This window comes from Tauraco erythrolophus, chromosome 13 (assembly GCF_009769465.1).
Source record: "Tauraco erythrolophus isolate bTauEry1 chromosome 13, bTauEry1.pri, whole genome shotgun sequence".
NCBI classification, from domain to species: domain Eukaryota; kingdom Metazoa; phylum Chordata; class Aves; order Musophagiformes; family Musophagidae; genus Tauraco; species Tauraco erythrolophus.
This window is the reverse complement of record NC_141477.1, coordinates 22917141-22985574: the sequence shown is the minus strand read 5'-3', so window position 1 is coordinate 22985574 and position 68434 is coordinate 22917141. Positions and strand designations below refer to the sequence as shown.

The 68434-nt window shown below is 50.6% G+C and overlaps 5 protein-coding genes across 5 annotated transcripts in view; 2 read left to right on the top strand and 3 right to left on the bottom strand.

Annotated features, from left to right (window-relative positions):
* LOC104373119 (uncharacterized) overlaps positions 1-3654 on the top strand; it is a 7461-nt gene extending 3807 nt beyond the window's left edge. The window contains exons 5-9 of the mRNA XM_086619843.1: positions 559-707; positions 848-960; positions 1739-1828; positions 2866-2988; positions 3460-3654. Of these exons, the coding sequence (XP_086475969.1) occupies positions 559-707; positions 848-960; positions 1739-1828; positions 2866-2988; positions 3460-3654 (670 nt within the window). The remainder of the gene's footprint in view (positions 1-558; positions 708-847; positions 961-1738; positions 1829-2865; positions 2989-3459) is intronic.
* An 11561-nt stretch (positions 3655-15215) lies between these two features.
* Positions 15216-23962, bottom strand: LOC147527937 (uncharacterized). The gene is made up of 10 exons (XM_086619840.1): positions 23806-23962; positions 21847-23301; positions 20927-21019; positions 20243-20347; positions 19443-19552; positions 18307-18501; positions 16919-17081; positions 16206-16371; positions 15929-16023; positions 15216-15301 (listed from the first exon to the last, which is right to left on the bottom strand). The coding sequence occupies exons 1-10, from the start codon at positions 23960-23962 to the stop codon at positions 15216-15218; spliced, it is 2625 nt and encodes an 874-aa protein (XP_086475966.1).
* A 4313-nt stretch (positions 23963-28275) lies between these two features.
* Positions 28276-33841, top strand: LOC104370068 (cis-aconitate decarboxylase). The gene is made up of 6 exons (XM_086619786.1): positions 28276-28296; positions 28896-28950; positions 31182-31369; positions 31549-31641; positions 31937-32142; positions 32923-33841. The coding sequence occupies exons 1-6, from the start codon at positions 28276-28278 to the stop codon at positions 33839-33841; spliced, it is 1482 nt and encodes a 493-aa protein (XP_086475912.1).
* A 4853-nt stretch (positions 33842-38694) lies between these two features.
* Positions 38695-40360, bottom strand: GLOD5 (glyoxalase domain containing 5). Its single transcript, XM_009985396.2, has 3 exons — positions 40220-40360; positions 39077-39232; positions 38695-38862 (listed from the first exon to the last, which is right to left on the bottom strand). Exons 1-3 carry the CDS (start codon positions 40358-40360, stop codon positions 38695-38697), a joined length of 465 nt encoding a protein of 154 aa, XP_009983698.2.
* Positions 40361-43029: 2669 nt separating this feature from the next.
* Positions 43030-65301, bottom strand: LOC104381377 (exocyst complex component 1). The gene is made up of 17 exons (XM_009989075.2): positions 65178-65301; positions 63672-63799; positions 59642-59801; positions 59045-59238; positions 54742-54969; positions 54041-54173; positions 52982-53091; positions 51691-51840; positions 51310-51403; positions 49541-49659; positions 49201-49311; positions 48440-48510; positions 47603-47843; positions 46259-46442; positions 45772-45971; positions 43285-43479; positions 43030-43185 (listed from the first exon to the last, which is right to left on the bottom strand). The coding sequence occupies exons 1-17, from the start codon at positions 65299-65301 to the stop codon at positions 43030-43032; spliced, it is 2598 nt and encodes an 865-aa protein (XP_009987377.2).
* Between the last annotated feature and the right edge of the window lie 3133 nt (positions 65302-68434).

Sequence of the window (68434 nt, the reverse complement as noted above, 5' to 3'; positions counted from 1 at the left end):
GGGGACGACAAGGTGATGAGCCGGGGGGAGAAGATCTGAATGAGGAAAGGAGACAGTTGAGCTGTAATTGTCTTCTAGGATATTGAAGGGTCCTGGCAGGTGATGGAGCCAGGTAGCTTGGATATCACAAGGAAACCCAAAAAAGTGGCAAATGGGGCAGGGGATTATTGCACATATTTGTAGGTACATCTTGTCACAACCAAACCCCCTCTCGTGTTTAACAAATGCCTCTAGCTGTACTTTTGTAAGCAGCTGGGACCCCTCATATTGGTGGTGTTTCCTCAGAACTTGGGCAGTTGGGACTTCTACCCAGCACTGCACAAGAAGCTAAAACCTCGATTTGGAGTAGATGTTCGTGATTGATTTGGAGTAGTCATCAGTGTACCCCTCCTGTCATGTCATTTGTTGAACAGTCCTACTTTTACTACAAACTGGTGACCTGGGGCAGAGCCTACACACCTTGTCTTAACTCTAGGCCTCACCAACACAATTTCCTTTTAAGCTTGAAAGTAAATCCCCATCTTACTTCCAGGCTCATTTTTCTTGCCTCCCTTCCAGCTCCAAGCGCCAGGCTCAGGATCGCCCCATGTCACTCTGGATTTCTAGCCTAAAGCAACTGGAACCTGCAAAGCATTTGCTGACTCCCATCCTCTGGGACTTCATGGAGGCTGCCTGGCCATCTCCTATCAGCTTGGTGGTTCCCAGAGGTGAGGAAATGCTGTTACTTCCAAGCTCTCTGGAGAGTTTTGGCTTTGAAACTCCAACTTTAAGTCATGTGTCCCCACAGTGCCACTTGTGTACGGACTGACGTACATCCAGAAGTGATGTGTGACTCTTCCTTGTGCAGGTGAATGGGTGGACTTCCTGGGAATGAAGGACTCTGCTAAATACGTCGGAACCCCTCAGAGCGTTGCCATCCGCATCCCCGACTGCTCTGTCACCACCCACCTCATCGACTTGGTGAGTGGCCAGAGCACACTCATCCCAGCAGCACCAGTGACCAGACCTCACCATTCCACTGTCCAGGAAGCGGGCTTGGTGCCAGCTGCTGGCACCCGGGTCCTCTGTCCTGCTGGAGGGGAGGATAGTGAGAGGCTGGAGCACTCTGCCAGCCCTCTTGGCATGTCACCTCTCCTCTCTTTTTTCTTTCCTCAGTGAAGTGAGGATCCCAGCATGTTCAGTCAGGTTTGGGGAGAGAAAAGTGCTTAAAAGAGTAACTCCCGCAGGAAAAATATCATTAAGAAGGGGTGGGGTCTGCAGGCAACTGGTGGCTGATTTTACTGCAGAAAAGAAGGTGAAAGGAATAACCACCAGGTCAGAAAGCCAGAGAAGATGTGATTAACAGACACAGTGCCTGACTGCCTACACAGAACACTTTTGTCACAATCACAGGCTTGTTTGATCCCAGAGTAACTTTGGAAGGTCCAGAATGTGGCCAGAGGAACTGCGATACCGTGCGTGTTCTGCTCCTTTCTAGGACAGACGTTGTAGGTCTTTGGCAATGGCTGTTGCTGGAAAACAAAGTGTTCTTCCTTGGTCAGCATCAGTGAACCCCAGTTCAGCAGGGTGTGAGTCACTCGTACACGGATTTGGTGGGACTTCAGTGCCTACAGAGTTGGTGTCTCTACCTGAGTGAGTCACTGGGTTCTCTTTAGAGCCACAGAGACTCACGGGTGAACTTCAGAGTTCATACAACAAAACCTGTTCGGAGCTTTTATTCCCATTTTTCTGTCACCAGGTGGGCCCCATTGTGGTCACATCAGCCAACCCAACAGGAGAGGCAGACACAACACACCACAACCAAGTATATGCCAAGCTGGGAGACAAGGTAACCGGGGCTCTGTGTCTTTTCGTTCCAGCTGGTCCCAAAAGATGTGGGGATGGATAAACACAACCACTTTGTTTCCATTAGGCAAATCAATAGATGATGTCAAGAATATGGGAGAGCAGCTCATGAAAAAAATCTCATAGACGTTTGTCGTGTTGGTGTCGTAGCAAAAGAACAGTGTGAAATGCAGAACTTGGTGGGAAACCAAAATCCTTCTGTTTTAAACAGTATAGTTGTGGCTTGGCAACGCGAGTTAGTTTGTCTTCCAGCACAGAGTGACATGAGCAACAAAATAATGCTGCTTTGCTTACAGGCAATAAAACCACTGCTGCCTGAGCGTGCCAGGGCTCCAGCTGGCGTTGAGCTGTCAGAACACAGGGGATTCCCATCTAAAGCTAAAGCTGGTCCGTAACTGGTGCCAAAGCTTTAAAATATTCCTGGCTTTTAGAACTTTTGTGGGTTCTGGAATTCCAATGGTCATGGCCATTCACATGGCTGTCTTTCATTTCACTGCTGACCCCTGAGAGCGCTACACTTTGTATGCCCCATCCCTGGAAGTGCTCAAGGCCAGGTTGGATGAGGCTTTGGGCAACTTGATCTAGTGGAAGGTGTCCCTGCCCATGACAGGGGGGGTTGGAACTGGATGATCTTGAAGGTCCCTTCCAACCCAAACCATTCTGTGATTCTGTATTTACAGTAGCTGACATGAGGGCAGTTTTAAACAAAAGGTGTTACAGAGCTTCCACCTCTCACTCCTCAAAAATCTGATTTTCTACACATTCACCTCACGGATGGGACTTCTTCAAAGCTCCTCAGCTTGTGTAAGCCTGTCTTTGCTGTGCTGCTGACCTACACCCCATGGAGCTCTCTTTATTGAGTTCATCCATTCCAAATTCAGCCCTTAGTGTCAATACAGTGGGGCAGGAAGGAACAGAGTTGCCCTTGGTGATAATTACCTGCTGTTGAGAGGAGGAAACTGCCCTCTCTTTTCCTGGGTGCCTGGGCAGAACTTGATGTGAACATCTGCTGCTCTTCAGGTGGATGCAGTTCTTTGCGATGGACCTTCTCCAGAGAACATTGCCTCCACCGTCGTGGACTGCACCAAAATTGACAGTGGAAACATAGGATTCTTCAGAGTCGGTATCATCCCCAAGTCTCAGGTAAAATTAATCTTGATTTTATTTCGGCTCCCTTTCCCCGTTTCCATTAAGTGGGTTTCAGACTAGGGGTTTCCTAGTTCCAGAGGAGGTGAAGAGCTCTGTGGCAGCGTGAGGAGTTGTTGTGGGGTGGTGTGAAAGAGCAGAAAAAGCAAGCTCCGTGTTGCCTGTGCCCTGGTGCTGCCTCTGGGCCACCGTCACGCCTCTCTCGGCAAAGCTCTGGGCAACCTGCGAGGGGAGACGGATGCAGTCGTGGAAGGAGCTCTCAGATCTGAGGTCATGGACCTCCCTGGGGCAGTCTCTCCATTCACACCTGCCCCAGAGACCTCTGAGCAGAAATGCTTAGTGTAATCCCAAGGCTGAGCCCAGACAAGTAGCTCAAAAGAGAAGAGGGCATGATTTCCATAGCTGGAGAAGGAATTAATGCTTCCCCCTAATTACTGACTGACTCACTGCCGTGCTTACCAATTCCAGGTGCTGCAGATACTGGAGCAGGTGCAGAAGAAACACACGTCAGTTCCGAACAGTGGCACCTGTGCCATGACAGACCGGGAAGAACATCTGAATCGTGGCCGCGCTGCGCACAACGGGGTGGGCACGGCTGCCTCGGGAGAGACGGCGCCGGTGCCGTCCCCGGATGACGGCGGCGAGAATCACACTCGCCTCTGACTCCCGTGCAGGTCAAGCAGTCACGTGCTCACCTGGAAGGTGTTTGCTGGAAAATGACATATTGGTCCAGTGGGGGAATGGGAGAGGTTTCCCAGCTGCAGGGATGACTTATTCATTTTTCTGTGGATACTGCTAAAATATCGCGGTGCAGAGCTGACTCTTACGCACCGCCGTCACCCAGAAGTCACATTTTCACTTATGGAGACTGTTGGCTTTCACTGGAGATCAGCCATGACCAGAGAAAGTGTTTTACTGGTGACAGAGTGGCTTTATTCCTTTCACTGGGAGTTCATACCTTCGGTTTGGGGCACAGGGTAACGTGGAGTTTTTCATAATTACGTGTAGGGGGAAAAACACTGCCTGAAACTTGGAGTGGGAGAGGGAGAAGGGAGGATGTGTTCAGGTGCTGCGCTGGTGAATACAGGGGACTTTGTAAAATAGGTGAGGCAAAGCATGGCCTCGGGAGCTGGGGCCATCTTCTGAGATGTCTTCTCAAAATGAAGGCCACAGAACCCAACACTGAAAAGGAAATGCCATTATCTGAGATGCCATTTTCTGTATTTCACAGTCACTGTGAGGGTGGAATTACCGTTTTGATGACTCCAAAAATATCTCCTTAGAAGTGCTGGTGCATTACAGACGACCTTCCTTCCCCTGTTGTCTTCTGCAGAGTATGAATTTCAGGAGAACCACCTGCACTGCATTTGAGGGTGCTCGAAGCTGGTCTCTTACCTTACAGCATAACTGGACACATCTCATGGTACATTTCCCCAGATTTAGTGCAGAGCGGTCGCTGCCCACCAGGTGCAGGTGAAAAGAAGTTTCAAACCAACATGAAGACATTTCCTTGGCAATGACTGCACAGCTGTGCAGTTAGTGGCTTGTTTGGCCTCTGAAAAGATCTTATTACGTGATTCAGGTGCAAGGTGCTGATCAAACTCCAGCTGAAACCAATGAGTAGAGTCATTGATTTCACCTGGAGTTCTGCTGGAACTTGAGCATAAATGCTGTGCAGTCAGAGGTGCTCAACCTCTATGGACTATGACAAAACCAGGTCTTCTCAGCTTGTTCTTACAGAGCTGGCTCTCTTCCTGCAGAGAAAATTCCAGGCAATTGAGTTTGTTAAATAATTTTGCTGGTTTTTCTTACTGTATCTCTTTGGAGTTTATTAAAACTGGTTTTTAGAAAGCAATATAATATTTTCAATAAAGTCACGTGTCACACGGGACTGCGCTGTCGTCTGCGGTGAGTACCTGGGCAAAACCGTGCGGGTCGAAGGGTTGTGGGTTTGAGCGTGTCGGGGTTCCTGCCTGGGCGTGAGGGATCTTGGGAGCAAATCGAATTGTGCCACTTTCCAGGGTGAGGAAGAGGAGGGAAGGAGAGGATGACTCTTAACATGACGCCCTGGTGCCAGCTCCCTGGCTGGGGAGTGCTAATGAGCTCATCAACACCAGGGCTGAATTTCACCCCTTTCCTTAAATCCATAAAAAATCAAGCCATAAACACTGAAATCTGAGGGAATGGGGGAAGAAGCACTAATCCAGAGAGGTGCTGAAGCATCACAAAGCCTTCTGCTGTGGGAAAACAGCCCTGGCTTAAATGTTCTGGAGATGCTGCTGCCTCGTGCTGCAGACAACGATACGTTTTAGTGTGCCCCAAGTTAAAAAAAGGGGTTGAAAAAGATGAATTCTTCACAAGATGCCTCCCCTGGGTTCGTTCCTCTCTCTGTGGTGCTTGTTTCTTACAGAAAGTTTTGATGGAACTTTCTGGGAACGTGTGGAGGACCAGTTTCTCGCTTTGCTGAGCGAGGTGCGAGATGAGGAGATGTTTCATTTAAGTTCAGACCTGATCTGACCCCACCTGCAGCTCTCCTGCCTACAAGTAAAGTGGAAATAAATAGTTTAGGGAGCAGGAGATTTAAATGGGATGTTTCAGTTTAATCAGGGCAAAAATATTTCTAATATTTCCAGTTTTCCCAGCATTCAAGGTGAAGAAGAACACTTAAAGAGAAGTGGAGAGAGAGGAAAAGCCACTGTTTCAAGTGGCAAATCCAAACCACTTCAGAATGAAACTGTTGAGACAAACATTTGAAGTTTTTTCAGCGTATTTTCTGAAAAATCACAGTTTAAATGAATTCTGAGGTATTGACAAGAATTGATCAAATATTTTCATCACTTTCAAAACGTCACTTTTGGTCAAAAATGGTTGCCCAGCCCTCCTCATTGAACCCTCCTGGTGCTGTTCTCCTGTCCTGCTCAACGGGAAGGAATTGCTCCGCTGCGGAGTACCGGAGGAGAGGGACAGAAGGGGACTTGGGGTCCTCAGACCTCCACTACAGGAGGAGTTTGAAGTGACTGAGGAAAACCAGAGACTCCCAAGGCCAATTTTGGTGGCATTGTCAATGTCTCAGGGGCCTTTAGGCCCAAAATGTCACCTTGGGAGACAAAATAATCCCCATGAATGGGCCTCTTTGTGAAACAGGCAACGCTTTAGTCCCACTGGGGTTGGAGACAACCCAGGAAGAAGGGCTGTCCCACCTTCATTTTGCCCTTTGTGGAGCCCAGACATCCGTGTCAATGGAAAGAAAGGGGGGGGGGGGGGGAAAGGAAAAGAATGGAAAATAAAGGAGTGTGTTTTCCAGTCGCAGGAAAAAAACAGCTCACCTTTCTGAGAATAGAGCTGTGCCATAGGAACAGGAACTGACTCAACGACGTGTTGGAGGATGCGTGTTGGTCTAGTGGGTGGACGTGATGCCAGGGTGGGCAGAGTGGTTCCGAGAGGAAGGGCGGCATCGCAACCGCCTCTCGAGTGTGACCGGCCGAGCAGAAACCTTGGGACACGGGCAGAGTCATGAGTGTCCCTTGACCATCTCCAACTTAAACACCAGGAACTGGGAGCTCCATGGGGATGGAGCTCTCTCCTCTTTGCTCCTGAAAGATGAAAGTCAACGTCTGGCTGTTGCTTGGGATGGGACGGGAGGTGGAGGAAAAGGCAGCAGCAAAGTCCTGCTTGGTTGGGTGATAATCAGTCAAAGCAAACCCCTTTGATCTTGGCACCGCTGAGGGCACAGCACCCAAAAAACCCCGCAGTGACTTTATGGGTACTCACCTTGCTGCATTCTTCCCGGTGCTGCTCCCTGAAACACCGAGGGCCACCGTTATCGCTGCAAAGTGACCGGATAATCTGGTTTGTCGCTTTTTGGGGAGATACCAAGAACAACAAAGAAACAGCACATTTCACAATGCTGGGCAGGATCTGCAGCTGCTCCACAAAGCACAGCTTGGATTTACATACCAGGGGGCTGAGTGGCGGTGCCCACCCTAGAGCCGGACAACCTTTGATGTTCTAGAGCCATCTGGGAGTCCCCTGCGCTCGTGCCAGCTGTAATACCGAATTTACGGAGCAGCTCCGAGCCAAGGACCAGAACAAGTCAAAGCAGCAGCCGGGCCCTTGGCCAAAGCAGAAGACAACTCTGTTGAAGTTCTGCTGCTGCACGTCCCCCTCGTTGCAAGTCCTGGCGCACCTGGAGCTGTCTGGTGTGGAAGAGCAGTGCAGGATCTACGTACCCAGCGAATAAAATCGATTGTGTGAAAAATCGGGGGGGGAAAAGCAGCAGTCTGGAAATGGAGCTTCTTGAGTCATAACAAGAATTAATGGGATTAACTTCCAGTTGTGACTCCGTCATATTCTTCCTTTCTGCTCCAACTAGAAAAGCATCTGGTGGCTCCAAGACTTTCATCTCCTCTTTATGCACGGCACTGTCACAGCTGGGGCTGAGGAAGGGAGCGCCCTGCAGCAGCTGGATCTCTGGGCAGGGAGCGGTGGGTTTCTCAGGTTGCTGTACTCTCCTGCTCCATGTTCTGAGGGCTGGAGCACCTCTGCTGTGGAGACAGGCTGAGAGAGCTGGGGCTGTTCAGCCTGGAGAAGAGAAGGCTCCAGGGAGACCTTCCAGCACCTCCTAGTGCCTAAAGGGGCTACAGGAAAGCTGGAGAGGGGCTTTGGACAAGTGCATGGAGTGATAAGACAAGGGGCAATGGATTTAAACTGGAAGAGGGGAGATTTCGATGGGATCTAAGGCAGAAATTCTTCCCTCTGAGGGTGGTGAGGCACTGGCACAGGTTGCCCAGAGAAGCTGTGGCTGCCCCATCCCTGGCAGTGTTCAAGGCCAGGTTGGATGAGGCTTTGGGCAACCTGGTGTAGTGGAGGGTGTCCCTGCCCATGGCAGGGGGGTTGGAACTGGATGATCTTTGAGGTCCCTTCCAACCCAAACCATTCTATGATTTTATGACAGGCAGAAAGTGCTGCAGAGCAGTTGGTGCAAGGGGGCATGTCGGGGGCTGGATGGGGAGGTCTGTCCTGCACATCCAGTTCAGCACTGCCTCTGGCCATGGTTCAGCAGCTGCAATAAATACCTCAACTGAAAAGCCCATGTTCAAAGGCTCAAAAGTGTTAGTTCTTGTGAGAACCACCTTTTCCTTGAAAACACAAAGAGAAGATCTTACTTGTGTTACTATCTCTTTCTAGATACCAAAAAAGCAGGAATTTCAACAAATTCTTCTGCTCTGGCCATGAGACATGTCAGAGTTCAGACAGTTATCCTGAGGTGTATCTGTCTCTGCAGGTGTGGGACAGGTGCTGCGGTCCCTTCCGGACCAGCCGTGCCCAGGCGCCTTTGAGGAACCTCACGTTCTCCACGTTCTGCTGCAGAAGCAGAAAACACTTGGACCATCCCACCAGGCAGCCTGGTTGGGCTCTGCGCAGCTCTCGGAGGAGCAGGGGCTGCAGGAGCACATCCTGAATTTGGAGACATTCTCTACCTGAGCACCTCCTTTCTCAGACCCTATATTTCATGTTATCCACCCAGCAGGAAGCGACGTGGACCTTTCACAATGAGATGTTTGTTGTCGAGTTTCGGTCAGTAGCCAGCTCTCAATTCCTGCTCTGACATAACACCAATTACAGTGGGTACTACAACAACCTTCCTCCTTGGACCTGGCTGCTGGTTCACACCAAACAATCGCTCCCTTATCTGCTGAATTAATGGCAGATGCATGTAACCAGTTGGGTTCCACCATGACCATGTGCGGTCAGTGACAACACCTTAAGTTAGCAGGATGTGCCCAGATTTCCTTGTGCTGTTCTTAAGAACCTGGAGGATGGGTAAGTACCAGCAGCACTAGCTCTGCTCTTCACCAAGCTCACCTTGTCTCCTCAAAATTCCCATAACTCCCCCATCCACCTCTGGCATCCTTTCCCCTGCAGCCTTGCTAAGAACCACAGTAGCTTATCAGATCTTATGTGACCCAGGGGGTATCACAGCCCCTGTCCTCCTTCCTACCACCCCCTACAATTGCTCCAGGCCCTCCTTGCCCGCAGCTGCCTTCACTTGCAAAATAAACCAAGACCTACTTGGTAACACAGGTGCCTCTTGTGGGAAGTAGAAATGGCAGCAGAGGTGGAGGAGGAGTAAGGAATGAGCAGACAGAGCAGCTTGGTACGGTTCCAGGCATGAAGAAGAAACCAAGCCCAGCAGGCAGCAATGACGAGGGCCGTTAGGACACAGGATGCAGACATGCTTCTTCTTGGCCACAGAAGGAGCTGGGATGGAGTTTCCACAGGCATAATTAATGTTGATTATGTTCTCTGTTTTGCTTCCAAGCTCTAGCTCTCCAAAGACACATCAAAGCATGAGTCAAAGGAAGCTGAAGGCCTTGTCCATGTCTCTTCATAGCTCAACCTCTGGTATGAGACGAAGCAGCTTTGGGGGGCTCATAACCAAAGACTGGCTTTGCACAGCAGCTGTTGGATCCTTTGAGGTTGCCTTGTCTGTGATGCTTCTGGTGACTTGGTGATTGTTTGAACTTTTTGGATGTGCTTTGCCCAGAACAGTACAGTTCATTCTGTCTGTTGAGGAAGTGAGTCCCACCAGATCTCGGGTGGAAGGGTAAGCGTCGGGCAGGAGACTGTTAATTTTTCCCTGGTACGCTGCACGAAACTACGTTTAAAACGTGCGTTGACAAAATGCAAATTCATGGAGTTATGACCTCACTGTCTCCAGGAAGATGTCTTTTCCTGGCTCGTAAAATTACCTGACAGATTAAATGAAATAATTGACCAGTGACAAACAAGAAGAAGGAAGAAGATGGGTATGGGTAGAGCAGAACCGAAACCAGACAGCACAACCTGGGACATGGATCAGCTCCAGGAAAGGAGTAACCAACTCATGGGACCTTCTGACCTGTCTAAGAATGACTGTTTCTTATTTTCAGACGAAACCAAGACTGGTGAAAGCATCACACCTCTGTTCCAGGAGAGATGCTGGAGCCTGGTGAAAGGAACACGACCATCCTGCCCTCCCTGTGGACAGGCCCATTCTGTGACCAAGAGACCAACACCTGGAGGGTGACAGCACCTGGAACAGAGGTGTGATGCCCTTCACCACCAGTGACATTCAGTGCAATTTACTTCTTTGATGATGTAAGCAGACGTTCGGTTTTGAAACAACATTTTGCACCGATGTTTCTATTCATAAACTAACGATTTTTTGTCCCCTTGCCTAAAACTTCCTCTCCCATCCCTGCCTCGGCACCATCTGATTGACCACATGAGTGGGCTGTTCTTCTCTGCCAGAACTGGTACCCCGTCCTTGAAAACCCCTTCATCAGAGCTCAGCTCTCTTCTGAGCAAACACTAGGGTGAGAAGGGCAAAATGAAGGAACCCATCCAGGGGAGAGCTTTGGGGACAAATACGCCGTGATTTACGTCCTTTACCCCTCGCCCTGTTAGAAACCAAAGATCATTGGTGGTTCCCATCGGGAATCGAGCCCTCAGCAATATATAGCGTCTTGCAACAGAAAACACAGCAGGAGGCACTAAACATCAGCAATGGCCCTAATGGAAGGACCCTGTGTTTGGAGAGCTTGAATAAAGGACTGGAAGGCTCCCGTTGTTGATCTAAGAGAGGAGTGTTTGTTGCATCTCTGCAAGGTTTTTCTAACCTTGCAGAGATGCTGGCACGGGCGGTCCGGACCTGGGGAGTTTGCTTGGAGTCCCTGGGAAGAATTGTGGCTCTGCGACCGCGCGGGCATTGTTCCAGCTCGCGACCTTCCGTGGGAAACAGACCCGTTGTGTTCGTGGAGTCTGGACATGGTGCTGCTCACCTGGTGACTACGCCATTCTCCAGGTTAACTTGCCGTGATAACTGTGCAGAGCCCCGTGACAAACTCTGATATTTGGCTAAAAGTGGCAGAATTGACAACCTGATGCACAGCCCAAAATCACGGTGGATCTCTGGAGATCTCACGGCTGATGATAATGCACTGGGCAGGGTCTCATCACACGTGCTCAGGGTTTCGAGTTGTCGCTGTTGGGAATACAGTGAAATTAAACCCTCTTGGAGGCAGACATGGGTGACCACCTTGGAAAATCTGGATTTTTCTTTGGCATTTGTGGAGGATATCTGCTGGGCAGGAGCTCCCAAGCCAGACACATCTTCGCTCAGTTTAAGTTTTACAGTTCCTCTACTCCCGTGGTCTTGCACAAGCAATTTCTGACCAACATCACTGGAGGTTATGGAACAACAGGTTTGCATGTCAAGGGGAAAATCATGATGAATCTCAGCTAAACCAGAAAAAAATTGCTTTTATTTTAAAAGACTGTAATTCACAGCACTTTAACAGAACAGCTTTGTCATGGTGATAATATAATGGGGATTTACCTAAATATGTTTCGTAAAGGAAATGTTCCTCTCTATTTAGCAGCACTAAGACCACACTGAGAAATCCCATTTATTTCCTTGTTCACAGCCGAGAGGTGCATCCTTGTTCCCAGCACAGCCCGGGGGAAGGCAAAGATGATTGTGCGGTTCATCGTGCTAAAGAAAAACATCTATTTCCTTTCCATCACGCCACACCTGATGCTGGAAAGCAGGTACGGTGCAAACACCCCTCTCTCTCTCGTGATTTCTCATGAGTCAGCAGAATATTTCGGAGACAGGGAGTGTCAAGGTAAGAAGCCTGGACTGTGGTGAACGTTGGGGTTTTTTTCTGTAACACCATTTGTTTGTTTTCTCATTCAGTAAACCATAAAAACTCAATTAATGCATAAGAGTCCCCACCTTTACATCTCTGGCTGTCACCCTGCCCAGAAGTACGACCGGTTTGTTGACCTCACTGGGCTCTGGGGTGGGTAATTCTCGTGCGCGCGTGTTGTCGCAGGAAATTCCGTTCATGGTTCTCCCCAAAACGAAGCTGTCGTCTGAAGCCAAGATACTCCTGCAATTTTCTTATCTTTCTCCATTTATAAGGTAAATTATAGATTTGACCGTAGCTCTGAAGTTGCAAAATAGCTTGTTTAACCCCTGACTTTCCAATCACCACGATGCCCTTGAGGGCAGAGACATCCCAGCCCTGATGTTGCTGCCAGACAGCAGCAGTGCGAGGTGAGAGCTGCTCCTGCTACCAAAACGTTCACTGTGCAACGTCCCAGGAGCCCACAGCCCCACGGGGAACTTTTCCAACTGGGGCAAAACTTGCCTTGATTTACCAAATCCTGACCGTTTTGGGTGTGCGCTGGTCACAGCAGACAGGGAACTCCACATCCTTCCCTCGGGCTGAAATGTCCTGTGCCACCGACACGGAGACAATCTAACGCAGACCCACATCGCAGAGGTGACAGCTCAAGAAGGGACCTTCTGCTCTTTTTTTTGATCCAGCAGTTTGCAGCCAATATTAAAAAAACTCATTTTCTTGGAAAGGTTGAGTAGTTTTTCGAGGATTAAAACATGAGAGAAGTCCCATGTTGTGGGACTTGACCGCACGCTTAAAGTTAAGCCTCTTCTGGATGGTGGTGGACCTCAGCTGGCACTTAAATGCGTTTATTGAATAAATGCTTTATTGTCCTGGGGCTTGCAGAAGGTTAACAGGTCAACAACCCTTTGCACTACACTAATAACCCGGTGTCAGCAGTGCCCACCGCTCCCTCTTCGTCCAAGATAGTTACCAAATTCCTTTTTCTCTGCATTTACACCAAACATTCCGTGGCAGCACCCGCAGCCGGGGTGCAGGTATCCTGGGAGCACCAGTACCACGGGTAACTCCGTCCCAGCGAAGCAGCAGGGTTTTACTGCGCTGACTTAGTGACGACTTTGTTCTGTGCCTTTTGGGTGGGGGCCAGAGAGGATGATGGTGGTTTAAAACTTCCCCAGAAATCCCCGGAGTAATAATCTTCAGCTTACCCAGTCTCGGGTGGTTTCCTGCCCCGCTCTCCCAGCTGGTCCCCCCTCTCTCACCGCAGCACCGTGATGCTGCTGACTTTCCCCTTACGCCCCATATGGCTGATCAATCCGATCGGTGCCGATCAATCCGATCAGTGCTGGGAGCTCTGCAGCTTCCTGGAGAGGACAAGGGGCCACGGTTCATCATGATGGCATGAAGAGGGATGCCAGGTCCAGAAATCAAAGAGAACTCTGTCCTGGGGAGATGGGGTGGCACAGAGGTCCTGCTCCTTGTGCTCCTTGCCCGAGGCTGAGCGAGCGGCGAGGCAGAACGCTCCCGGCTCACGTTTTCCTGGGGGAATGCCCCGGGCAGCCTCTGGAGCTGGCAAAGACAAGCAGATGTTTGCTCTGCTCTCGCCTCTGCCACGGCCAGCTGGCAGGGCAGGAGGGATGGTGCCCTGCGGAGGTTATGGGAAACGTGCCGTGCCGTCCGCTCACGGCAGGAGGAAGGAGCCGGTTTTAACCTCTGGGAAGGAACAGGAGCTCCCAACACATGGACTGGTCATATAGGTGCCGCCCTGGGTGATGGCTCAGCGAGGCAGAATATGGGATTGTGTGGGACAGAAGGGCTCAGTGTGTGCAGAGGCTTGTTTAGCCCTCGTAAGGGCCGCGCAGGGAGGAGAGCGTGACTTAATTCCACTCGCAGATGCTGGCACGGGCTGGGAAACCGCAGGAGGTTGGGAATACCCGGCTGTGCCCGAGCAGAGGGAACAGTGAGAGCCCTCAGCCCGGGAGCGGAGGGTGCAAGTGGGTTTTGCAGGGTCAGAAGGCTGCAGGGTGAAGGGGAGCCTGTGTTCGGAGCTGAGGAACGGCTGCCAAGGGCTTTTAACTGGGAGTGTTGGGGACGTGCTTGAAGGAAACATCGCCCGTCACCCGGAGCCGGGGTGAAAGCTGCTCTTTACGGCGATTCCTGAGCGCAAACTCGAGCGCAGGCTGCACCGCGCGGAGGATCGGGCGGACAACAAGCCCAGTGCCAAAGCAAGCTGGGCACGGTTAGAACCGGAGTTCAACTGTTTACATGTTAGTAATGAAGCGTGGGAGGAATCCAGCCCCAAAAGCTCCCGGGTTTGGCTGCTCCAGTCCCAGGGCAGCGTTGGGTGAGCAGGGAGGGAGCTCCTGCCTGGAGATGTAGATGGATGTGGCTGGGGGGAGAAGCCTGTGAGCAAGAGAGATGTTCTAAAACGATAAGGAAGAAGAGCAGTGAAGGGGCTCATCCCTTGGGAGGTGGTACTGAGGTTGTGCCGAGGGAGCGACATCCCTGCCCAGAGCAGGAGGGAGGAGAAGGAACAACCGAAGGGAGCTGGCAGAGTTCTGCCACTTGGATGCTGCCTCCAGTACAGGAAAAAAACATTACAGGAAACCTCCCAGTCCGTAACGCGCATCTCGGTGTTTTGAAGCCAATCTCTTGCCTTTGGGCCCTAACTCATCGTTTCCTTGGTTGAGGTTGATCTTTATTAAGAGCGAATTTCCCTCGTCCCTGACTCTCCCCGGGGCCTTATTTGCTTTGGGGGAAGAGGAAAGTGCTGTTCTCCGCTTTTGGCAGAAAGCTCCCCGCTCTCCACGCCGCGTAACACAGGTCCCCGTGCTTGGGGACCAGCGTGGGGATGGCTCCTGAGCCAGCGGAGCTGGGGGCCACCCAACCTCTGCAGCTCCAGCGCGGCCACGGACCCGCATCACGTTGCCCTGAGACCAGCTGGGGACTCACCTGGGCCAAGCAGGGACCAGCTGTGAAGGTGCCAGAGAAGGACGGGGGCTGAGTTATTTAAAATTAACACCTTCCAATATTTATTCCTTCCTCCAGCGCCTGGCCATGGAGCCTGGCAATTTTTGGAGGACTAACAGCTCAGTGGAAATCAAAAGAAACTCCAAGCCTTTTCCTTATGTTCCAAAAAGAGGATTTATTACGTGGATTTTAGCAGTTTGAAATACACAGATCTGAGTGTTGTGGAAGGGGATATACACGCAGGCATGACATTCACAGTTCAAGGCGTTTAGGAAACACGGGAGCTCCAGGAATTCCTGCAGGAACGCATCAGCTCCTCATGCCGCTGGCGCTCTGTGGGCACATCTCCCGGTGGTTTCAGGCACTTAACTGGAGATAAACAATAAATAGCCACAGAAAGCTCCCAGGAGAGAGGCTGGGTGGGGAAGTGCTGCTGTTTCCCAAGGAAGTAAGGGCTTGATTAGAGAAGGTATGGCTTTCACGAGGCCACGTGCTCCAGCGAGGCGTGGGGTGCTTCACGTCTTTTAGGGAGAGCAGACACCGTTCCTTCACCCAGGGAAAGGTTCAGACCACTCTGTTCTTCAGTCTTTCAAATATCTGCATCACCTTGCCCGCTGGTATGCAGCCTTCTCTCACGATGGTGATGCCACCTTCCCAGAGGAAGAATGAAAAAATTAGTTTTCCCAAAGGGTGAAAGAAAGGGATGGAAATATAAAGGAGTATCTTGGACCAGTAGAGCCATCCAAACGCTCAGGATATCCAAATAAAAGAGTCATGTAGCAAGAGGACCAGAAACTTTGTCAGAAAGCAAAACCACCTACGAACACTGACCCCACACTTTGTTCCAGAGTTTAGTTTTCCACTGGAGGATCCCACTCAAATGACAACCCAGATCCAGCTGATGACATCTCAGCTTGTGCTATGACATCATGGTGGACGAGCTCCTACAACACCTTCATTCTGGTGGTCTACGAGGAGTATACGCCCTTCCTTTCAGGAGCATCCACCCTCCCACTTGAAGCATTTTTGCTCTTACAAGGCAGATTTTGCTTGCACAACCATGTTTCTCCTCAATGCCTTGTTCTCTGTCAACACAGAGGTCCTCCAAGGACATCTTTTGTTTGTTCCTCTTCATCAACATGTTTGCAAATGTCCAGGCACTCAAGAGCTGTTACTCTTGGAGCACGTTGTGCTGCCAGATTGATGCTATTGAAAGGAGTGGAAACATCCCAGGAAAACGCAATTGCTGACATAGAAAGGGTGGTTCTTACACTCACTTTCATCAATCTTTGTGCAGTTGACCACAGTGGATGCCACCACCTCATCAGATTCTCCATCACAGAGAACACCCTCCAGCTTATGGCCAAGACGTCTGTAGGGAAGGAAAAAAAAAAAAACGCAACACCACTACACAGCACTTCGTATCACATTGTGCTGAAGCTCCCCTCAATGCAGGGCATCAAATCCTGATCTACACACCACTTAAACCTGCTGGCCACCCGCCGGACAGGTGGTTTGCGCTGCGATAGACATGCTGGTGAAGAGGGTACTCACGAGATGACCATGTCATGGTGCGTGCTGTCAACCTCTCCACTGGGATTAGCAGATGTGATCGCCAAGGGCCCTGTCATGTCGATGAGGTGCACCAGGACAGTCAGGTCAGGCACTCTGATCATGATGCTGTCTTGAGTTCCCACTCTGCTGTAGCCTGCTCCAACCCCTTGAAAGACAGACAGAGGATGTTGGCAGAGGCGAGACCGACGCAACACCTGGCTGTTTCTGCAGTCTTTAATATTTTCACTGATTCCCAGAAGCCAAGTTTGGGTGTGGATCACACTGCTGCTCACAGCGTTTTGACTTTGTCCATATGGTAGGAAGGAAGAGGCAATGACAAGGGATGCCCATAGGAACCCCATCCCCTGGGACCTCTCTTCTGTCTTTGATGCTTCACCCAGGGGACGCTCATTCCCAGTTAATGGCTATGGGCTTACAAGAGGTGACCCTCTTGGGCTGATGAACCTCACTTGCTTCGAGTTTGACTGGGTTAAAGAAATCATCATGGTGGCTCACGTTGTTAATGAGTCATTCCAGCTCATTAACACCCTCTGCTAAACATTTACCAAAGCACATCAGAGCTCCAGAGATGATTTCTCAGGACAAAATGAACGGAACCTCGCCCCATTGACACCCAAAAGGGTGTGCGGATTGCAGACTCGCTGTGCCGAAAACAAGAAAGAGGGAGAGAAGGGCTGTCCTGTTCGTCTCACCTAACTTCTTCAGCCACTCTCCTTTCTCGATAATGCAGCCGATGCCACCGGGGTAAACGTTTTCCATGAATTCCCAAAGCAGCGGGCTGATGGGGGGAGCAGCTGCTCGCAACTGGTCCAGGTTTGAAATGAAGATGCAGATGGGCTTCTCTTGAGGCCTGTCCTGCAAAAACCGGGAAGAGAGGAAGGGAAAAAACAGATGAAGAGAGAACATTTGAGTTGAGAAGACCGAAGTCCACTGGAATCCTAGTTTGTGTGCTTCCCGGGGACCAGGAGCTCTGAGCAAGCGAGACGCTGTCTGCAGAAAACGGTGAGCACAGGAGGGGACCGCACGCGGTGATGGATGCAGCAGCTCAGGTCTGCGTGTGCAAACTGAAGAAGAGGGAGAGCAGCGGTCTGCTGGTGGGATCTCAGCAGGATGCATCCAAATCCCCTGCATCCAAATCCCACAGCCAACGCAGGGACGGCGACACTCTGCTCGTTATCGGTGCTTTTAACATCTTCTACACCAGGGGCCTGATTTCCTTCTAACTTGTGCTGGTGTCAATCAACGTCAAACCCACCGATTCACGACAGGATAAGAGAAGGAGAGACTAACCCCTTGGAAAACCAACATCTTCAGCTCCTCGGTGCTTCGAAATGATTTTACTTGCTGTCAAACAGAGAGCGACACGGAGGGGAAATGAAAAGAGCTCACAAAGCGGTGTCATTTCGGTCCTCAACTGACATCAGTTTCTGCGGGGCCAAATGACTCAGGAACTGGGCATGTATTTACATTCTGTTTATATTGTCTCATCGGCAGGGCAGGTCAGCACTGGCACCAGAGCAGGACAGAAAAGACTGCCCTTGTCGCTGATGTTCACGCTAACTGCCAGCTGAGATAGTCTGTTATGCTTATTTCTCCAGGCTAGCCAGGAAATTGCCTCATGGAGAACAGACGGGGCCAGGCTGCAGAAGTTGTGTTGAAGGTGCAAACTTTGGGGCCGATTCCAGCACTGAACGTCTCCAAAAATCTGGAGAAGTGTAGACCTGGGATTCTGATTCAGCACTTCATAAGACAGAGAGGAGAAACACAGGCTTGGACCCACTTGTGAGCAGCCTCGGGGCTGTGCCAGTTTGGGTCCGTGCCTTGGCCCCCTCCCCAGCGAAGCAGGACATCGCTGTCTAACTCCTGGTGCCCCACGCCCAGAGCAGAGGGTGCTTTGCCCCAGGTTGCTCCACTCAGAAAACTGCCCATGATGTTTCGGTGTGGCTGCCCATCAACTCTACCCACAGTCAAATTCTGAGTCTTGGGACAACTTGAAACAAGGGGTCTAGTTTCTGGACATAACTCATCTATAGGACACAAGCAGGATCCAAGGAACAAGACAATAGCCTTGTGTTCACACCTTGATTCTGTAGACCTTCTCGATGGCTTGAGGGTGTTTGCAGGAGGCTGCCAAAGCATACACAGTGTCCGTCGGGACCCCGCACACCGCCCCTGTGTTCAGCAAGTCAGCAATGGTCCTCAAGCCGCTCGTACGGTGGGACTTGGGGCAGACACAGGGTGGAGGATCTTCGGTGTCCTTCTTGGAGCTCTCGGCCTGGTGATAATCAGGAGGCAACAAATCCGTTACGGTGGGAATAAGGAAACATGAAACACAGGGTAGGATTCAGTGCGCCCAAACGCAGGTATCTCACTGTGCCCTGCTCCCTTGGTAGTCCAAGGGCAGAGGTGGCACTTCTGGGGATGCTTCAGCTAAAGGGGGTGAGGAACTACAAAGCAGAAGCAATTAGTTCTGTCCCAGTAATAAAGTCAAGATACCAGCTCAGGTGGGAAATTTGAACTGCTGATGCCTAAAATTACAGGAGATGAATCCCACCCAGCAGAGTGACTGCTTCCTGGAGAAATAGCTGCTCTCCAAAATGACCCAAGGACAATGCTAGGGAATCTTAAATCCAGAGGAACTTGAGTGAGATCAAGTTTCAAGAGCTTTCTCATGAGTCTCCATGGTTAAAAACGCTGATTTAATGAAAATTAAATTCCTCTGCAGCAGGAATTAGAGCTGTCGGATTAATCAACCCAGTTAGGTGGAACTGCCTTGGTCAGACATACAGGGTGGTAGAAAAAGTTTAAATTTAACAGATGCTGCGGGGAGCTCTCGCTGTCCACTCTGGGAAACTTTCACCTCCCTGCTCCCCTGCCCCCCAGGTTATGGCTTTTAAAACTTCAGTCTGTCAGCAGCTCTTGGACTGGAGGCAGCTAATTCCACAGGACCATGGAGGCAGGTGTTTTGGAGCAAGGTGGGAGTTCTGTAAATGTCCCTACCCTTTCTCCAAGTTTCCATACATGTTATTCAGAATGGAAGAGAGCTCGTTTTCACCTCATAGCTCGCCTCCCAGTTGTGACTGGGATTTCAAATGGCACTAAGGGATTCGAAGGAAAGATATTCAGCAGAAATCTGAACTCCCCTAGGTAAGACCAAAGATCTCAGGATATCCCTCCTGGCCAGGGAAGCTACACCATGATGGAAAAATCTCTTACTGTGAACAGAGGGGGTCCCATCATCATCAGATCCTTCCCAAACATGCTGTTTGCAAGTGATGCCGCTGCTCCGTAGAAGCAGATGATGCTGAAGATGCTCAGCATTACAACTAGAAAAAAACACAAACCCAGACAGTCAAAGGCAGGAAGGGTGAGGACAAAGTTTTATTTTCTTCTATGTCTCATGACTTCCCAGCATTGCAAACTTACTTCAGCCTTTCCTGTCGTGCAACCCTTGCAGCCCAGCGTATTTGTGGGTCTAAAATTTCAAGGCATTTCCAGGCTTTCCTACCTGTGCATCTTTTGCCATATGGCTGGGTTTTTTGGTTGTGTTTGGGTTTGTTTTTCTTTTTTTTTTTCCTGGTGGAAACACTTCTACAAAGCATCTTGTTAAAACACTCTGTGTAATTACAAATAAAATTCTCACTTGCTGCAAAGCCAAAGCTTTCAGCCGTTCACGCCAGTGACCAGCCTAGTTCATCCCAAATATTATCTCACTGAACAACTACTGGAAAGTAGGACTGTACAGAACCTCAGGAGGTTGTCTTGATCCAGCAGTACCAGCCACACCTAAATGTTTGTTAGAAAGCTCAAAGACCTGGGGATGATACCAGGAAAGGTGTCCTCTTCCACTCATGGAGCCGAAAGACTCAGCATCTCCAGCACGGATGTGCACCAGTCTTCTAGGGAAAGACGACACACTCTTCTGCTTGCTTTTGTCCACTTTGAGCTTGCGCTGGGGACCCACTCACTGCACTCTATGGGTGAAGGTTTGAGGACCAAGTTCCCCTAAAACTCACTTTCAAAAGGCAAAGGGAGGGTCTCCAATGTAAAGAGCAGGAAACAGACGGCCAAGAGCTCCATTGCAAGGGTCACGCAGAGAAGCACCACGTTAAAAGAGGAAGCTGTAAAAAGAAACAGAAATGAGAGGGAACCACATCAGAGAACGGCCCATAAAAACAGAGGTGAAACCGCAGAAGACTTCCTAAAACAGCTTAATCCTATTTGATTAAACCGAGCAGCCCGTGATCCGACTTCCCTCTTCATGGAGGGACAGAGAGCTACGGCTACGGTTTGTTCAGCCCTCGGCTCTCGAAGCTGCCAAACCCTCCACCTGCCAGCACGCTGTGCTCACACGGAAAATACTTCTCGGGCAGCCAAGAAGATTCTGATTTACAGCAGCTGGGCTGGAGGGTGACTGTGGGTACACGCCAGTGGCCCAGTCCGTCTAACACTTTCACCTTATTTGAACCTTTTATTTTCTTTGAAATGTTCTTCCGTTCCCTCATGACTGTTTCTTCTAAGCCCAACTCAGCTTCTGTTACTGGCTGCGGGCAAAACATTTCAGCTCTTGCCTAATCTTGACGGACTGAGCTGAGACTCCCTCACTCGTGCATCTCCACCACAGAGTGGCCGCAGATGCGATTAACGATCTGACCCCAAACACCCCTCAACAAACAATCACATGTGGTGCTGAGACTTACCTAAAACAATTAAAAAAGCATTGACCACCAAAAAGGCAACGGAACCAGCGGTGAATCCTTCGCTGTTCCCCACACCGATGTTCACCAAGTGGCCTGAAATAGGACCAGCAGATTTGGCTGTGAGCAAACCATTAGGTGTAACGTAACAGGAGAACCACCCATCTGCCGTTGGAACGACCACAATTCAAACTGGTTGATGGTGGCCACTAAAAAGAAAACCTACCATGCTGAAACCCCTTGCTTCTGCAATGCAAAACGTTTGAGGTATGAACTGAAGAACCGGTGATGGTTATCCAAAAAAAGCTGATGATTTTACCTCCAGCTTGTAATAAACAGAGTCTGGCTGAAAACACTAATAGCTTCTTGCCATACCTCTTAAGCAATGGCTTTAACTTTCCCCACAGGTGCTCGTTTTAATAGGACCTGGCACGGAGGCTGTATGGACATGCTGCCCACCTGGAGCTAAATAAGGCTTTTTAAAGCCCAGGCTCATCGTTCTGAGGTCTTATTTCATGGCTATGACCGATTAAGATGAATTGCTCCAGGCTTCTGAAGGATAAATCCAGAACCTGGAGTCTTCTGCTGTCTAAAAAGCGTCTCCTGAACTGTTATTCCGAGGTAAGAGCCTGGAGACAGTCTGAGTGCTGTCTCACAATAGCTGAGCAGGGAAATCTTGACCTCTGCTGGAATCAAAGACACAAGTTGGGTTCCTGTAGCTGTGAGAGTACCGATGGCAATGAACTACATGAGTGCAAGCTGGGATCTTTGGTCATTGTCTTGCTACAAGGAGGAATATTGGTGAACCTGGTGTCATTGAATCTCCTGGGAGAAGGAATTATGTTGGAGAAAGCCATCCGAAATTTCCTAGACATCCTTTTTTTTTTTGACTAAGCAAAATAGTAATCCTGACCTTGCGTTACCTGCAAACCGAAGCCAGGTCCATGCTCCCCAGAAGGCAGCGTAGCAGAATGGAAGAACGGAACCAAACCTTCTCCCTCCTTGAACCTGGATCCTGCAGACGTACAGCTGCATTACGGCTCCTGGGATGAGCACAGAGGGTATGGAGAGTCGCTGTTTGGTGGGGTCACTGAAGCTACCCTGGATGGCAGAGACCGCCGCCAGCCCGTTGCAGATGTAGAACAAGGCATCCGGCACTTCAGCGCTGGTGCCGCTCGGGAAATTCTTGGACCTGGTGAAGCAGGTTTTGGCAGCCATCAGTGTGGTTTGAAGAGCTGAGCTGGACATAGCCTGGACACCAACTGGGATCAAAGCCTTCTCCCCGATGGAGTTGATGAGGCTGGCGAAAGTGGCGTACATTGAGAGAGCGGTGCAGAGGCTGCAGGTGGCCCCAAGGAACAGGTGGGCACCCGACATCGGGATCTGATGGATGGAGGCGGTCGTGAGGATGACGAACAAGGCATTTTGCAGCATCTCCAGGGTGTCTTTGTGGGTTGACATCAGAAAGAGCATACAGGCAATGGCCAGGAAGAACCACCCTCCAAACATTCCCAGCCTGCTTTCCTGAGCCTCGGACAGCCCAAGGAAGGCGGTGAGCGTAAACTCTTCCCAAGACATCACCAGCCAGTAGAGGCTGTGGACACCAAACTTGGTAGTGTAGTAGGCATCACCTCTCAGATAACTGTAGAAGCTGGACAGCAGCTGGCAGCTGGAGATGATGGATATCCACGCCACTCCAACACAGAAGTTCTTCACGTACCCAAAGAAGTAAAAGGCAAACAAAAAGGGAGAGACGGTATCGCAGATGTTGCCTAGGGCCATTGGCTCAGCATACTTTGTATTCTTTTTCTTTTCTTCTCCGATGGCCTTGGAAGAGCTCTTCTGTGCTGACCCCAGTAGCAAGACGTTGAAGAGAGGATGCCCAAAGCCTGGAAGGACGTATCGTTGTGTGATGCCCTTGAACAGGAGAGCCACCGCTCCGTACAACCCGCACAGGACAATGAGAAGCTCAATGACACCTGACACTACCAGAGCCCACTGGCCAAACAGCGCAACTGCTTCGAACACCAGCGCGAGCGCGATGGCCCCGAATATGAAGGGCATGATGTAGTTCACCGTGGCTGAGCAGAAGGAGAGGATAAAGGAAATGGAAATGTAGGCCACCAGCCCGGCCACCGCGCTTTGGCTGGCAGAGAGGTGGGCCATGCCGGTGGGCAGGAGGTGGCTGGCGTTCCCCGAGGGCAGCATTATGTTCTGCAAGGAGGGGTAAGCGGCCGCGATGATGCGTGTAGCCCCGTAGCTGCTCCACAGAGAGGAGAAGGTGAGAAAGGCTGCACCTCCGAGGTGGTCATACTTCCGGAAGGCAAGGAATCCTGCCAGGAGCTGGACAAAGCCTCCAATCAGGACAAGGTGGACACCTGAGAGACACATGAAGACGTCAGGTAGGAAGCAAGCCACAAAATGGCTTGAGCTGCATGAGGCAGTGCTGTGTCTCCAAGCCCTGGGGGACAACCCACCTCAGGTCCCACAGCCTTCTCACAATCAGCCCTATGGCCTCTGTCTTCCCCTCTCTTCCCACCTTTATGAGAAACGCCTGTGCTGAGCCTTGGCGTGTGGCCGCCGAGCCCCTTGGTACGCTCAGTCTGGTGAGCAGGTCTAGGAACCATTTGGGTCTATGAAGGTAGGGGAACTGCACATGAAAGTTTTGGACCAGATTCCTGGCAGTTGCTGGGGAAGGAGGAGCAATCACCCTCAAAAGCACACAGACATGGGAGAAAGCCCACATTTCCCAACCTATCCCACCAACGCTGTCCGTTGACCCATGGGCATGACTCTCAAAGAGTCCATCCCGCCTGGTGCTCTCAGGGCAAGTTCACCTCCAACCAGCTGCCCCAGTGTCCCCCACGAGCAGCATCGCCCACCTGCGAGGATGTCCTCCGCTCCCCGCGGCCGGAGGCCGGTGTGCGCCACGGCGAAGTTCCGCAGGCAGAGGAGGAAGGCGCTGACCACGTTCGCCAGGAGCCCCAGCACCGCCGGCTCGCTGTAGAAGACGGCGGCGAAACCCGCCGCGCTCGCCATGGCCCTTCCAGACAAAACAAGAGCGTCGGCGGTCGCCCCCACAACCTCACCGTCGTCGGCGTCTAGACCAGCGCTGCTTTGGCTCGGGCCCTCAGCCAGCCTTCAGAGCCATGCCCCCGCTCCAAGGAGGGAGAAACTGGTGACAGGCTCAGGTGTTTCCATGGTGCCTCCCCACTCGTCGCTCCAGACAAAGGCTCGATTCAAAGCAGAGCTGTAGGTGCCTACTTTCCAGAGTCCTATCCAGAAAAAACACACACAACCTATTTAAGCTACAAGGGTTTCTGGCAAAAACATGTTTAGGTGCCCCAAAGCGCTGCAGGTGGTGGTGATGGATCCTGCCCCCTCTTCTCCAGGCTGCTGGAGATGGAGAGGCATGAATAGCCCAACACAAACGAACAAACATTCAGATGGAACCCACAAGGTATTTTTGAGCCATTCCAGGACATTTCTTATCCACTGTTACAGACAAACAGGCAAGCGCGACGCACACATACACAGTCTCCCTTCCAGATGGAATTTTCCAGCTCCATCCCTTTCTTGAAACCCTGGTGACTAAATAGTCTATTTTCAAACCCTTCATATTTCTACCATGAACTCGTCTATTTGCAGGCAGCCCCCACACTTCCATTCCTCCGCGCTCCTGGGTACCATGAGCTGGAGTTTGCTCTCTGGAGGTTTTTGTTAGGAAACAAAGATGAAAATAAAACAGCGACGTCTTTGTTATTTTGGTATTTTTAGAACATTTTATGACCTAAAGGAGCTGGAAAGGGAGAAGGTGATGTATTCTGTTCTCAGCCATTCCAAAAAGCCTTTTGGAAGGGAAGGAAAGGAAAGCACGCGGCACTACTAGTGATATGGGGAGCGAGGAAGAGTGATGGAGCACCACCCGAAGAAGAAACACTTTTGTGAATATTAATGAACCTAAATCCCAACGTCTGCTCTTAAACACACAGTACTCCTGGGCAGACACATGTGTTTTGCAAACATCAGTGGCCTCTGGACCATTCTGTTCCATTAAAACCCTCACGTTTTCCTTCTCTGTGTTTATCCTAAAGGATGTAATTTTCACCAAAATGAAGAATGAAGGATAAATTGACTCCCAACAGCTCTGAACTGACTCAGCAAGTTAAACACTTACAAAATGTGGAAAGGATAAAAACTTTCAAGCAAACCTTTGGAGACGATTCATTTAATTATTTGGTCCTGCTAAAGGTTTGGTTTTTTGGTTCAGCAGGAGAGATGCACCGAGTCACAGTTCTGCGGGAGGAACGCTCTCTTTTAGCATCAACCATCTCTATAACCTACTGACTTGCAGGAGGCCCCAAGAAACGATCCACTCTTAGGAAGAGCTGAGCAGCTACCTGTGGAGTCCATGACGTTGTCTTTTTCTAATTTATTTTTTAAAATGACATTCAGCTATAAATAAGCAGTTTGGTTTAAATGGTTATACTTGGAGGTGTGCCACAATATTAAGTTCCTCCAGATGTTTCGCTCTGACATAGCTCGGACAGTGGCTTTCTAGGCACGCTGCAACAAGCCCCTGCTTTGAGTTGGTAGCTGGAAGAGGATGAGATGGGTTTTCTGGAGGAAGATGGGCTGGCCAGGTGGCCGCTTGGCTCACAGAAGTGGTTTTCAACTTGCCAAGGCTCACTTGGTTGGCGGTTCCTGCGTAACTATCCGTGCTACCGGTTTTAGAGCCTGCGACATACGGCTTGGTTTTGGGAAGGATGTAAAGACACAGCTACCAGGGCTGGTCCCCACTGCGTGCAGTGCAACCCTTCACAGGACATCGGAAAAGGGGGAAAAGAAACACCAGAAATAGAAAGAAATACCAGAATACGCCGTATTGGGCTACGGAGGTGTAAAGGGAAAGGATGCGAGAGGATTCAGACCAAGACATGGAAAAGGAGGAGGATGAAGGGGCTTGCCTTGGGAGGAGAAGGTTTTGGGGCTGGAAACCGCTGCAGACCTACCCACAGCATCCCCCCACCCACTGCAAACACAAACTGGTGGTCCCCATCCCAAGACAATTTCAGCATTTTTGCATTTCCTCCTCCCTCTGTTTCGTGCAACATAAGGGCACGTGAGATAATTAATCCCCCCCTGTTGTTGTCTCAGGGGTAGCAGCACTAGTCACGCTGTGGGCTGCACCAAGACCTGGAGAAACCAGGGTCTGCATGGCAACACTCAGAGGTGTTTTCTGGCCAAGATATGCCCAAGCCTTGCCTGTCCCTAGGACAGAACCACCCATCGCTGCTGTCTCTATCTGCTTTGTAGAGCTGCTGCCTCTGGCACTTTGTAAGGACCCTTTTCTCTGCATCTGCTGCAGGAAACTGATGGGGTGACCCAGCGAGGAGGCGTCTCCCACCAAGTCTTTTCTTTGCACCAAAGTCTGCAAGCTGGGTGTCCGCAGCTGGGACCGATGCAAAGCCGCTCTTCGGGTAGAGATCACGCAGGCGATGCGGGGCGGTGCGGAGGCAGAGGAGCAAACGGGAACTCCCTTCCTACCGTGCGTGGGCGAGCAGCTCTCCGTACACATGGGGTACCAGCCAGCACAGCCACTGTCCCGGAAACCACGAGGATGGAGACCTCCCCACGGTGGGGAGGCACCTGGAGACCTGGGGCTCTGCCAGGCCTTTCAGAGAGCTGGCTTCCACTGACCGGATGGGACAGCTCGGGGTGACCCTTCCATTGCATAACCCCCCCCATGCAGCGAAGGCAAAGCCAAAGCCACCCCCTCGCTCATCCAACCTCCTCTGTCTTCTTTCCTCTTCCTGCTTGCCCCTGACAATCTTCAGCCTGGGGTTAGCAGGAATGGCTTGTGAGGTCCTCCCTCCATCCTGGCTCTTCTCCCTTTGGCATGACCTCTGAGCCATGCCCACCATGGCCAGCGTGCCAGCTGGGCTCTAGCCTCTGGACACCTTGTCCTTCACTTGCCACCTTGCTCACAATAACTTCCCTTCACCCCCTCCGGAAAAGGTAATTTCCTTCTGCACCCCCTTTCCACCTTGTGTTGTACCCGGGCTTTGACATCACCGTGCGCATCTGCTTTGCCCTGACATCTGCTGCCTGGGCTTCTTCACCTTGGCTGATATCGATGGCAATACGCCAGTGTGGACATCGCCTCCACAGGAGGCTGGAGCAAGGCTTAGGCTTAGCATGCCATGGGACACACATAGAAATAGCAAAATGTTAAATTTGCAGACGCTTATTCCCCTGTGGCATTTTGCAATGAGTTCTCCATCCCACCTTATTAATGATAACGAATGTTTGTCCAGCTCCCGGAAAATACCGTGCCTCTCAAGATAGACACGTTGAGAGAAGTCAATGAAATTCTTTACAGATAAGCAAGCAGCAAGATTCATGGTGCACAACAACGCTACACAGCTGGAACAAATATCACAACCCTGACCCTCCCCTAGTGAAAACCAGCACGAAGCTGCCCGAGATGCTCTGCTGTGCTCCCAGTGATCAAGGGAGCTTTCTATTTAGTAGAAAATCCTGGGTTTAAGTGCAAGATGTATCACACCAGGCTGTTACCCTGTACAAAATAACGTGCGGCATGTTAAATGTCCCCAGGTTTCACTACTGGAGACAGCAAAGAGCCACGGCGTTTCCCCTCCAGTCCATTTATTTGCCTCCTGGAAGCTCCGGAGTTCATGTCTGCAGCAACATTGCAATGCCCCAGCAGCACATGGCAGGCAACACCGCGGAGCTGAGCACTCGGAAGGAGGAGAGCTACGGAAAGATTCAGCCCGACGACAAAACACTGCAGGTATTCAAGAAAAGCATGGAAGAAAAACGCCGATGGCACGCTTCTCCCTTGGATTACCTGGTTGGGTGACACTTCGGCTCAATGGGAGGATGCTCTTGTCCCTCTCATTTCCTGGTAAGTACCAGTTTTATAGTCCTCCTCTGTAGGAGGAGCCTGTGGCTGGTTGCTTCACCCATTGGCACCTGCAGCATTCGGGAGGCAGGAGTTTCCTTGAACTTTGCCGGTTATTGTCCTAAATCTTATTTTTTTTTTTAATTTCCTGAAACCAGGGGGGTTTCCCTTCTGTTCAGCAGAGAGAAGAAAACCACCCCTCCTCATCTATTCCCCCCACCCTCTCCGTCCCCGGAGGCTGATGTCATCACACTTGAAATTCAGTTGCAAAAAAAAAAAAAAAAAAACAACAAAAAAGCAAATTGCCTTTCGGAAGCATATATAAACCCCGACACCAAAGCACCTTTCGGGCAGACACCTCTCCTCTCCCATCCCTCGAGTAGAGCCGCGCAGAGCCGGGCGGTCAGCAGTGGCAACAGCCACCAGCATGGTCTACTTCACCTTGCAGGTAACTTCTGTTTCGTGCATGAAGCTTATTCATCTCCAATCTTTCCTTTTTCGTTTGAAGGAGGTGATGTTCGTTTTCCGGGCGGTTCCTCGACCGGTCCAAACTGTCGCGACATGAAACGGGAACCTGCCCCAACACTGACAAAATCAGATGGTTTTCACAGGCGCTTCACTCATCGTTACTAACCTGCTCCTTCCATGCCCGTTGCTTTTTACGTCTCCCAGGCGTGTTTTGCGCGGTGCCGCGGCGGGGGGGTTGTTGTTGTTGGGACGTGCTGGGTGGTTTTTTTTCCTCTCCTCTCGTCCACCCGGAGCCGGTCCCGCTCACAGCCGTAGGAGGATTTCATGGTAGGTCTGCAAAGGCTCTGCTGCCCCTTCCACCGCACCGCTGTATTTCCCTGGCTGTTCCTGGCACTTCTGCTGGACTGAGCTTTGGAAAATTTTTTATTTTTTTTTCTCTCCTTTAAAGATGTAGTTTTATCCGCTCGTTTGATCTGTGAGTGCCTTACAATGCCGTGTTAGAGGCATAACCAGTCAAACGGCTCTGGAAAGGTTCAAGCAGCTTAGATGACAAACGCCCTTTCTCTGTCTTTACTCTAGAAATCTCAGAAGTTCTTGGCAAGCTCCCGGCAAGTTCACAAAACCGCGGCTCACGGTGCGTATCTCTCTGCAGAACACTGTTCCCTGTCCTTTTTCTTAAAGAGCATCCTGAAATAATCATGTTATTACTTTAAAAAAAAAAAGTGCTGGGCTAAGCGCACTGGGATAAACCGCTCAAATTCCTGGGAAACAAAGTGTGCTTCTGGGGGGGGTGGTGGGGATTGGTGCCCTCGGTTGCTAAAGGTAAAGGAGAAAAGTAACAAATAGGAAAAATGTTGATTGTCAGCCCTGCCCTGAACCAGAAATTTAACTGATTTAGAACCAGACTTTCCAAATTCTTACACTTTGACCGTGAATGGAAGATATTCAAATTGCAGCTGCCATCAGATCGCTCGGGTCCTTGACTCCCCCAGTTGTCCTGGCTTCGTTATGACACTGGTGGTTCGGGATCGCCCCCGGTGCCTCGCAGCCGGCGTGCCGCCTTCCCCAGCACCGCGTGCCCGCAGCCGCTCGCCGACGGCAAATTCAGCAGAACTTTGCCGTGAGCAGCCGGGTCTGTTCCAAGTTTGTCTGTGAACTTGTTTTAAAAGGTGTTATTGACACAGTAACTGCAATGCGTGTCCGGGAGCACTTGAGAACAAGAGGAATGATTCAGGTTGGATGTTAGGAAGTATTTCTTCTCTGAAAGGGTTGTCAGCCACTGGAATAGGCTGCCCAGGGAGGTGGTTGAGTCCCCATCCCTGGATGTGTTTAAGAATAGGGTGGATGAACTGCTTAGGGATATGGTTTAATGGGGATTAGGGACGGTTGGACTCGATGATCTCTAAGGTCTTTTCCAACCTAGAAATCTATGAATCTATGAATCTATGAATAATCCACGCAGACCTATTTGCTCCTGGATGACCTTATTAGACTGAGTCTTTTTTTATTTGTCATTATTAAGTGCTGCCGTACCAGGACAAAAACACCGGCGTCACGAAACACTTTTAACTGAGGGGTGAAAAAATATCACTGTCAGTGACAAAGAGCGTTTGATTTCGGGGAGGAAGCAACGGAGATTTTCTGGGTGCAGTGCGATCGGAGCAGATTTTCCTCCAGCCTCTCCAACCTCCTTTGACTTCACCCTTTCCTCCTCCTCTGCTTCCGTTTGTGCCATATCGAAGATGCTCACGGAGCATCCCAGGAGGACACAGATTTTTTTTTTTTTGTCAGCAGAAGGTTTCCGAAGTGCTGAGTGTTTGGGATTCCTATAGCAATCTGCTTCGTAGAGCCGCTGCGAGGGGTGGATTTTCTTTCCGTGAGTCAGAGCAGTGATGATATTCTCAGCTGTGTTTACAACGAGTTTTTAGACTCTCAGGCCGTAGGTGAGTCCAAATGCACCGGCGAGCAAACTGTGAGTCAGTAGCCATGACATTTAGGGATGAATACACACCAGTGAAATTAGGGAACGGTCGTTTTTCTAATGGGGATATTTTCTGTCTAAAAAAATGAGCTGTCGTCTCTACCCGCTGATGTTGATGAGGTTTCCTGTAGGATGTTGAAGCAAAGTATTTTTATTTTCTTGCTTCGCTCAGCTTGAGTTTTTCATGTGATTATTTTCATTTGGATGTTAATGCCATCTTCTACCTGGGTGCACGTGCACCCCCCCACATACCTCTGTACGTGTGTGTGTGGATGGATGGATTTGCAGTCGTGCCAATGGTGGCTATATTGAATTTTACAGTTTTTCTACTCTAATGTGCCATTATAAAGTGCCATTATAAATTATAATGGGTCATAATAATCATAATTCTGTGAATTATAAATTCGTCAAAACAAAGCAATTCATCACTGAATTTAAAAAGTACGATGGTCCCAAACTGGATATTTTCCACAGAATTTTAACACCTCCAGTGATTTGGAAACGGTGACTTCCAGCTCCAAAAGTGCCCGTAGTTTGTCCTGTCTGCCCAGCTCTACCTTACAGGTCATAAACCCAGGCACTGGTTTTGCCATGCGAAGCTCCATGTGTTGTTCCTCACCGACCAGCAAAGATGTTTTCCGAGACAGCAGAAACTTTCCTTCAAACACCAAGCTCAGGAGATCTGCTGGTTTAATCCCCTTCTGAAGCACAGGCTGAATCCTCCGATACGCTGAGCTCAGCTACGGCAGAACACGCAAAATCGAGCTCTCCAGCTGCCTTTGCCCTTCAGTAAATCCAGTGAGACCAGAGGGCGAAGACCTGTGAGCTGTTGGCACATGGCCCACATGTGTCTTTACCCCCTCCCCTCTCTCTCGGTGCTGCAGTGGTGGCCAGGAGTGCCCCGGAGGAGACCGTGACCAGCAGCTTTGCCTCCTTCATCCATGGAGTTCGACCCGAGCACTTGTCCAAGACCGTCCGTCGCAGAAGCAAGAGGATGATCCTCGACAGCATTGGGGTTGGCCTGGTGGGCAGCACGACGCACGTCTTCGACATCGCTCTGCAGTACTGCCGGGTAGGAACGGCCCCGTGCCACCGCCTAGTTACGTGGTGCCCACCCTGACATCACCACCACAACCAAGGCCGGGTTTCACGGCTGATGTAGGACTTCCACCTTGCAGCAGGGGGGTGTTCTAGCATCACGCCATCACTGCCTGGCTCAAGGTCCTCACCTGAGTTCCCCTGCCTTCGCAGGAGCTGTACTCTTCCGTTGCCGTGAGCTCTGTCTATGGCAAGCCGGGCGTGAAGCTCTCCCCGACGCTGGCCGCCTTCACCAACGGAGTTGCGGTAAGGCAGGCTCTTCCAGGAGAAGCTCTGCTGGGTGGTGCCTTCAAAGACACTAGTTAGTATTACAGGAGGCAGACTGGTGACTGGGAGGGCTAACGGGGGACAAGAAGTCATGGGCTCCTCTGCAGCTTTGCACGCTGCTTTTGGAGGGACCAAACAGCCACCACGGGGACTACTGTGGGTGGATGTTGTTACATCCATTCTTGCAGCTTCAGCACTATCAGCAAGGACCCCCAGCTCCCTCAGCTTCCAGCTCCCCGCCACCAACATGTCCTTATCTCCATTTCTCTGGCAGACTCACTCCATGGACTTCGATGATACCTGGCACCCTGCGACTCACCCGTCAGGGGCTGTTTTGCCCGCTCTTCTGGCAGCTTCCCAGATGCTACCTCCCAGCACCAAACCCAATGGCATGGATTTCCTGCTGGCATTTAATGTGGGCCTGGAAGTGCAAGGAAGGCTCATGCATTTCTCCACTGAGGCTCATGACATTCCGAAAAGGTAAACGTCCTTTTCGTCACCAGGTAGGAAGAGGGTTGGTGAGTCTGTTAACAGGTTTCCTCAGGGCCTGTGCCAACTGCCATTCACCAGGCAGCGCCCTGATGTGGTCCAAAGGATAGCATCAGCCAGGAGCTGTTACCCTTGGGCGTGTTGGATGAGGCCACTTGTTTGCCTGGGGCTGCATGGACACAAGCCACACCACCTACTCTCGGGGAAAAGTAAAAATCGATTTCATAGGCTCATAGAATGGTTTGGGTTGGACAGGACTTTAAAAATCATCTAGTTCCAACCCCCCTGCCATGGGCAGGGACACCCTCCACTACACCAGGTTGCCCAAAGCCTCATCCAACCTGGCCTTGAACACTTCCAGGGATGGGGCAGCCACAGCTTCTCTGGGCAACCTGTGCCAGTGCCTCACCACCCTCAGAGTGAACAGTTTCTTCCTTAGACCTCACCAAAATCTCCCCTCTTTCAGTTTAAAGCCATTAACCCCTTGTCCTGTCACTGCACGCCCTTTCCAAACGCCCCTCTCCAGCTTTCTCCAGATTTCTGGAGATGCTAAGCTCACTCTGATGCCTCCAATGAAGTTTCAAGTAGACATTTAGTTTTCAGATGACTAGATTTTGAGTTAGGAGAATGCCACCCGCACCAGAGCCATGGGGGATTTCCACTGGCCGACTTGGCCGTTCATTTCCAGTCCCGTAGACAGGTCTGGTAGGTGTTTGGGTGCTCCCTGTGCCAAGCAGGCAGCGATGCTCCTATCTGCCGTTTCCCCTTTAGGTTCCACCCTCCCTCGGTGGTCGGAACCCTGGGCAGCGCTGCAGCCACCGCAAAGCTGCTGTCTCTCAGCATGGCACAGTGCGCGCACGCGTTGGGCATTGCTGCGTCGCTTGCAGGGGCACCCATGGCAAACGCGGCCACCCAAGCCAAGCCACTGCACGTCGGCAATGCCACCCGCCTGGGCTTCGAAGCAGCGCTGCTGGCAGCTCGAGGGATGGAGGCTAACCCCTTAATTCTGGATGATATCCCTGGTTGCTCTGGATTCAGTGCTTTCTACAGCGTCTATCAACCCAAACCACTGTCCACACCAAGTGACCATCATGAGTTCCTCTTGGAGAAGCAGGATATCGCCTTCAAGCGATTCCCAGCCCACCTGGGGATGCACTGGGTGGTGGATGCTGCCTTGTCCGTCCGGAACCTCTTCATCAACTACGCAGGGTCCTTCTCTCCCTCTTTGATCCGCACCATTGTGCTGAAGATCCCAGTGTCAAAGTACATCAACCGGCCTTTCCCCAGCTCCGAACACCAGGCTAGACACTCCTTCCAGTTCAATGCCTGTGCTGCCCTGTTGGATGGTGAAGTGGGCCTCAGCTCCTTCACGGAGAGCAGCATCCATCGGCAGGAGCTGAGGGAGCTGCTGGACAAAGTGGTGGTGGAGCACCCCGAAGATAACATGGCCAACTTCGACAAGATGTACGGAGAGGTGGCACTGCTCCTGCACAGCGGGGATGTCCTGACAGGCAAATGTGACACTTTCTATGGGCACTGGAGGAAGCCTCTGAGCAAAGAATCGCTCCTGAAGAAGTTTCGATCCAACGCCTCTCATGTGCTTCCAGAAGAAAGAATAGAAACCATCATCACTATGGTGGAAAACCTGGAAAATCTGTCAGATAGTTCCCAGCTGGCCTGCAGCCTGTGAGGGAACAGCAAGCATTTTTTTTTTCATAAGGGACTTGTCCCGGTGAAAATCTGATTCCTTTCTTCATTGGTGCTTTACTATTCATTTCCAAGGACAGGAAAGTTCCCACCCCTTGAAGTCAAAGTAGAAGCTTTAATACCAACGGAGCCCACGAGGCAGGAGGTGTTTCTGTGGCAGTGATTAGTACACAGGTTAAATTTCAGCTCACGGTTGATGCCTTCTGAGCAGCTGAAAGGCCACCACAAATAGAAAAAATATCTCGTGGAAATCTATGAGGATCCTGGGGTAACATCTGGGCGCCCACTCCCCAGAAGGACTCTGCCTAGATATTTTTTTAAAGCTTTTTTCTGTGCAGAATGCCGAAGTGCTGAGTCTAGGAAGAAGAGGAAGTTCAGCTGCAAAATGTGTGCTTTTCTTAGTGCTCTTCTGGGCACTTTTCGGATCATGGTTAGTTAGTCATGCTGGCCAGATGAAAAACCTATCAGTTACTGTAAACAGCCCTGCCTGCAAAACTGCAGAGAGGGATTTTTTTTCTTTCCCAGTAAAACCCTCCCGTATCTCCAGCGCTTGGGAAGTCTTCATCACCTCTCGGTGTACAAGGGGTGGTTCCAGGACCCTTAAATCCTGTATGTCTTTTCCGAATGAAAGGCAATTGGTAGGTGAGGAACCCTACATCAGTCCTACACCCGCATCCTGCGCCCGCTGCGAGGCGATCCCTGCCAATTCTGGGGCTGTGCCACACCATCCCTCCCGGCTTTGCGCGGGTCACCCGGGCACCTGTTCGGAGCTGGCTCACCAGAGGTGGTCCATATAGTCCGTGCGGGGGTGGCCACCTGTGGATAGTGACTTGGGCATGTACACGTTGTGACCCACTTTGGGAAATTCCAGTTTGTCTCCCCTGAGAGGAGGGAAAGCTTACTGAGACCCAGTCCTTAACTCATCTTTCCAGCTGGGATGAAATCAGTACTTGTGCTCACGAGTAGCCACCCACCGAAAGGCTCTTACCCCGCGTCCTGTCTGAGCACTGAGATGGAGAACTACGTGGTGTTCCTCTGCACATTAAACAAACACTGTGATCGCTCCTCCGGAGGACTTGTTTCCAGCACCATCATGATGCAGGCACAGAATCTGTTGCAGAAGTGAGGGATGCCTTCCTTCTAGATGGGACTAGACAGGCAAGAAGGAATGTGGGCCGGTTCCTTTTTAGCTTGCTGGTAGTGGTCTATGCAGAGAACTTCCCAGCCAGAGCAAAACTGTTTGCCCACCTGTTAATCCACTCTCTCAAACTAACATGTTCACACTGAATCTTTCTGAATAAAGAACCAAAGTAAATTCATTTTCCGCATAAAGATTTAATGCTACATTATATAAACCATCAGCTTTTGGGTTTTAATCTGAAACTATGCAATACAGAGGCTTTTCCAATAGATGGAGGACCCAGCAGAAGCTAGGACAGGGCCAGCTGGAAGGCTGGCCTGTGGCTGGTAATTCCTCCAGAATCATATCTTTCCATTGAGCCCTGCAGGCTGTTTTCCTGGTGAGACAATAGCTCTTAGCCAGCAAAGCCTGGCTGGGGTTAAACACGGTCTCTCAACAAAGAGAAGTGACCCAGTGTTTCTCCATTAAGCAATGGATTTCAAATACTTGCTAAGTTTCCAGGATAAGCTTCTAGTTTCTCTTGGTTCGACTCAGGTGTGAGATCACCAAAAACATCATTCCATGTTTCACAGCCCACTGAACTGGAAACCCACCGAGCCAATCCCTTCCAAGTCAGCCATGAACTCAACATTGGTCAAGGGAATAAGTATGCGTGGGAGAACTGAGATGGGCACGTGGGAGAACTGAGATTGTTCCCTCTGGAACAATACATCTCAGTGGATTATCGGTGGTTTCAGTGTCCTAACCTTTGTTCCAACGTTCTCATTTCCATGCCTTCTGCACCATGCAGCAGCAACGCTGCTTAGCAGTGAAGCTGAGCAGGAGAGAAGGGAACCAGCACCCTTTACCTGTTGGTGCTGGAGCAGAAGAAAAGAGTTTTTCGGTTGGGCTTCGGGCTACATTTTGTCCCTGAAATCCAGAAACCCTTCTAAACCTCATCCATGTCTTGGCTGTCCCATCAGATATGATCCAGACACCTTTCAGCAGACGATGTGTAAAATTAGGAAGGGAAGGCAGAGGAAGGCTGGTAGGTCCAACTTCCCTTTTGTTGGGCCCCTTATCAGCTGAATCAGCAAATGGCTTTTCCAGAGCATCTAGGAGCTAAAGACATACCTGGGATTTTTTTTCATTCATGGTATTTCCTCTAAAAGCCTCGGACTCTGAAAATGCCTCCAGTATCCCAGCCCAGGAAAACGTCTCACTCGTTATTTCCAGTTTCAAACAGCAAATGTTTCGTGTCCTTAACTAATCAGGAGGGCCAAGCCCCTGGCAAGGGCAGCGAGGCCTTAGAAGAGCCAAATTAAAAAACAGCCTGTGAAAATTACAGACCAGCTTGTGTGACACCGAGGGTGTTCCGCGGTTGGTACGGTGCCACCAAAGTCCCTACCTTCTCCTCTGAGGCTGAACAAGAAAAGAGCCGTTGTCCTTCTTTCCACTGCCGTTCCAAGATGAACGGCACTTAAAATTAAGAAAAGGAAACCTTTCCCCACAAACATCACAAGCGAGCTCAGTGACCAACAGGACACTTGCAGCACAGAGCCGGGCAGGATCCGTGTCGGCCATCGATCAATACCTACAATCCCACGCTGGAAATCAATAGGGCTCCTCCGACACGAGCGCTTGGCCAGGGAGAAGGAAGCCCTGGCCAGCAGAAAGCGGGGGAAAGCCAGGGCAGGGCTGACGGGAGCAGGATGCCACCATCAGCCCTGTCCCGTGGGCATCAGCCCTCTCCTGTGGGCAGGACCCACCCGTGGGACCCCTTGGGAGGGTCGGGCACCATGCGGGCACTCAGCACCCTGCAGAGCAGCCGCTGGTCGGGCCGCGGGCTCCGCTCCCTGGAGGGTCCCTTCCCTGAGGTCCCTTCCCAGGGATGCCTTCTCCAGCAGTCCCATCCCGGGGATCCCTCCTCTAGCAGTCCCTTCTCCAGGGGTCCCTTCCCGGGGTCCCTTCCCAGGGGGTCCCATCCCAGGGGTCCCTTCCCTGGGGGTCCCTTCCCGGGGTCCCTTCCCTGGGGGTTGCTTCCCGAGGCCTCTGTTCCCAAGGTAAAGGTTACGAGGTGCCTGTGGCTTTCTCCCATCTTTAATTCCCGCAAATGGATCCATTTCAGCTGAAAGCAGCTTCGTCCCTACGCCCCCCACCAGCACCAGCTTTTGATGATCTGAAGAACTGAATTTTTGTTGGGCTCTTCTCACCATGGAGAGTTCTGGATTTCCCAAGAAATGTCAGCAGAAAAAAAAATATAAATTAGTACAATTTGTGGACGATTTCGATTTTAGAGAGGATTTTGACTGTAGAGGTCAGGAGAGTCCTCTCTGCCTTCCAGCGCTACTTCCGTGGTGATAACATTGCTACCGCGGTGTGGCCAGCTGGAAAACTGCTCCTCCTGAAAAGAACCCAGTCCTTCTTTATTGTTTTATGCTTTTTTAATAATTGAATAATTGCTTTTTGAATAATTAAAGAAAGAAGAAACCTTAGGACAGTCCCGCAAGTAATTGAACACCATCAGTCAGCGTCAGAGCGGGCTCTGCTGACACACCTTCCTCCTCCCCGGGATGAGCCGTGCCTCCTTCCATGCCATGCAGCCAGCTCCATGCCAGACCTCCGGGAGCGACTCTGGACGCCTTTTCTGGACAGAGGAAGACAAGCGTGTTGGCCTTCCTCTCCCTGGTCCAGAGGCTCTCCCAAGCTCTGGACGTGTTGCCGTGGTGGGGGGTCAAGTTTTGCAAGGAGGTTGCTGTTCCAGAAATTGGATGGCTGAGGCAAGCAGCCCACAGGAATGTGTCATGCACGGGGATGGAAAAGAGGAGCAAGGTCGCATCCTTCCCTCGGCAGCTGGGATGTGCAGGCTGGACACATGGTGCTGGTGCAAGGGCCAGAGCAAAGCTCCATTGCTGCCTGCCCAGGAAAACAGGGCAACCAGGCTGGGCTGCAAAGGGGAGCCAATGTTTGCTGCCTGATGCCAAGTGTCTTCTTAGCACCTTTCCCCCCTCATCCCATAGATCTTGGCGAACTCATTGACTTTAGACACTCTCCCCTCCATGCAGCCACCTCATCTCTGCACTGTCCCATCCTGGGTTGCAGGAACCCTGTAGCTATTTGTGCAGAGCTGAGTAGGAGGCACAGAGCTTCAGCCCCAGGAGCACTTCGTGTGTCAGACACTGAGGCCAAGTTCCCAGTTGCCAGGCAGGAGGTGGGTTTCAACAAGCACAGCTGGATTTAAACCACTGGCTTGGTGTGAGAGCCACCAAGGCCAGCCAGCCTGAGCCAAGCCAAGCAGATGGAGAGGAAGGGAGACAGAAATCTTCAGTGGTGTAGAAGTGACAATTAAGAGGAGAGGAATGACAGGTTCTTTGTGTTCATGGAGGATAGTATAGAGATGAGGGCCTTCAACTGCAGCAAAAGGGATGTCAGACATTAGAAAAAATGGTCCAACAGTAGTAGTGCAGCAGCAGCAGGACAGGTGTTCCAGGAAGGTCATGAAATCTCCATTGATGGTGATTTATAAAGTAGGTTTCACATCCAGGGGTGAGAGCTGGGCAGGCTGCCTTGGGAAAGCTCTCAATGTTCATGCAGGTGTATTTTTACGGCTGAGATTTGAGACTTGTCCTAGGTTTGTGGAATAGAAACTTGAACCTGTGAACTGGCCATCAAAATCCTGGCCTCTGCATCCTTTCTCCTGCTGGGACACAGACAGACTATGGGTTGCGGTTAGGGTTCCTCTCCTCTCCTCTGTCATCCACGTCTGTGCTGTACCTGGAAACCTCGATCAGGTTCTCATCAGGGTCTCGGAAATAGACGGATGTTATTGGACCCATGGCACCAGTTCTGGCCACGGGACCTTCTTCAATGATCACCCCACAGGCCTGAGAGGGGACACAAGAGCAGGAGTTTAACTCTTAAGGTAGTCTTATCAGGGCATTGCCTGGTCTTCCCTCCTCAGCCTTGTAAACATGAGCTGTTGGATGAGACAATTCCAACATTCCCCAAGACACAGACCCTGAAAGAGTCACTTGGGAAGCTCTGGCTTCATACCTCCCAGGGTCATACTGCCCTGTGCATGCTTTACACCCTCCTCACCTTCAGATGATCCATCAACTGGTCCAGGGACACCTGTGTGATAAGGCAGATATCTGCAGAGCCAGGGACTGGGCGTCGAGCCTTGGGTTCAAACTCCTTCCCAGCCTCATGTAGGTTAAACTTCTGGTTGCCAAAACGTAAGGCTTTGCGGTTTCCCTGTCCCCAAAGAGAAGAAAGAAAGTGCAATGAGACTTCCTGGGCTGGAAGCCTTCAGCATCCACTCACCTCCATAGTCCTAGAAGTCCTTGGGATCTGGCTATAGTCCTGCTAACTCTGAGCTCTTGCTGTGGCAACCCAAGACAAGAACTGGCTACTGTAAGGTTCCTGTGACATCCCTGGAAACGTGGAGTGACCCAAGAAAGTCCTACAGCCACATGCAGCTACTTCCAAACCATAATAATGGACGTTTTCAGTTTCGGGCACTCTTCCCCCTGCCTGTGGGGCGGCCGCACAAATAATGTCCAGGCTGACATTGCACTGATGAGGCGATGGGAAGAGGATGAGGAAGGAGGTTTCAGTGTCTTTTTTCTTTGCAGACTCTCAAGATTTCTGCATGTTCATGGATCTGCAGGACCCTGTAGATCTGCAGGACACTGACCTGCCTTCTGTGCCCACCTGAAGAACGGGCTGAGGCTCACTGTAGCTTTGGGATGAGAGTGTGACTGCTCTTAAGAGCCCTGACGGGGCAGGAGAGAAGGACATAAGCTTGGAAGTTGAACGGGTGCAGTGTGTCCATCCAAAACAGGCCAAGTGGCCTGAAGCTTGGGCAGGAGATGAGTTGGGGCTGTTCTGAAAATGTTAACCACCTTTTCCTCCCTTTGCCAACGGAAATATCAAATTAAGGGCCTGTCAGACATCTTCAGAGCATGTGTGGGTTTGAGGCTTCTCCTCCTTAGGTCCTAGAAACTGTTTTTCAAAGAACCTTTCTCTTTTTTTTTCCACTTTGACTCCTTCTGGCATGGACTTCCCTCTGACTCAGCTTGACTCTGTTGAAATTCAGAGCTTGGTGGCCTGCAGCTTGTGCTGGTCTTACCATCCCCACTCCAAGGAGATGCCTCAGAGACCCTATCAGAGACCAACCACTGGCCCAGAACTGCAGTTCCAGCTTCCCTAGACCCAAGACAAGCCTGTACCCCAAGTTACCTTGAAAGTCACCACCTCCATGCCCAGGACTTTGGAATAAAAGGCCACGGTGTCCTCAATGCTCTTCACAGTCAACACAAGGTGGTCCAGACGCTGGATGAAACATGGGGGTGGATTCATACACTTCTCCTTCCAGGACATCTCAGGGCTGGGAACTAGCATGCAAAACCACAGAAGATGAAGGTTAGGAGTGTCCAGCTGCTCAGGGAAACGTCTGGGCAGCTGGAAACTGAACGGCGAACGGAGATCAACGCGATTTTCTTTTGGCCTGAAGGTGGCACAAGTACAGAAGCAATAAACTCTCCTCCCTGGGAGGCCTCGGACCCCTGCGGTGCTCTGGTGGGACCCGAGTATGTCTGCGAGGAAATCAGACCGCTAGAATGGGACCCCTCGTACCTGCGAGAGAGGAGGAACTGGTGGGTTCCTGGACCAGCCGGTGCGGACGGTTCCCTGTGACTGTCCTCTTCCTGCTGCCCGGAGCTGAGCCGTGCCAGCAGTGATGTCACGGCAGAATGGGAGGGCAAAAGCAACGAGATTAGAGGCAGGAGCTCAGAGTGCCGCTCCCCGTGGAGATGTACCTTGACCCGAGGGACCTGAAAGTCCAACTACGTAGAGTTGCTTGAAAACTCCCGGATATTTTAGCCACGTATCTTTCCCTTTGCAAGGGAGAGATGTGCTCATGTGCTATATTAAAGCTCACGGATGAGCTTGGTGCTCAGACTGGGGTGACTTGCTGAGAAGAAGCAGCAAGGCTATCCCTGGAGAAGAGGAGAACGTTGCAAGCAGCCGCCGCAGGCTCCCCCTGCCTCGACGTGCCTCTTCGCCTCTTTGCCTCCGAGATTATTTCCTACCACGCAACACGCTGAGGTCTTATCGCCCTGCCAGATGCTTGTTGTCCCAGGGAGCACTAGTACAAGAGGTACAAGCTGTAGGTGCCATGTGTAACAGCCAACGTGTAGTGAGGAGCAACAGCAATGGAGCCTCAGGGTGATGTGCACAGCTTTGGGCACCTTTTTGGACACCCCTTCCTGCAAACAGATATCTGTCTCCAAGAAGGTTCTCTGTAGCCCGAGGTGGAGTTAGAGATTTTCTTTTTCTTCCTCTACAAAACCCAAATCTATCGAAAATAAAACAGAGTTTTGAAAGGTCTGAAGCCTTCTGGGCGGTTGGCTCCAAAGGAGTGAGGAGTTCAGGCTGCGGAAAAGCTGCCAGGCCAGTGCTTCAAGGCACAGGACGGTCTGTGTTAGAATCGTTCTGCCTAGACCTTCTCCACCCAAGCAGCCCACGCTTCACTGTGTACAGCAACACATCAAATAAAACCAGAATTTCTGATATGTGGAAGTAGCTGGAAATGTGGGGATTTTTTTTTGTCTCAGGTCAAGGGGAAGGACATCCGTGGGTTGCTGTGGGAGGGAGTAGCCAAAATGCCTGTATCCTTTTTGTACATCTTTTTTGGATTTTTCTCCACTCGCTTGAAGGAGGCTGTGGACATCTCTTCCCTCTGTCAGCCCCTGATTTTCACCAGACATGCAGGACCTGAAGATCTTGGTGATCCTGTCCACTCCAGATCAAGAGGTTCAATAGCTACACAGTAGGGCTGGCAAACAGAGGGACAAGGAGAAGGTGAACCCCCCTAAACCTCATTTTCTTAGGAAAAATCCTAATATCTTTACTAAAACTCCCAAAGTTGTTCCCACAGGTGCTAGTAACAGAGCCATTGGCATTGACACCTGACAAGGCTTTGAGGGCACTGATTGACCTCAATAGCCTGATCAGCCTCACATGGGGGCTTCCACCCACATCCATGGCCCTGGAGCATATTTAAGCTCTGCTCGGGGGGCCTTCACTCCATACTTGAGTTTTGGTGTAGGGATGCTGGTCTCCAGCCTAGTCCTAGACACGCCTCTACTTGGCCAGTGATTCTACTGGTCTGGACTTCAGCTTATAGCCTGATGTCCTGGTCCTTGACCCTGCGTTGTTGCTGTGGACCTGGTTGTTATTTTGTACTCAACCAAAGAGTTCAAGATCTTCAGTTTTTTTAGAGAGAAGGTTAAAATGGATGGAGTGTTAGTCCCATGATTGTCATCACAAGATACAGAGGCTGTGTTTTTGACAACAAGACTATATTAGTCGGTTGTGATGCTGCTATAGGACACTTTGTAAGAAAATGGGATAAGAACTGGCAACACCCTGAGAGATCAGTTGGGATCTCTGGAACTGCAGCGTTGGCTCTGCTCTGGTTTCCATGTAAGTAAGTTCTTTTTTTAGCTAAAAGCAATAGAACTTTTTATGTTAGTAACTCTGAACTTTCCTCTGTCTCTCCTGAAGAGCTGGTAAAGCAATGGTGCATGTTCTGATACCTGGATGGTGACAGTAACACTACACACGTTTGGGTGTCTCGGTGTGTTGTAATTACTTTGTTCACTGTGAAATCTGAGAGTAGATAAAAAGCAGTTGGTTCCTGGAGAGAAGGTGCCTTTCACTGTTCAGCTTCTCTGGGAAGTGGTCTGCTGAAGAGGTACAGCAGCAGCACTCACTTTGGTGGAAATTTGATATCTGGGAGGGTTTTTTTACTAGCTCTATAATGGTTACTTGGAGGAGGGAAGCTGTGGTTTGGGTCTGAGAATTCCACTTCTCCAAAGGAGAACTAGTTAAAGACCAACAAGTCCAAAGCACTTTGGCATTAAGTTCAGGATGGGACCACCATATATCAAACTTCAACTTGGGAAGGGTTTTGGGTTCAGCTCCTTAAAGGCGTAGCTGCAGACAAGGGTTCCTGAGCAGCTCCCAACATCCAGAGAGGGTTGCCTCTACATGTTGGACAGAGTGATGGAGTTGAAGTAGCTCAGCAAGTCCTCCATGGTGAAGTCCATGGCAATCCCTGACCCTTCATAACAGCGTTGGATCAGATCCTCAAACTCCTGGTACTGCCGTATGAACTCCTGCTCCATGGCGTGCCACACCACCTAGGGAAAAACAGACCATCAGCCTGTGACAGCTGTACACGCTTTACAGTCCTGAACCCTGCAGACATCCTAGTGACAGCCAGGTCACACCCCAATTACCGGCAAAAGATTCTCCTCTGGGGACAGGTACTTGTGGATTTTCCTGTAGAGGGCCTCAAGGGCTCGTTTTACTTCCTTGCCAGGATATTTTTCAATGACCTTCCTCAGCTCTTGCTTGCTGTAGGCCAGCTGAAAGCTGACCTCTTCTTCTTTCACCCCTTGAGCCACGCGGGCTTTCACCCCTTCAAAGAAGTGCTGCAAAGGCAAGGGAGACATTCACTGATGAGCTGCCCTAAGGTGGACTCCTGCACCAGGGCTGAAACCTGACCGCTTTCCTCAGTTCCCTTCCCATGTCTAATTAAGCAGAAATGAAGTTTTGGAGATTGTTTATCCTCCAGGAAAGCATGGTGTAAGGAATTTCATCAGTTCTTCTCCCTCCCTGCTCAGCAAGCAGCATCTCTAAGGGTTGCAGTGCCATGGAGCAATGGGACTGCTGGAAAAGTCACTCGTGCTCCTCGGTGCTTCATACAGCTTTGCTCGTTACAGAGGGTTTGGAGCCAGAGGTGGAGTTGGGGGATCCCAGAATCTGCAGAAGTGTAAAGCAAGACTCAAGTTTTCTCACTTTTTCCAGGATATTGGATGAAAGCAGGAAAGGTTGTTCTGCAGGGTTCCAAAAGGAGCACGTGTCCCACCCCAAGCCTGGCTGGTCCTTGAGAGCCTCGGGATGTGTACCCCAAGGGACACAGACCTCAGCTAGTGTTCAGAACAGCACCAGGAGCAGTGTAGCTCCACAAAAAGCTCAATGCTGACAAATATATTCTTCTGCCTGAGCTTTTCAGGCACAGAATCTGTCAGGCTGGAAGGGACCTCAGGAGATCTCTAGTTCAACCTTCTGCTCAAAGCAGGTTCAACACTGAATTCAAACGAGGGTACCTGGGGCAGTTCTCAAGGTAGGTGTTGAAAACCTTCAAGGATAGAGACTGTGCAACCTCTCTGGACAGACTGTTTCAACACTTTACTATCCTTACAGACATTTTTTCCTTCTATCCAGCTGGAACCTTCCTTTTTTACATTTTCTGACTGTTATCTCTCATCATCCTGCTTGCACCTTGGTAACCTTCTAGAGAAGGTAGCTACTAGGTACCCCTGAAATTTTCTCCTCCAGGCTGACCAAGTCCAGGTCCTTCAGCCTTCTTCCCTGTGTTGGTGGCCCTCCTCTGACCTTGCTCCAGTTTAGCAACACCTCTTGTCAAGGGTGGATGACATACACATCTATCTCTTCCACAGCTGGATGTGGTATTCCATGTCTGCTCTAATGAAGGCTGAAAAAAGGGAATAAATCACTTTCTTTGACCTCCTGTCTACCTTCCTGTTCATACAGCCCCACAATCTGTTTGCTGTCTTGGGTATTACTTCCACTGCAGTTTTGCTGTGGGGAAATATCCTAAATCCTAAGGATTTTCAGAGGGAAAGAGGTTCCTAAATGTTTAAGCTGTTTTCAAAACCAGAAATGGGCTCCTACACTCTTTAGGCCCCTCTGGAACTTCTCTTGCTGTTAGAGGGTTTGCTCAAAGCTGAAGAGCTGTGTGCTCTGCTAGAGAAGGCCATGTCAGGACTTTGGAAACCCTGGAGCAGTATGCAATCCAAGTACCCTCAAATGTTCCTCGTCTTGCTTTGTTGGGAGCAATGAAATTACACATTCCCTCACAGAAGAAGGCTCTGAAGCCATTAACGCAGCAGGGCTGGAGGCAGCATGAGACACCGAGATGATCTTCCCGTCAAATCTACAAGATGTTTGACAGCAAAGACTGGAAATAAATGGAAAGGAAGGAGGCTTTGCAAATAATTCAAGCTGACCTCAGTCTGTGAGATGTTTCAGGTCAGCAAGAAGAGGAGCAGAGCGAGGAGGGGTCTCTGGAGTAGTCATCGTTTCTGGGAGGAAGGGGGATGTCTGTCGGAGTCAGCAAAGCCAGATGCTTTTAGCTCGGTTAACAAAGCAGCCTCTTGGGAAGCGTGAAGCTGTGTCAGACTTATCAGCCCAGGCAGCCGTGAGAAGAAGGAACCAGCATCTGCCAGGCGCAGGCACGCAACGCCGAGCGGGGCCCCAAACAGGTCCTCGTGCCGCCGCGCAGGGGCTGAGCTGCAGAGGTGGCCCCAGCATCTGATGGTACTGAGCCCTGTTCTTGCTGGGGCTGTGCTGCGTGGTGAAACCCAGCAGTAAGTGGTCAGAGAAGGTGTAGGGATGTTGGGGATGGGATGACAAACTCATAAAATTATAGAATCATTAAGGTGGGAAAGGACCTCTAAGATCAAGTCCAACTGTCAACCCAGCACCACCATGCCCACTAAACCATGTCCTGAAGTGCTACATCTACATGTTCTTCAAACACTTCCAGGCATGATGACTCCCACCACTTCCCTGGGCAGCCTCATATAGTCTCAGACTGTGTCTGGGGAGTAGTGATTTGAACATCAATTAATTCCTAATTTTGGGAAGTGTGGTTGCCCTTTGAGATGGAGGCAAGGGTTAATTTATCCTGTACTCACATTGAGCTTCTCCAGTGGCTGGCCCAGGTACTTGATGACATATTTCTCCATGTGCTCGCTATACCTTTCCTTGGCTTCTTTCTTCTTGCCCTCCAGGCAGTGGATCTTCTTTTGGCACAGGAAGCAGTGAATGTGGTGGAAGTTTTCCATCATGACCATATCTGTGTTCACCTTCAGGTTTGCTGAGGACAGACTATTGACTTAAAAGAAAGGAACAAATCAGGTATGTAGAGAAAACCCTGCAGGCTCATGAGATGCAGATGCTCTCAGGCTTTGGTAACCAGTGGAGAGTTTAACCAAGAGCTCAGGTGAGCATCATCATGGGTTGTTCAGCTCTTCAACCACCTTGCCTCACAGAGCTTTGGGGTCATGACACTTAACTGTGTACCTGAAAGGGTGCAGAGACATCTAAGTCCAGCCCTGACCAAATCTGGTTTCTGACCTGGGGGCCAGAGCAGCATGTCCAGCCGCCAGCCTGTGTACTCACTGCTGCTGAAGACGCTGCTGGCCAGCCGGAGGTGTGCCTTGTCCAGCTCCCCTCTCCGCCGAGCTGTCCTGAACACCTCCTCTGAGAAGTTCACAAACTCCTCGAAGCGGCTCACGGAGGGCAGGATCCCACCTTTCATCTTGCTGGGCATCTTTGCCTCCTCGATCTCTTTGCACAAGGTCCCCTGGCAATGACACACAAGACACGGCGTGCTCAGATCTGATGTGGCTCCAGACTCGTTTTAAGGTGCACTAAGGCATGGGCCAGAAAACAAGCAAAGTGACCAGCTGTGTGTACCACTTTCTCCATTCACAGTATCTTCCAGCACCTTCCAGTACCTAAAGGGGCTACAAGAAAGCTGGAGAGGGGCTTTGGACAAGGGCATGTAGTGACAGGACAAGGGGAAATGGCTTTAAACTGAAAGAGGGGAGATTTTGATGGGATCTGAGGAAGAAATTCTTCCCTCTGAGGGTGGTGAGGCACTGGCACAGGTTGCCCAGAGAAGTTATTGCTGCCCCGTCCCTGGAAGTGTTCAAGACCAGGTTGGATGAGGCTTTGAGCAACCTGATGTAGTGGAAGGTGTCCCTGCCCATGGCAGGGGAGTTGGAACTAGATGGCCTTGAAGGTCCCTTCCAACTCAACCCATTCTAGGATTCTGTGGGAAGATACTTGAGCTTCCTTGTTTGAGGCTGGGCACTAGCTGCTCTCCTGGAGTTGGTGTACCTGGTGTCCCAGGCTATGTGGTTCTTTGCTCAGACACAGTGCTGCAATCTCTCCATGTAGACACCGCAGCTCCTAAGGCTGAGCTGTTCATCAACTGCCATTTCTTGCACTTCTCAGCTGGTTTATGAGCAGACTTGCTGCTCTGAGTCTTGGTGCAAACACAGTTGATGTTGACATGTGGCTTCCCTTGACCTCAGTGGAGTCAGGGCCAGGTTCCTTGGCCAATACTGATGGGGTCTCCACCTCCCCACATTCCCCTCCCTGCTGCTTAGTCCTGGAGCATGTCCTGCTGTGGCAGCAGGAGAACAGGAGAGCTTGTCTCCAGCCATCTGACATGCTGCTGTCACTCACAGCCTCCCAGTACTCTACAAGGAGGAAAACCCTTTGGTTTGACCATCTTGTTAAGCGGAGGCACAGATGTCACTTGGGTTTATTGTGTCCCACCTCCCTCATACCGACACGATCATCGATTCAATGAGGGTCTAGTCCTCCCAAAAGCAGACAGCCAGATCCCTGCCTGATATAAACCAGTGATGCCTTCAGGGAATATCCTGTTAGAAGATTCTGGAGGAGGTCAAACATCACTCAGGTCTGCTTGGGCTCACTCCTACTGACACTCACAATGCATTTGTTGAAGCTGCTCTTGGCCAGGAGCAGCATGTTGCCCAGGACAGCATTGAGGAAGGACGAGGGGAGAGCTGAGGACGAGCCCCACATCTCAAAGATGGAGTCATTCAAGGTAACCAGGACCTGCAAGCAGCCGAATGGGTGGACCTTATTGCAGACATCGAGAAATCCTCTCAGCTCCGGTTCCAGGCAACTGAAGATCTTGCTCAGCAGCTGGGTGGTAGGTTCTTCCAGTCTTTTTAAGAAAAAAAAGAAAGGTAAGGAATTAAATGGGGAGGGGCACTGCCCTGTGGGCAGCTGCAGAGGCGAGGGCAAAGCTAAAGAAAAAGTCAAAGCCTTCAGCATGGCAGTGAGCCTGTGTATGCTTGGGTCATCCTCCAGCTCTTCACCATTTCTGCCCATGGGAGGACATGGCAATGTCCTCTTTTGCCAGACAAATGGAAACCTGCGGTGCTTTCATGCTGGCATTTCTCGTGGGATTTCTGTTCTACAGTGTATTTTCCCTTTATGACATTGCTAATAAGGAAATAAAACCTGTCGAAACAGCCGGTTTTCCATGAAATGTAAATCTCACTCTCTGATCCACCCTGACGCAGAGCCACTGTGCGGGGGGAGGAAGAACCAGTTGGCTCTGCTCAGCCTCTCTGCGCGCCCAGCTACGATGTCTCCTGGTTCGTTTTGCTATCCAGGGCGCAAACCTGAGACAGCTTAGCTGACATCAGCATGGTCAAGAGTGGAGAAACCCTCCCTCCATCAGTTCCTCAGTTCCTGTAGGACAACCCAGATCATGCCCTGGTCAGAGCAGCCAGCTGCATCTCATCACCCACGTACTGGCTCCGAGGCTTGGCGCAAGGTAAGTCCTCTGGAGATGCCATGTTCTCTCCTTCCTTAGTGACAGATGCCTGAAACAAAGAATGGAATGGAAATTATGGCTTGTCTTCCCTCCAGCAGAGAGGAAAATCTGAGATATGGGTTTCACTTCTGCTGCCTCATATTGAAGTTTTGCATTTAATGCTTAGAGATCCTGTGATTTGTTGTTGTTGTTGTTGAAGTTATCAATTAAGTTCATAGAATCATAGAATGGTTTGGGTTGGAAGGGACCTCAAAGGCCATTCAGTTCCAACCCCCGTGCCACGGGCAGGGACACCCTCCACTACACCAGGCTGCCCAAAGCCTCATCCACCCTGGCCTTGAACACTTCCAGGGATGGGGCAGCCACAGCTTCTCTGGGCAACCTGGTCCAGTGCCTCACAACCCTCAGTGAAAAATTTCTTCCTTGGATCTAATCTAAATCTGCCCTCTTTCAATTTAAAGCCATTATCCCTTGTCTTATCGCTACAGGCCCTTGCAAAAAGTCCCTGTCCAGCTTTCTTGCAGGTTCCCTTTATGTCAATTCAATTCTCCTCCATTACCAGGAGGTCTTAATCTTCTTCACTATGGCACCACTGATAGTTGCTAGAGGACAAGACCCCAGGAGACCTTGGGTATCTGGTACAGGTAAGCAGCCACCCCACTGTGCCCACTGAGGCTTGTATTGAGCCAGAGGGAGGACTGGCTAATGGGACTGGAGATGACACGGTCCCCACACTTACCTCCAGCACCTGCAGGTCTGCAGTGTCCTGGCTGAGCTGGAAGAATTTCTCAACGAACTGTTGCTCCGCGGTGCAAAGGGGTTGCAGCTCTCCCAGCACCTGCTCCAGCATCTGCTTAGCAATCATTTGGCATGTCAGAAAACCCTTTGAATACACCCTGAGGACACCAGCATAGATGTCCATGTCCACTTGAAGTGACACCTAAGCCAGATCAGCAGTACAGAACATCTGTACTTCTGCTCCAGGTACACTGCACTTCAGAAAGGACCATGGGATGGGCTGCAGCACTGGCACAGCCCCCACGGACACATGAGCTCTTTAGAAACCCTCAGCTCCTCACCTTGATGACGTTGCCCTTGTCCGGCGTGTCCTCCTGGCCTTCTCTGCTCCCAGGGAGACTCCATCGAGACCGCTGCTGGCTTCCCATCGCCGTTGGCTTCTCCAAGCTTTCCTGAAGACCTGTGCGGGATGTGGGTAGGTGGTTGGACATCTCCATCCCTCTTGGCCCCTCCAACTTCTTTCATCATTTTAAGATTTAAACATCTACTTTCATGTCTGACCTCACATGTGAATTGGCCTTTTCCTGTTGGATTCAGACATATGGGGGGTGCAGGTTTTGCCCTCTTTATCTGCCTTTTCAGCTATTTCTCTCTCTTTTTCATTACTTTCCTTTTATTTTGCTGTCTGTGATGTGTCCCCCTTTTCTGTTTGGTGCTTAACACTAACTCTCGAGGACTGGGGAGCAAAACATCCTGGGTGATAACAGCATAAATCGGCAGAAACACCTGCCCGAGTTTCAGGAAAATGTTTGTTGCTTTGTTTTGATGATACCTTGCCATAAAACAATACCCAGGCAGGGGGAGGGGTTGGCCTTTTTCAAAAACTTCCTTTTGAAAACTGTAAATATTCACCTGGAAATTAATACACTTTTTCAAGCATTACTGGTTTTTACCACGCCGTTTTCACTGGGTGCCTGGCTCGAGTGGAAAAGTTGAAAAATTTCTTTGAAACATGCATTAAGAAATTACTCACTGAAAGAAATCGGTGGGGAAACATCTTTTTTTTTTTAATTAATTCTAAAAATCGGTATCATTCCACTAACCCCACGGATCCTGGGTGAGTCAGGGCAACTCTAATTCTCATAACATGCGAAATATCCTTATTCCAGCCAGCACCTGCAGAGCTTTTACCTTTGGAAAGGGTTTGTCAGATGCCCAACGTGCTGAGCAGGGATGAGGGACAACAGACAGCCTTGCTCAAACCACAGAAAATTAAGAAGCTGCCTTGTAGTCTTTCCAGTGGCAAAAGACTATTTAGGTGAAATTTTCCTCCTTTCTTTTCAGGGCTTGTGTGCTCCGTTGCAGGTTACACACACATGGCCAGTGCTGCCCGTCCTGGTTTGATTCTCATCGCACCCTGGAATGGGACAGGACGGGGAGGGCAGCTGTGGGGTGAGCAGACCCAGCTCTCCGGTCCACTCCTGCTTCCCAGTGCTGTGTCCTTCCATCTCTGCCAGGTGGGAGCTGCTGCAGCCCCTTTTCCTTCCCCAGGCTCCATCCCCTGGCTCTGGGATCTGGCCACAAGTGAGGAAGTAGGTGCAGAGCACAGCAATGTGCAGAACATTAGTGTTCTGATGGACTGAACACACCGTGCAAAGTGGTTTTTGATGTCTGAGCAGGGCCAAGCTGGTGTGGAACTTTCCATCACAGTGCTTTGTTTTGCTGAAGGAAAATCTGACTTCAGTGCCACCAAAAAACTTCCAGAAGAGACAGATCAGTTTCTCTTTTTATCTTTGGAAACACCTGACGGGATTATTTTGAGTCAGATGCAGCGATTGCTGTCGAAATGCCACCTTGGGACAACCCAGCCCCACAGTCAGCTCACTGTGAAGTCATTCTGCTCTCACTAATGTTGCTATGAATACACTCGTGTCTTCAGGGATGGGATTGGTGCCGTTTCTTTACAGGAGAAAGAGTTTGAGGAGTCTGTGACCAGCTCTGTTTGCCTAAAATACAGACCAGGTAGCCCCATGTCCCCCTCTCTTACCACCCCTCTGGACACATAAATCACTGCTCAGTGGCACGAAGGTCATATTTGCAAATCACTCACTTCCTTTTCTTCTTCCTAACAAGAAGGTTTTGGCTTGTTCAAAAAAGGCTTTAATTTCCCGGTCATGGAGTCTGCTGAGGTTCTGGGCATAGACCTGGAAAGTAGAGAAACGGCCAGATGAAAGCAAAAAGATCAAATTTTAGCAGTTCAAACCTTTTCTTTCAACACAATGTTTGCCACCAAGTCCCAGACTGCTTTCTGTCAAGCACGGAGGTCCGACATCATGTGGCCAAGTTGGCTGCTCTCCTAGAAGGGCCACATGCTGGAAGCTTGTGGATGGCATGAGTTTGGTGAAACCAAGCTCTCATCACGAATTAACCCGTTTGACTAATCTGATGCTGGTGGATGGTTTGCAATATTTGTTCAGGGTTTCAGCCGTACCTTGGGGAGATCACAGAACAGAACTGGGTTGGTGTTCCTCAGCCAGGCCATGAGCGGGGTGTAGGGCAGCAGTTCCTCATGGTGGAGTCCATGGCTTGGTGCAGACAGCTTGTCAACGGGCTGACCAAGAGCAGCGACCTGAGCATTGCCCTAAAGCGACAGAAACGGCAGAAAGTCAAATAACAAATAGCCTTGAAAAGCTCTGTAAAATAATTGCTTCATAATCTTGCCCTTGAATTTCCAGTTCTGAATGTTTCAGAAGCCAATTTAAAGGGTGAAGCAGAGCATGTGTGATCATGTTGAACTCTAGTTTTAATCCTGTGTTCTGGGAACAACCCTGATCCCAGAGGAACAAGCTGGTCCATCACTAACATGTGGGATACTCTGGCTAAGCACGGTGGTCAGGAGAAAAGCTCATTGCTCAGAAGCAGGCTGGAAATTGTCCTTCCAAGTGCTGGGAGGTGAGTATGCCTCGCAGCGGTGGAATGCAATGGAGTGGCAGGATGCTGCGCAGTTGATGCAGCCCATCTGCCAGGGTCTGGCAGCGCTGGGACCCCGCACCCACAGACTCGGAGTCATGTAGGTGGGATGGGAGCTTGGCAGGTTCATAGCAGGTCCAGGTGGAGCGGCTTGCTCAGAAAAGTGTCCGCTCAAGGTCTGAAAGTCTCCAAAGATGGAGATCCCACAGCTCCCTCCCAGTTCCTTGCCAGTCACATCCCTTCCCAGAATCAACACTTGAAAGCAAATGCTAAAGGTTTAAGGAAATAACACTAAGGATTTGGGAGTCACTCCTTTTCTTTTTCATGAACTGAAATCCAGAAGAGTAACACGTTTCTTTCAGATTTCTGCCCACAGAGATATTGTCCACTGTATCTTTTAAAGGGAAGATGAGCACTTGAAAATGTTAATCGAAGGATCAAGGGATTGGCTTTTATCCCAGGATTTCATGTTACAAACAGACGAACAACCACCACCACCCCCGAGGTAAAACAAGAAAATCTAAAGCGAAAATCTTCAGGCCTAAGGACTTTTTAACATGACCAGAGGATTAATGACTGTCACGGGAGGGAGCCTGATAGACACAGGTTGTGCTGGGTTTCTTCTGCATGGCAGCAAAACGAACCAGAAGGCTGGGGGCAAAGGCAGGGAGAAGGTCTGTGACAAGACCTCTTAGGGGAGACACTTTTGGAGAATCCTCTTACGGTGGCATCGCCTACACCACCGGTACTATTTTACCAGGATATTCAAATCTCCCAAGGTTTCGAGCCTCCACATGAGGAGCAAAGCTCACCTGCAGCTCGAAGATGCCTGTGATGTGACTGACGAAAGAGTTTTCGAAGTTCTGCTTGAGTGTTTCAAACATGATCAGCTGCTCAGCCACAGACTGCAGTTTCCGGTAACCTTGGGGGGAAAAAAAGAGAAAGTTTCGTGGTTTTGAGCTGTCGTGGCTGCGGACCAATGTCACTCAGCACACTGGCAAATAAGACAAATCTTCAAGGAGTAAGTTCTGGGACCAGTACTACCACAAAAGCTAACAAAGGAAAAAAGATTGGCTGTGGTACCAAGCAAATATGGATGGGGAAGGAGTTCAAGATGGAAAAAAAACAAAACAAAAAAAACAAACAAAAAAACCCAATTGCAAAGCACCCATCATCTCGCTATGGCCAAGGACCAGCGAAGCATGGGATTTCACACCAGGATCAAGTCGCTGTACGCTGGCATGTCTCCAACAACACCCGCAGTGGATGCTGCTACAAGGAATTACCCTTTTTCCATGCCTGAGCCCAGAGGGAGGTGCCTGCAGACCCGCCTGCCGCCTGTGGATGCCCCAGCTTGGCCGTTGGCAGCACGAGTTGGGTTTCTCTAGGAACAGAACCAATCCTCCCCAGCTACTTTTCTCCAAGGATGCTCAGAGGTAACGTTACATTAGTTTTCCCAGCCCTGCTTGACTGTACTTCTAGGTGAAGCTCCTGAAGCCTTCCAAATCTTCAGCAATACTTCCAGGACGGAGCTGACCCTACAAGCCTCTTTCCCCAGCTCGCAGCTCCGGGTGCGCTGCAGGGAAATAAGTGCTTGTAGCTCTGCACCTTACACCCCAGGTACCCCCAGGTCAGTGCTGCTGCTCAGCTTCCCAAATACGTGCCCACCTTCTGTTTCTTTTCGACTTTGCCCAGGCAGCCTGCAGGGCTGCCCAGCAAATGTGGGATTGAATTCCTGGGAATATCACCACTGGCTTCGGGAGCACCTGCAGGTGCTGGGCAGTGCAGGATGGTGATGGGTGTGCAGCATAGGTGGTGGAGGAGCTGGTGGCTCTGTTATTTGCAGATATAAATCTTGGTTCTCTACTCACCGGGCTGTATCTGGACGTTCATGCAGCCAGACAAAGCCTGCACTGCAGCAATGCAGGCTTTCACTCTGCTGGGGCTGGAAAGATCTGCCTGGCTCAGGGCATCACAGTGTTCCTTGCTGAGGTTGAGGTGGGTCTAGAAACACAGCCAGAAGAGAACAGGTACAAGCACAGCCAGTTTCCCATCCCTCCTAGAAGGCTGATGGCTTGAAATAGCCAAGCACTACCATACCCAGGCTGCATCAAGACCATGCCGACCATGCTGCATGTGTCCATCAAGAAGACTATGCCCACCAAAAAACAAAGGTCTGCACAGTAACAACCGCAGCAGTGGTTGCCAAGGAAGCCCTGGCAAACCTCAGCAAGGGTTTCTGAAGGGCCAGCACCTCTGGGATCACTATGGGCAGCAAAGCAATGGGGAGGAGACAGAAAAAGCTAAGGGAGCTGCAGCTTGAGCAACTCAGAAATGAAAGTCAATGGCACAGAGGTCACCACAAGCAGTGGAAGTGAGGATCAGCTGTGCTGTTACACATTATTATTATGTGCTGTTATTATAAAAGACAACCAAGTCCCTCATTTCTGGGCCAGAGAAGCTCTGTAGTCTGATAGTTCATAGTTTTCAGAGTGTTTGAGATTCACTGAAAGGTTTTTTTTTCTAATAGATTCAACAGGCTGAAGATTTGTGTCTTTACAAATCCACCTACTGTGAGGAAGAGGATCTCATCCATCAGCCTTGTCTTGTTGGAAACGATGCGATGTAGTAAGGAGTTTTCCCGGTGGATGTGGTCCATCTGCTGCTTCACGCTTCCCAGTAACTCATCGTAGATCTGCAAGGTCTCCTCCACTCTGGCCACCTCTACCAGGGCCTCGTCAATGGAGCTCATCAGCTGTGTCACCTGCTTCTCAGAAGAGATAATGGCTCTGAGGTTGGCCTGTGAAATGGAGAAGCAGAGGCTTCAGTGCCATGGCAGGGACTGATCACCACCATCTCAAACATCCTGACCTTCACCTTCTCAGGTCAAAGTGGAGACCCTGCCATTGTAACATGCAAGGTGCTGTCCTGCATCGCTACCAGTACAAGCTCAACGTCTTATCTTTGCACTTGGCTAAACTCTACATCAGCAACCGTCTGCAAGCCCCGAGTGCCAGGGCGGAACGAAACCCTTCCCTGAGCAAGAAGTACTCTCAGAGGACTTTCATCTACCATAGCCAAGAGGTTACTGCAGAGCTGCTGGGCAAACCCGACCACGAGCAGAATACAGTCTTTGTAGGTTTGGAGAAGGTCCCAAGCCCTCCTGGCTTCTGTACCCCACTTTTTCCCTCTGTGCATTAGGAAAGTCCCAAGTGGACACTGCATGGAGTCTCCAACCTTCAATCTCCACAACTGGTGAAGTCCCTTGGGGACCTGGTTGTCCATCTCCATCCTTATTTGTAAGGAAACACGCCAGCTTTGAGGCACTGGCCATTCCTCTCTGGCTCTAACGCATTTATGAAGACCATGGCCATGCCAAGTGCCTGTCACGGCACGTTTAGCGCAGCTCCGGGCATTGCCACCGCTGCCGGGGTGTTACCCAGCTGAGCTGCTCTGGCAGCAGAATTGATTGACAGTTACATCACGCATGAGACATGCACATATACACATCTATAACATGGAAACCGAAGGCGCAGGTTGCCCAGGGAGGTCCCAGGAGTTTGTTTTGATGGGTGGTAGAGATGTAACGGGGCGTTAACTGCTGCTGACAAGCTCCACTGGAGATGAGCTGCTTCCAAACGTTAACTGGAGCCTTTTTGGTGCCTATGCACCATGCAAGATATCAAAGAAAACACTCAATAAGCACAGGCCTGGGAGGAATGAGGCGTCCCGACTGCTATTTTTCTCTCCGTTAATCAAGCTTCTAAAGAAGTTTGTCTTTTCTGATGTTTCAATTACCTGATGTCTTTGTCACTAAATGAAGAACAGCAACAGAAGCATCTGCACCTCCCAGTACACCCTGTGCTTGGCTTGCTGGTGGGAAATGAAAGGTGGAAGAGGAGCAAAGTCTTGTCAACCCAAGTTGGGTTCCCGTGGCTGGGACCTACCCTGTGCTCCGAATGAGGAACAGGTCTGAAAGCAGAGTAGATGCTGGGCATCTACAATCCCTGTGTTAAGGAATTTCTCTTCTCCTAGCTCCACCTGCGTTGCTATCAGGATAAAGATGGGCTGGCAGCTCTGGACGTGCTACATGCAGGACCAGGTGCTGGAGCAGCACGAAGGTGCTCCCAAAATGGGTCAGTGCACGCCCTGACCGGGTGACTTTGGTCTCATTGGCAAAGTGCGAATTATGCTCTCCTGTGACAAATGTAGTGTCATTTTAGGAAAACATGGGAGAAAGGACTGTGGGGAATGGCTTCACGTGTAGGCAGATGCGCAAAGGGGCTGGAAAGGTCAGAGGAACTCTGCAGAAAAGAAAAACCTGGTGACACAGCAAAGCATCTCTATCGAAGGGTTGAGATGAAACTCCCCCATTGCAAAGTGAAGCAGCTTTTCCACGGGGAGCCCGGCGATGGCTGGGCAAGCGGAGGCTTCGCTTGCCCGCAGGCTCAGCGGTCGGATCTGAAGCTGGGCTCGTTGACACGCGGAGACTCATCTCCGAAATCACCGACCACACTGAGCCAACGCTCCTTTTGCCCAGAGCCCACCCAGCCTACGCAGGTTGGCACGAAGGACCTGGGAGGGAGAAAACAGCCCCGCTCCCAGACTGCTGCTTTCCAGCCGCGCTCCAGGGACCTCGGCCCGTGGCCGCGGGCTCTGCCCAGAGCTTCACACTTTATTAAATGTTCCTGAATTACAGCCATAAACCTCCCGCCAGCCCGTCACCGCTGCGCTTACAGATCGTCTTATTAGGGCTTAATGGACCCGCAGGGGTTGGCCTACAGCAAAAGCATCATCGGTGACATCGGCGGGGCAACCGCCGGCAGAAAGGGCTCTCTGGAGAACAGCTGCCCGGGTGAGGGTAATAACTCTCCTCTTGGAGGTGGCACAGAGCTGCCGGGAGCCGCCTGCGTTCCAGCAGGTGCTGGGATCCTGCGAGTAGGTAGGAATACCAATGTGAAAATCAGAGCTCGCCGCCTCCCGGGCACCCGGCCGTGCTTTCCGTCCCTCCGAAGCTGATAAGCGCCTTCTCGCTGTCGGCGCGGTGTTTCGCCGTCCCCAGAAGAGATGGGTTGGCAGAGGGCGATTGGGATGGTAAGAGGAGGACGAGGTGGTATCAATGGGATGCGGGGAAAAACGTTTCAATATATGCGCGTGCCGGTCTAACTTGCTGGTATTAATGATGCCTAATATTGTAGATTAAACCTTAGAAATAGAAACATCTCATTAATTAATCTGTATTAGCGGTAAGTGACATTTATTCATTAGAGGGCATTAAAGTAATGTATTCGGCAGCGCCTTTCATCTCAAAGTACTTAATAGAGATTTATTAGTTGCTCTCAGAGGGTCTTTTACAGCTGGGAAACGGCGTCGCAAAGCGGCTGGACGACCCACCAAGAGCACCCAGCAGCAGACCTCAGGAGTTCGGTCGTCCAGATTAACTACCGAGCTTCCAAATGTAGTAAGTCATACGTAAGTACAAATTTGGAATATGGCAAATCCTGGAGCTAAAGGAGGTTGGATTTATAGTTTGCGGTTTCTCATATGTTTTTGGATATTTGGCTTGGTTTTTTCCCTTTGTTCTTCAGTTACCTGCCCATAAAATCCTAGCACCAGGTAGATACAGTAGCGTAAGATGAACGCTCGAAGCAGCCATCTCATTATTTTGCTCCAGCACTCAAAGAAGCAAGTTCTTCCTCTGCAGAAATGCGATAAAACACAGCAGCTCTACTGGGGTCAATAAGGCTCACTAGTCCAAACAGGCCACCTGCCTTCTCCAGCAGCCCTTTCTACTACAGTTTCTTTTGCTTTTTATCTCCTTCCAGCTCAGTTTCAATTTTTCTCCTTCTCTTTCTCCTTAGCTGCTGCTTTTTCTTCTATAGGGATTGTTGTTGGCCCTTTCCTTTTCTTCCAGGCATCCCTGCCTGTCAGACCACCCTTTCTGCTCTTCATCGCTGCCCACTGTTTACTGGAGCTTTCACCCATTCCCTCCCTACTCAGCAGCCTTTACCCTTCCTGCCCAGCTCTTCTCTGCTCTCCCCTTCCCTTCATAACCAACGTGCTTGTGCTCAAGTTTAAAAAAAAAAAAAAAACAAAAAAAACAACAAAAAAACCCCAAAACAACAACAACAAAAAACCCACACCAAACTGAAATAACAGGAATTTTTGATGTGTCTGTGATAGCTCTCATGGCAACGTGGCTGAACCTGTCCCCATTTTCTTCTGCACCAGTGACTACAGAAACGATGGTCCTTGTTCACCCTGCACAGAGACCTTCTGTGAGACGCGAAGGAGATCCTGGAGCTCCCCAGTTTCATCCTCCTGCCTCAGCCAGCCCCAGAGCACCCCACTTCACTTTGCCCTGCTGTTAGACCCTTACCCATCCCTGTGTCACCCTCAGGAATTATAATCCCCAGCAGTCACAGGTCCACACGCAGCCAGGCTCCGTACTCTTCCCTGCAGCTGGGTCTGTGCCACTGTTTGGTTTTACTCCTTTGTAAAACTGATGGTGGGATCCACCTGCTTCGAGTTGGTCAGTCACCGCATTCATCGGAGAGACGCCACTCAAGCCAACATCTAAGGGCGGCCAAGCTTGGCAAAACCAGACGTTTGGTGCCTGGCTGCCAGGCTGCAGCTACTTGTTCAGCTCTAGCACAGCGTCTAGTGAGACAAACAAACCCTCGAGAGAAGAGCAGTGGTGTCCTCCCGGCATGCGCATGAGATGCCCTTTGAGTAGAAGATAGCACAACATCGAGATGACTTTCTCTCGGATCAAGTGCCCACAGCAAAACAAAAGAGCTGCTGATACCCAGAGACCCAGTCCAGTGCCAGGTACCTTCTTTTGGGTTGAGTCACAGCCCTTGGCCCCCCCTTACCTCATCCAGCACATGGAGATCGTTGCTCAGCTGCTCTGCGAAGGCCACAGAGTTGTTCACAAGGGGCTCATACTCCTCCATCAGCTTCAACATGTCGGCAGCTTCTTTTGGTGTCATCTCCTGGTACGCACTGAGCTCCTCCTGGCTCTCGGTCTCCACAGTGTCCTTCCTCTCTTCTTGGGGCCTTTGTATCCCTGCATGGGCAAGAAGAGATGTGGAGATGGCCAAAGCCTTCTAGCTATGTCATTTTATTGGCCCTGCTGGTGTTAGCCCCAGGGGTCCTATTGAGTCCAAGTGACACGAGTCCAGTGGTCTCAGTCTGGTGGTCAGTTAGAACAGGATCATGGCGTGGAGCAGACAAAGGTGGGCATGGGATAGAGGGTCAGCTTTGTAAGAGGGATGGAATGGACATTTGAAATTGAATTTGAACTCTGGTTGTGTTTTTCTTGCTCACCTCTCTAGGACTGTGTGTTGGGGGGTGGTGATACGTTTGTTATGCAAAGCCGAGACAAATTTCGGAGATGAGCAGGCTTCTTCCGATCGAATTTACTGACAAAAACCCCAAACCACTCTGAGTGTGATAAGGAAACTAATTACCTTCTGCTGCACAGGAGGGGACGTTCACAAACGCGATAGAGCTGCCGAGGAACCGGTGGTTCAGCTTCCGCAAGCATCTGATAAAGGTTTTCTTCTCGTCAAAGCTGCTCGCGGTCCACTTGTAAACCTTATCGAACTGCAGATCAAAATCCAGGCTTGCCTGGATGCCAACAGTTAATTACAGCAATTAGACGCCGCTTGTCACACCACGTACGCTCGGCACGCACCGATGTTGTGAAAACACCTTGTGCGCCGGGAGGGAAAACAGCTCCTGGTTGGAGGAGGGATGGAGATACACCTCTACACTGCAGTTTCAAGCTTTGGGGTTTTTGGTGGGCCCAGGAAGCCACATTGTGAATGGAGAGTCTACTCTGCTCTCATGGGACCTCCCTGCAGTGCTGCGTTCAGCTCTGGGGTCCCCAATGCAAGAAGGACGTGGAGCTGCTGGAGTGGGTCCAGAGGAGGCCACGGAGATGATGCGAGGGCTGGAGCACCTCTGCTATGGAGACAGGCTGAGAGAGTTGTAGCTGTTCAGCCTGGAGAAGAGAAGGCTCCGGGATGACCTTCTAGCAGCTTTCCAGTAGCTACAGGGGCTGCTATCCCAGGGCGACTGGGCAGGATTTGAGAGGCATGCTTGTGGCACTTGGCAAATAATCACAGGTGTGATAAAGGCACTGAAAATAAAAGGATGCACAGCAATTCTGACCCTAGAAGTGGACACCAGGACACCCGTAATGGGTCAGACCAAGCAATCAAGGAGTCCCAGCATCCTGATCCAGCACGCTGATTTCTTTTCAGATTATGTAAATCCCTCACCTTTTACTGCAGGTTTCGGGAGATGAACGCTGATGAATTTTGACAGTGGCCAGTAGCAGATGCTTGGGACACAAAGCATTCAAAGGGCAAGTCCAGAGTTATATTGCTTTCAGGATTCCCTGCCAGCCTCTGGCAGCCCGTGATCCAGCAGCTTGCTGAGCCAGAGGTCGTATCCACAGCACTGTGTTTAACAGCCCTTGAAGGACCTGCTGTCCCTGATTTCCTCTAATGATTTTTTGGACTTATTCATAGCGTTGGCATCTACAGCATCCCGTGGCAATGAGCTCTGCAGTGTAATGACATGCTGAATGAGAAAGCTCGGATCAACTGGAATTAAGCATTCGGGGTAAGCCCAGCACCCGCCCTGCCTCCCACTGCAGATATTCCCTTCTGTGATCCTCATCCAACCTGAAATCTCAAACCTCTCTTCACTCAAGAGTTGGGAACACCCAGAGAAAAAACAGAAACGGGCTTCCACAAGCTTAGTCCTGAAATTCCACCAGCAGCGCTCTGGTATCACGCGTGCTTCACCTGGCATCTCCCAGCAGCCCTGTTTCCTGGCAGAGGAAGATCACCAGGGATAACAGGAGCATGGATGGGGAAAAAAGCACCCTTGGCATTTCCCCATGTTGTTTTCATCTGTATGAGTGCCAATATCATAGAATCATAGAATGGTTAGGGCTGGAAGGGACCTTCAAAGGTCATCTAGTCCAACCCCCCTGCAAGGAACAGGGATATCTCCACATCTATCTATATCTCCACATCTATCTATGCCCAAAGGATGCGGACTCACGGAGCGGGAACTCCAGCCACAGGAGACCTAGTGTTTGCCACTAAGAGGTGCATAGATGGCGAGAACAAGGGAGGTCGCTCAACTAGGAACATCCCACAGAAAGAAACTCCATCCTGCACCATCTCATTAGCTCTGCGGCACAGCCTGATCTCATCTTCTGGAGAACATAGAAGCCGCGCTCGTAATTATTGATACTAATCATGCTAACGGGCGTCGAGTTTATGAGGACAGACGCAGCCTGATGACGCTTTAGGAGTTGCTTTCTAAACATCTCCAAGCAACACATCACACACCCGCATCCCTTCGCGGCCTCGGCAGCGGCCCCTGCAACGGCGCAGAGCGCTGATGTCCGGGGAGGAATTCACGGAGCGCGTGGTTTATGGCAGAGCCTTCGGAGGAGCTATTAAAGCAGGGAGGCATCTGGTAATCGCTTCATAAATATTAATGCTGTTTTGGCCAAGGGAGCTGTGGTTTTAAGCACTGCTGGGCTTGCAGTGTCAGGACTTGGCTGGTGCCAGGGAGCGGAGGGCTGCCCAGCGCACCGGGGTAGATGACCAAGCCCTCGCTGCGTGCACTGAATATTGACCCACGAGCTGAGGCTTGGCTGTAGTTGGTACCATCTGTGGAGTCACAGAGGAGAAGCTCGTGTTTGGATTTCCATGGACACGGCCAAGCCTTGCAAGAGGAACTGTGCCGACTCGAGCACCGGTCTGCGCTGGGGTCTCTGTGGTGGGACCTTGAGAGATGTCAACGTGTCCTGGTTGCAGGCTACTGCTTCAGCCTCTCTTCTGCCTGGGGACCTTCTGCAGTCGCTTTCAGCTGGTAGATCCCATTTTGTGAAAAACACGAACAATTCTGACCGCCTGTGTTCAAGGAAGATAAATTCGACCTGGAAGAGGTGTGGAAGAGGACTCCAGGCCTGATGAAGGGAAGAGAGAAGTCAACGCAGAAGAGGAGACTAAGAGGTCAGCCTGCTTAGCCTGCCAGAAGGAAGGTGAATAGGGGAGCTGACTGCAATCTAAAAATACATCTGCAAAGGAGAAGAGCTGGCAAACCTAAAGGACAGCCACAGGACGAGCATAAAGGGGGATGATGTGGGTAGGAACACAGGCTGCAAGTCGTATGAAGGCTTCAGCCATCAGGACAACCAAATTCTCTATTTGCCAGCCAGTAGGAGGGGTTCAAAAATACGCCAACGCTTCAAGACAGAGTAGGATCAGTTTATCTCATTGGAATGGCAAATGAGGGGGAAAGGACTGAAAATCCTGGAGGTGACTTCTAATCCTGACTCCTCAGAGCCAAAGCAGTTTAGAAGACTTGGTGGAGCCAGGCTCATCTGCTGGAAGAAAGCTCAGGCAGGATGAAAGCGTGTTTCCTTGTGTAGAGGAAAATGTGAGACAATGAGATACCAGTTCAGTTCCACCCCCAGGATGGAGATGCCCTGAAAATCTGCAATTGTGATTTTCCTTCCAGGCGTGCTGTGCAGATGTACTTTATTTGTCCTGGATACAGAACTGGGAAGCTGTTCTTTTTCTCATTTATTTCCACGCTTGTGAAAACCCAGGCACCTCGCCAAAGCCCCTGGAACATTCACATTAATAAAAAAACTAATTATAACAACTTTAACGACACTCTGCCAGCCCCAGCAGCAGAAAGGGAATATCTTGTCCGTGCTTTCCTTCCCCAAAACCTTAATGTCACCCGAAAAGCGCAGACTCACGCTGACTCCAGCTCCCTATAATCCTCCTTTCAGTAAATGCCTCCATTTAATCTTTAAATACCCCATGCAAATGCCTGTCAAGAAGCTTTGTCGACATGGATCGACAGATGGGCCTGACGACGTGTTCTGCAAATGCTGGAGACCTGACAAGAGCAGTGCTTTGCAGCCCCGTCCCTCCAGCCTCTGAAGGTTGCTGCAAAGGGCTTCAGGAGATCCTCTGCCTGAGGGATAAGGAGAGTTTGCCCACTGATTTTGGTGGAAGCCACGTCCATGCGGTGGTCACCCACTCACTGCTTACCCTGGTCGGGTTATTTGGAATCGCTCCAGTCTCAGCAACCTGGGTACAGGCATCTCCCCAGAAGAGATGGGGTAAAGAGAAGTTCAAGAGCACAGATGTGGGACGGAGGAACCATCCAGAGAGAGACCTCAGTTCATCATACTCTAGGAAGCCTTCTCCAGGCTGAACAGCCCCAACTCTCTCAGTCTGTCTTCATAGCAGAGGTGCTCCAGCCCCGGATCATCTTTGTGGCCTCCTCTGGACCCACTCCAACACTTCCATGTCCTTCTTATGTTATATGGGTTGAGCTCCAGAGGACCTGAATCCTCCTACGGACCCTGGCCTGTGTCTCTCCAGCTTCACATTCATCTCTCTCCCTCATGATCAGTTCTGCCCTTTGCCACAGAAGGAAAATCAATCTTACCTGATGGAGAGTCTTGCCATCTACCAGCTTCAGCTCTGCTAAAGGCCACCTGTAGGCTATCTTGTATTGCTCTCCTCGGTCTACCTTGACCTTCACCAGAAATGGCTGCATTGGCCTAAAGGTGTCCACTGAGGATGAGGAACAGGAAAAACAACAAACAACCATCCACAGTATTATTGTTAGCCCAGGACCCAACAGTTCAGTGTGAGTGGACAGGTAGAGACGGACACACAGACACTGATTTTGCATTGTGGCTGTATGGGGAGGTGCTACAGGGTTTCTGTTGGCTTTTCTCTTCATTGAGTATTTACATTTGGGAAGTGCTCTCCGGGGTCTATTCCAGAGTACTTCAAAGTCTATGGAGGGATTCCCAATAATTTCAATGAGTTTTAAACCAGGCCGTTGTGCTCAGCACAAGGTGTAAGAGATACTTTGGCAAGATCCAGACGTGGTGGGGACAGGGCATTCTAATGCAATAAGATTTATGATAGTCACCATATTGCTGGCCCTACAACAGGGCCCAAAAGCACCGCCTTGTTTGACTGATACCCACACTAACATATCCCATCAAAAACCAATTCCAGTGCCAATTAGCTTACGGTCACCTCTTGGTTCATCTGGGAGGTGCTCGCTGTGCATCGTTTTGGCTCTTATAATTTAGATCTTCCACGTGAGATAAATATCTCCAGAAAACTGACGTGGGCGGTTCCAGGGGTAACTCATGTGTTTTAGATGCTACCTATAGGGTGGCTACGTCATTCTTTGGAGATATTCCTCCTACCCTCTGTTGACTGCAGAGGGAGTTGAAGAACATCATATAGGTCAAACACTATGGCTAAAGCTGTCAGAAAATAATCCTGTAGTAGGTGACTACGCTGTCTAGAAGCTCATTGGCAGGAAGGTCTCTCCTTTGCAAGTTTGTTTTAAAAAAAAAATAAATCTATGCTAACAAACTTCTCAGGAGTGATGGAGCAACTAGAAAAGCATAGACCAAAGGAGATGGAAAATTTCCCAAAGCACTTGCACCTTTGGATCCTAACCAAGTAGCTACGCACTCCTGAAACATCCAGGTACTGTTAAAACTTCCACCAAAACTGTGGAGAGACGGAACGAGGCTGTAACGCTGTGTCGTGTTAGAACGGTTTGTTGCTGACCTCTAATGACAGGTTTGGTGCAAATGGTAAAAAAATTCATCTTGCATGGATGGAGGGAGCAATCCTGCAGACCCCAGCGCTCCCTAGCCAGCTAAAGATCACCCGACGTTCAGGAGGGAATTTCTGCTTTTATTGCCAGTTCTTGGCGTGCTGTGCCAACATGGCACAGCTCCTGTCTTTGGACTAAGGTTTCCTCCCTTGATTCTGAAAACACGGCATTCCAAACAGCGGTCCTATCTCTTCTCCTAAATTAGGAAAAGAGGCATCAGAGACCAAACTCTCTGACTCAAGCTGCAAGAAGCCTTCCTGGCTTTGCAACTCAACCTGTCTCCCAGCCTGCCAGCATTCTCACCCACAACACAGAGGATGGACATCTTCTTCTTCTTCCCCGTCTTCCAGACACGAACCGTTTCCAGCAGCCTCTTTTTCTGCGGGTGGAACACATCTTTTTCCAGCGAGCTCCAAAGAGAAGCCATGGTGATACCCGGAGACAACAGCAAGCAGTAGCCACGTGTGCCTCCCACTGATGCTCCTGGTCAACGCAGGCTGGGCAGCACCTCCTGGGAAACACCAACAGGCTGGAGAGATGATCCGCACGCAAGCTCCTGGCACACCACTAAAATACACTACCACCACACCAATTTCATCTCAGCTGTCTTGCAGATGGCACGAGTGTTAAGTGATTGTCGCACACTCGAGGCCAGAAGGTCTAAATTCCTACACAGGACATGCTAATGCATCCAACCCAACAAGGCCACAATAAAACTCTCAGAATATCTTCAAAAAACCCATCCTTTTTGGTTCCAACTCAACATAGAGCCTTGAGCAACAGGACCACATCCATGGGCAGGCGAAAGAGATTGGCAGCTACAAGCAATTGCATGCCTGACCATTTTTGTTGGCCCACGTTGTTTCAGCACTCGTGGCTCAAGAACGCTCAAGTTGAGCTGACGTGCCCTGCATCAGCACGGGATGGATGTACGTGACGGTGCAAGTCAGTGCTGCAAAAAAAAGAAGCCCAACTCCACTTTGGGAGCTCAGCTGGGGGCATCCTGCCCCTTGGAGGTCTCCGGGGCTTCAGCTTGGCAGAAATGCCCAGCAGCCCTCCGAGGGCAGATCTTCTCCCCCTCATCTCGCTTACGCAGCTGAACGTGCGCCTGCAGGGCCCGAGCATGGCTGCGATGTGTAGGATTCAAAGGCGTCTCAGGCAATCCCAGTGTCCAGCTTCAAACTGGACATTTAAACTGGATGTTGCAGCATCTCATCACATTTTGCAAAAGTAACACGACCGCCACTTTTCAGACCAGGAAAGTGAAGTAAGAAAGCAACTTACTCAAGAAGTTCTCTCCTGGCTGCAACCCTGGGGAGGCTCAGGCAAGCTCAGCTCAGCACCAGGCTGGAACAAGATGACTCGAGTCAGTCTGAGGTACTGAGATACGCTGATTTGGGTCAACCCAACGCAAGGAGGAGAGGGTTTGCTTAAACCATCTTAGCAGACGCGGTGTTTTTAGCAAGAACGCGTCGCTTGTCCAAAAACTGCTTTTTTTTTTTAATCCATAGTCCTAGTCAGACCTAAGATTCATGGAGATGTATTTCCAGCATAAGCCAAGCCCAGCACTGCCAGGGAGGAGGTGACAGTCCATGTCCTGGGTGTCGTGTTTAAACACCCAGGAACAACCAGCAGTTCTGTTACAGCCTTGGGTCCGCGTGGTGGGGGAGTAAGGAAAGTGGCTACAACTAAAAGGTTACATTGAACACAAATATTGTGGTAAGAATTAGGGATAAACAGAAACACAGACTGTAGGAAAACAATAATATTTAGAACAGGCACTTCGAATGTTTTCTAAGGGAAATTCATTGTTATTGAAATTTACAGGGTGCTCTGCAATGGGCTGAAACAAAGGAGACCTTCACCAGCTCCCTCCCCATGGCCGTGGGGCTTTCAGCTCAGCCAGTAGTTAACGAGCTTGAGATCACATCCGCAATTATTTAAACTTTTTCCACGATGGCTGTGACAGATGGAAAAAAAAAAGAAATTTGCTGCTGAAATGCTCCTGTCACCTCTTTGACTGCCATCCCTCCCAGTGTTATCTTGCCTTCTCCATCACTGGCAGCTTTTCAGCCTCTCTAGCGGTGTTGGCCTCGGAGGCGGGCGGGATGGCAGCCCCAAGACCCTCCCGTCAACATCCACCACGGCTTTCCACCTCCCCAACTCGTTTATAACAGCACTGGAGCAACAGCTACAGGAAAATGATTGAAAGCCCAAGTGATGGAGGGCTCGCTGCTCCCTCATCACTTAACGCCGGAAGCACAATACTTCCCACGAAGGTAATGGAAAAGCTGTCCATAGCGGAGCCACTTCACCACCACCCCCCCCGACCGCCCCGACTTCTCGAGACAACCCATGAGACTTAAAGATCTCAGCGAAACCTTCCGGAAATTTTCCCCGAGGTGCCCATCACCCATCCAGGCAGGTGCCGGCGGGGAAGGGACCGCCAAAGGAAGAGCGTTCAAAGCGTTTACCAGCCGCGTCTCGCCGAGGAGAGATTGGGGGACTTCGGTCGCGAGAAGCCTTCGAACAGGAAACGGTTTGCTGGTAAAAACGAAAGCTTTGCGAGAAAAACAGGAAGCGTGAAGAACCTGAGCGAAGCCCGTGAGCCGCCGGCTCGAGGTCAGGGCAGGAAACCCCCCGGTGCAAATGGTGCCAAGAGCAGGTGCAGCTGGAGGCGAGGTGGGTTCTGGTGAGAAGCAAAGGAAGGTGAAATCGGCCTCCGTTTCCTCTCCGTGTCGTTAAAGAGTCAAAGTGCTGGACGGAGAACGGCTGTGGTTCAACCTCTCTGGTTGACTCCCTCCTCCTCCTCCTTTAACAAAGGGTCTCATAAATCTACAAGAGGTTTAGGAGTCAGACGGGATGCTAATGGCACAGCACGTGCCCTCGTCAAGCACGATGCATCATCATGATGCATAATTTAGCTTTAGCCATCAAGGAAGCCACGTGCTCTTTCCTTGTGACCCCTGGGGATAGGCTGGAGCATCAACCAAAAGCCAGGTCATGCTGAAGCCACAGGCCCGTGGGCATTTGGTGTCCCACAAATAACTGAGGTCCATGCTGGAGCCAAAAGCAATAACCCAGAGAGGAGTTATTGTGCCACCCAGAGGAGGCAGAGTCTGGAGGTAGGAATGAGGATCTGGAGAGTGGCATGGAGCAGCAGTCCTGAGGTCTAGCTGTGGTGCAGCCAAGCAGTAACTGTGAATGGTCTTAAGGATCACTCCCATGGCCCAGGTGGAAGGATTGGCTCTTCCATCTATCCTTTGTGGTCCTCAGCTGGGGAGGAAGCCTGAAACACTCTTTTGGTGGAAATACTTTAGGGGAAATGAGAGCTCTGTGTTTGCCTCATCTTTGGAAGTTTCGTGGCCAGAGGAGGAAAAGCCCTGGTCCCAGCCCACGTGGGCTTCAGTCTTGGCTCCAGGAACTGTGCCAGCGTAGAAATCCCAGCCTTGAATGTATCCAGGGCTTGGACCTTTGACACCTTCGAAGGGCAACAAGGGCAACGTGGCTTTCAGCTGTGCCAGGAACTGCCTGGGAACCGTGTGCCTGGTGCTGCGCAG

Excerpts from the sequence above, each read along its gene's own strand:
- LOC147527937 (XM_086619840.1), bottom strand. The coding sequence starts at position 23,962 with ATGGCGAGCGCGGCGGGTTTCGCCGCCGTCTTCTACAGCGAGCCGGCG. Across the intron at positions 23,302-23,805 it reads AGCGGAGGACATCCTCGCAG|GTGTCCACCTTGTCCTGATT; the intron begins GTGGGCGATGCT and ends TGTGTCTCTCAG. Across the intron at positions 21,020-21,846 it reads GACCTGGCTTCGGTTTGCAG|GCCACTTGGTGAACATCGGT; the intron begins GTAACGCAAGGT and ends GTCCTATTTCAG.
- LOC104381377 (XM_009989075.2), bottom strand. The coding sequence starts at position 65,301 with ATGGCTTCTCTTTGGAGCTCGCTGGAAAAAGATGTGTTCCACCCGCAG. Across the intron at positions 51,841-52,981 it reads CAGGCATCTTCGAGCTGCAG|GGCAATGCTCAGGTCGCTGC; the intron begins GTGAGCTTTGCT and ends CTGTCGCTTTAG. Across the intron at positions 49,660-51,309 it reads GTTAGGAAGAAGAAAAGGAA|GTCTTCAGGAAAGCTTGGAG; the intron begins GTGAGTGATTTG and ends CATCCCGCACAG.
- LOC104370068 (XM_086619786.1), top strand. The coding sequence starts at position 28,276 with ATGGTCTACTTCACCTTGCAG. Across the intron at positions 28,297-28,895 it reads TGGTCTACTTCACCTTGCAG|AAATCTCAGAAGTTCTTGGC; the intron begins GTAACTTCTGTT and ends TCTTTACTCTAG. Across the intron at positions 31,642-31,936 it reads CCTTCACCAACGGAGTTGCG|ACTCACTCCATGGACTTCGA; the intron begins GTAAGGCAGGCT and ends TTTCTCTGGCAG.
- GLOD5 (XM_009985396.2), bottom strand. The coding sequence starts at position 40,360 with ATGTCCTGGAAGGAGAAGTGTATGAATCCACCCCCATGTTTCATCCAG. Across the intron at positions 39,233-40,219 it reads TGGAGGTGGTGACTTTCAAG|GGAAACCGCAAAGCCTTACG; the intron begins GTAACTTGGGGT and ends CTTTGGGGACAG. Across the intron at positions 38,863-39,076 it reads AGTTGATGGATCATCTGAAG|GCCTGTGGGGTGATCATTGA; the intron begins GTGAGGAGGGTG and ends GTCCCCTCTCAG.